Here is a 72,089-nt window from a genome sequence, read left to right on the forward strand (position 1 = left end):
TTTCAAATATTATTCCATTTCTCAATTTCCCAGACATAAGCCTCTATCCCACCCCCTCCCCTTCTTCTATAAGGGTGTTCCCCCTCCCTAACCACCCCCTTCCTGCCCTGCCATGATGTTCCCCTGCACTGGGGAGTCCAGCCTTAGCAAGACCAAGGGCTTCTCCTCCCATTGGTGCCCAACAAGGCCATCCTCTGCAACATATGCAGCTGGAGTCATGGGTCTGTCCATGTGTAGTCTTTGGGTAATGGGTTAGTCCCTGGGAGCTCTGGTTTGTTGGTATTGTTCTTATGGGGTTGCAAGGCCCTTCAGCACTTCAAACCTTTCTCTAATTCCTCCAACGTGAACCCCATTCTCAGTTCAGTGGTTTGCTGCTAGCATTTGTCTCTGAATTTGACATGCTCTGACTGAGCCTCTCAGGAGACAGCTATATCAGGTTCCTGTCAGCATGAACTTCCTGGCTTCATCAATATTGTCTAGTTTTGATGGCTGTATACACACACACACACACACACACACACACACACACACACACACACACACACGTACGTATATGTGGGCTGTATACCCAGGTAGGGCAGGCTCTGAGTGGCCATTCCTTCAGTCTCTGTTCCAAACTTTGTCTCCATATCCCCTCCTATGAATATTTTTGTTCCCCCTCTTAAGAAGGACTGAAGCATCCACACTTTGTTCATCCTTCTTCTTGAGCTTCATATGGTCTGTGGATTGTATTTTTGGGTAATTCAAACTTTTGGGCTAATATCCACTTATCAGTGAATGTTTTTCTGTAATTGGGTTACCTCACTCAGGATGCTACTTTCTAGCTCCATCCTTTGCCTATGAATTGCAAGCAGTCATTGTTTTTGATAACTGAGTACTACTCCATTGTGCAGATGTACCACATTTTCTGTATCCATTCCTCTGTTGAAAGGCATCTGAGTTCTTTCAGCTTCTAGTTATTATAAATAAGGCTGCTATGAACATAGTGGAGCATGTGTCCTTGTTGTATGTTAGAGCATCATTACGGTATATGCCCAGGAGAGGTATAGCTGGGTCCTCAGGTAGTAGAATGTCCAATTTTCTGAGGAACCTCCAAACTGGTTTCCAGAGTGATTGTACCAGTTTGCAATTCTACCAACAATGGAGGAATGTTCCTTTTCTCCACATCCTCACCAGCATTTGTTGTCACCTGAGTTTTTGATCTTAGCCATTCTGTCTGGTATAAGGTGGAATCTCAGGGTTGTTTAGATTTTCATTTTCCTGATGACTAAGGATGTTGAACATTTCTTTAGGTGCTTCTCAGCCATGCAATATTCCTCAGCTGAGAATTTTTTGTTTAGCTCTGTACCCCATTTTTTAATAGGGTAATTTGGCTCTCTAGAGTAAAACTTCTTGAGTTCTTTGTATATTTTGGATATGAACCCTCTATCGGATGTAGGATTGATAAAGATCTTTAGATCATTTCCCAATCTGTTGGTTGCCGTTTTGTCCTAACCACAGTGTCCTTTGCCTTACAGAAGCTTTGCAGTTTTATGAGGTCCCATTAGTTGATTCTTGATCTTAGAGCATAAGCCATTGGTGTTTTGTTCAGGAAATTTTTCCCAGTGCCCATGTGTACGAGGCTCTTCCCCACTTTTTCTTCTATTAGTTTGAGTGTATCTGGTTTTATGTGGAGGTCCTTGATCCACTTGGAATTCAGCTTTGTACAGGGTGATAAGAATAGATCGATTTGCATTCTTCTACATACTGACCTCCAGATGAACCAGCACCATTTGTTGAAAATACTATCTTTTTTGCACTGGATGGTTTTAGCTCTTTTGTCAAAGATCAAGTGACCATAGGTGTGTGGGTTCATTTCTGGGTCTTCAGTTCTATTCCACTGGTCTATCTGTCTGTCTCTGTACCAATACCATGCAGTTTTTATCACTATTGCTCTGTAATACTGCTTGAAGTTAGGGATGGTGATTCCCCCAGAAGTTCTTTTATTGTTGAGGATAGTTTTCGCTATCCTGTGTTCTTTGTTATTACAAATGAATTTGCAAATTGCTCTGTCTAATTCCATGAAGAATTGAACTGGAATTTTAATTGGGATTGCATTGAATCTGTAGATTGCTTTTGGCAAAATTACCATTTTTATTATATCGATCCTGCCAATCCATGAGCATGGGAGGTCTTTCCATCTTCTGAGATCTTCTTCAGTTTCTTTCTTCAGAGATATGACTTTCTTGTCATACAGATCTTTCACATGCTTGGCTAGAGTCACACCGAGGTATTTTATGTTATTTGTGACTATTGTGAAGGGTGTCATTTCCCTAATTTCTTTCTCATCTTGTTTATACTTTGGGTAGAGGAAGGCTACTGATTTGTTTGAGTTAATTTTATACCCAGCCACTTTGCTGAAGTTGTTTATTAGGCTTAGTTGTTCTCTAGTGGAACTTTTGGGGTCACTTAAGTACACTATCATATCATCTGCAAATAGTGATGTTTTGACTTTTTCCTTTCCTATTCATATTCCGTTGACCTCCTTTGAGGAGGTCTGATTGCTCTGGCTAGGACTTTGAGTATACATTGAATAAGTGGGGAGAGAATGGGCAGCCTTGGCTAGTCCCTGATTTTAGTGGGATTGCTTCAAGTTTCTCTCCGTTTAGTTTAATGTTGGTTACTGGTCTGCTGTATATTGCTTTTACTATGTTTACATATGGGCCTTGAATTCCTGATCTTTCCAAGACTTTTACCATAAAGGAGTGTCGAATTTTGTCAAATGCTTTCTCAGCATCTAATGAAACAATCATGTGTGTTCTTTTCTTTGAGTTTGTTTATATAGTGAATTATGTTGCTGGATTTCCATATATTGAACCATTCCTGCATCACTGGGATGAAGCCTACTTCCTTATGATGGATGATCATTTTGATGTGTTCTTGGATTCGGTTTACAAGAATTTTATTGAATATTTTTGTGTTGATATTCATAAGGGAAATTGGTTTGAACTTTTCTTTCTTTGCTGGGTCTTTGTGTGGTTTAGTTATAATTGTGGCTTCAAAGAAGGAATTTGATAGTGCTCCTTCTGTTTCTATTTTGTAGAATAGTTTGGACAGTATTGGCATGAGGTTTTCTATGGAGGTCTGATAGAATTCTGCACTAAACCCATCTGGGCTCTTTTTTGGTTGGGAGACTTTTAATAACTGCTTCTAATTCTTTAGGAGTTATGGGGTTGTTTAAGTGGTTTATCTGATCCTGATTTAACTTTGGTACCTGATATCTGTCTAGAAAGTTGTTCATTTCCTCCAGATTTTCACTTTTGTTGAGTATAGGCTTTTGTAGTGGGATTTGATGATTTTTTTTAATTTCCTCAGATTCTATTGTTATGTCTCCCTTTTCATTTCTGATTTTGTTAATTTGGATACTGTGTCTGTGCCCTCTGGTTAGTCTGGCTAAGGGTTTATCTATCTTGTTGATTTTCTCAAAGAACCAGCTCCTGGCTTTGTTGAATCTTTGTATAGTCCTTTTTGTTACTGCTTGGTTGATTTCAGCCCTGAGTTTGATTATTTCCTGCCTACTCCTCCTCTTGGGTGTATTTGCTTCTTTTTTCTAGAGCTTTTAGGCATGCTATCAAGCTGCTAATGCATGCTTTCTCCAGTTTCTTTTTGGAGCCACTCAGAGCTATGAGTTTTCCTCTTAGCACTACTTTCATTGTGTCCCATAAGTTGGGGAATGTTATGCCTTTATTTTCATTATATTCTAAGAACTCTTTCTTTATTTCTTCCTTAATCAAGTTGTCATTGAGTAGATCATTGTTCAACTTCCATGTATATGTGGGCTTTCTGTCTTTTTTTGTTGTTATTGAAGACTAGCCTTAATCCACAGTGATCCAATAGCATGCATGGGATTATTTCAATCTTCTTGTATCTGTTGAGAACTGTTTTTTTTTTGACCAATGATATGGTCAAATGGTCAATTTTGGAGAAGTTCCATGAGGTGCTGAGAAGGAGGTATATTCTTTTGTTTTAGGATGAAATGTTCTATAACTCTTCCTCCTCTTTTTCCTCCTCCTCTTCCTCCTCTTCTTTTTTCTCCTCTTCATCCTCTTCCCCTTCTCCTCCTCTTTTTCCTCCTCCTCCTTCTTTCCATGCTCTCATTTAAGGTGTCTTCCAACCTCAATTAACAAACTCTAGAAACTTCCTCATAGACATGTCTAGAAGTTTGTCTCCTAAATGATTCCAGTCCTTTCAGGTTTATGTGTTAATCATCACAACAGATAACCTTTGCTTTGGGAATGATCCAACCAGTCAGACCTCTGTCTCCATTCAATGCAGACACTGAGACCTCAACAGCTCTGCCTACTGGGCTGTACAGCCTCTTATGACACCTAGGCCAAGTGTAAATACTTGAGTTTTAGGCCCCAATCCAACTAGATTCCTCTCTTTGGTCAGCAGAACTCAAAGGTGTCTATAAGAATGGCTCATGCTAGTGACTGAGGCAATGTGGCAGCTAACACTGAGAAGGGAGATCAGAGAGGGAAAACGTGTAAGTGTCAGGAAGGCAAATTATAGACAACAAAGATTTGAGTGTTGAGTTGTAAAATTAGATGGAATATGGACCTCCAAATTTTCCTATACTCACCTGAACCCTTTGGCCTTGACACTGAGCCCTAGGTACAGAGGAGTTTCAAGCTCCACAGCTACTCCCCATTAGACAGCAACATCACACTAACATAGCACAATTCTGGCGAAGCAGAGGAGTCAGTTGATCATCACTGATGTGGGGAGAATGTGCAACTAGGCAGGACAATATGCCTGTGCACCTGTGGGTACTAAGCATAGTCAAAGGAGACTGATCAGTGACTCAAACATTATAGGCAGAACGCAGTGGTCACTGCTGGGATGGAAATGAAGAGAAAAAGTAAGGGATGTAACAGAAACCCAATGAGAAAATCAGACTGGTCAGGAGGAACGTGGTCAAGCTTCCATACAAATCCAAGTGGTATACAGTGACATAATTGCTGCCTGGGCAAGGGTCCTCCCATCCACCCCAGTGGCATGCTGTGTCATCAACTCCTACACTATTCTGTTCTCAAGGATAAACCAAAGGCTCAATTTAAGTAGCAGCCTTCTCTGGGGACATGAAGTCACCAGCATTATCTAAACCATAAACCCCAAGCCTTCCAGAGCTGATAGGATTGTGTGTCTGAATCATTAGTACCCTCATGCCTTCCATTCACAGCCAGAAAGGCGATGTGCTTTGTATTAACAGTTCATAAGGATTGGGGAATACAGACTAGGCTATGGACACCAATTGTGGTGATAATGGAGAAAAGCCTGCCCACCTAGTAGGTCCTTTGCTGTCTACTGATATTCATGGTTAATGCATTATGATCCGTAGCCTAGGATATAAAGGACAACTCTGTTTATATCAGAGTGGGCAAACGAGTCAGTGAATATAAACTAGTCCTAATGTGTGCCTCCTTCTATCTTCCTGGGTAGTCGTTTTCGAATCTTATTCCTGAAAGAGTTTTGAAGTTAGCATGTGGTGGTCGATATTCATCGTCCACTTGGCTACTTTGGAATTACCCAGGAGACACTATGTCTGTGAAGGTGCTTTAGAGAAATTAGATTGAGGAGGGAGGATCCACCCTGCATGAGGGGAGTTCCATAACCTGGAATGGGGCTTCTCATTGAATAAAATAAAGATAAAAATAAAATGTCAGCTGAGAACAAGCATTCATCTCTCTCCTCTCTATGGACAGTGTGATCAGCTGCCCCATGTTCTCTTCACTGAGGTACCCCACCCCAGTTATATCTCTTCTTAAACTCTGAGCCAAAATAAGTAAGTTGCTCATAAGGTATGTTGTCACATATGTGAGAAAAGTAACCAATACCACTGCTGGTTCAGTGGAAGTGCTTCGCCCATCCCACCACTTTTTAATCTCTGGAATTTCTGTGAGACTTATAGCAACCAGGAAGTGCTTGATACAAAGATATGAATGTCCTCCAGCAGAAGGATACCAGTAAATGTCTTCAACTGTCCTCACGGTGACTTGTTTTTTTTACATTGTTCTCATGCCTGCTACATGGATGGAAATTGTAGAACAAGATCATAGCCCGCCTGTTTCCTCTGAGAATTCTTAATATCTGAGCATTGTATTTCATCAAACAGGTACCTCATGTTATCTTCCTGTGTCCACCAGGGTGGTGGTCATAAGCAACTAGAATGCTCACAGACACAACTACCTTACTCTTGAATACATTCACCCCAGTTCCCAGCAATTCCAAGGCCACCACTGGGCTATCTTGTCCAAAATCTGTGCAAGTCCAATCAGTGCTTAAGACCTCTCATCAAGATGGGCAAAGAGCAAGGAAGTGGGAGTTGGGGTGCAGCTTGGTTCTAGCTTCCAGGGACGATAGGAAGCCCATGTGTCCAGCACACTCTTGGCGTCCACATAGGCCACACCCCATTGACTTTCTGCAGCAGAGCAAGCCAAGATCTCCCTTCTACAGTCAAGAGTGTTTGAGGATATTTGGAAATGGGTCGCCCTAACTTCAATTCCCAGCTCAGCACGAGCAGCTCACAGCTCTGCCCCTAGAGAAGACCGAGATCTCTGGGCATGTGAGGAAATGTTGTGACTTGCAAGAGTCAATCTGAAGAAGAGGAACAATCACTCCCTGTGCCATGTGCTTTCTGTGAGAACACGAATGCGCTGTGGAGGGTTCAGATTCTTGCTCTCAACTGAATTCAGAGAGACGCTGCACTGAGAAAATACAAGAGGCGCTGATGGAGTGGGTATTGTCAGGAAGAGAAGAACATTCGGACAGCATGCAGGTAGAAACACAGTGGGAGAATTACAAATTTGAGTACACCAAATAAAACCCTCCACAGAGCACAATGCTATATGGAAGCAGAACCGGCAAAATAGAGGTAACGGTCAAAAGATGATAGATCTGAATCTTTGTAAACTGCGAGCCTAAAGGACTCACTGAGAAATGGAAATAATAATAGGGAAACCAAGTCCACATAAGCACATCCCAATGAAATTGCTCTATTCAATATAAATAAGGTAGAAATAGGCATTCCAAAGGGAAAAATTACATCTAAACTATCATGCTTGTCACAGATTCCACACTGGGAGCAAACCATTTATATTTTGAGTTTTATTTTTGATGCTTATAAAATATAGTTTTTATGATGAAAAATTTGAGGCCCAAGAATTCCGTGTCCTGACATTTTTTTGAATTTGTAAGTCTACATATGACAATGATGGTAATAAAGTAAAAAAAAAAGAATACAACGTAGACACAGTAAACGGTGAATATATTGGGGTTTTTCCAGATTTTTTTATTTATGTTATGTTAATACACTGTCCATGTTTTCAGACGCACCGAAGGAGGGCATTGGATCCCATTACAGATGGTTGTGAGCCACCATGTGGTTGCTGGAAATTGAACTCAGAACCTCTAGAAAAGTAGTGCTCTTAATTGCTGACCTATCTCTTTAGCCCCAAAGTTAATGTTTTTTTGTTGATTTAATAATGAAATTATTAATAATGCAAAATTATGGGCCTGGCTATATGGCTCAGAGACTAAGTACTGCTCTGGTCTCTCAGAAGACTCAAGTTCAATTTCCAGAACCCACATGAGTGGTTCACAACCACCTATAAATCCCACTGCATATGGACCTGTTGCTCTCTTCAGGACTCCACAGGCGCCTGTACTCACACACACAGCTCACACATGCAGATACACACACACACACACACACACACACACACACACACACACATAATCACAATCTTTTAAAAGATGTTATAAAAGAATAGAATATTATCTACAGTGCAAATTTACTCAGGAAATAAAAAGCCCTATATAGGCTTTTAATCGTCCATGTTGGTCATTTAAAGTAAGGAACTCAGGGTACAGAGCTAAACAAAGAATTCTCAACTGAGGAATATTGAATGGCTGTGAAGCACCTAAAAAATGTTCAACATCCTTAGTCATCAGGGAAATGTAAGTCAAAACAACCCTGAGATTCCACCTCACACCAGTCAGAATGGCTAAGACCAAAAACTCAGGTGACAGTAGATGCTGGCAAGGATGTGGAGAAAGAGGAACGCTCCTCCATTGATGGTGAGATTGCAAACTGGTACAACCACTCCGGAAATCAGTCAGGAGGTTCCTCAGAAAATTGGACCCGAGGACCCAGCTATACTACGCCTACTCCTGGGCATATACCAAAAAGATGCTCCAACATACAACAAAGACACGTGCTCCACTATGTTCATAGCAGCCTTATTTACAATAGCCAGAAGCTATAAAGAACCAAGATGCCCTTCAACAGAGGAATGGATACAGAAAATGTGGTATATCTACACGATGGAGTACTACTATTCAGCTATTAAAAACAATGACTTCATAAAATTTATAGGCAAATGGATGGAACTAGAAAATATCATCTTTAGTGAGGTAACCCAGAAACAAAATAACACACATGGTATGCACTCACTGATAAGTGGACATTAACCCAAAGGCTTGGAATATCTAAGAAAAAATCACAGACAATATGAAACTCAAGAAGAAGATCAAAATGTGGATGTTTCAGTCCTTCTTAGAAGGGAGAACAAAATACTCATGGGACGAAGAATGCAGCAGAGACTGAAAAGGAAAGGCCATCCAGAGAGTGCCCCACCTGGGGATCCATCCCATATGCAGCCACCAACCTAGTCACTATTTCAGAAGTGCTTGCTGACAGGATCCTGATATGGATGTCTCCTGAGAGGCTCTGATAGAGCCTTAGTGATACAGATTAAGATGCTTGCAGCTAACCATTGGACTGAGCACGGAGACCCCTGTGGAAGAGTTGGAGAAAGTACTGAAGGAGCTGAAGGGGTTTTCAACCTCATAGGAAGAATAATGATATCAACCAACCAGACCTCTCAGAGCTCCCAGGGACTAAACCACCAATGAGTACACATTGAGGGACCCATGACTCCAGCTGCATATGTAGCAGAGGATGGCATTGTCTGGCATCAAAGGAGAAGAAATCCTTGGTCCTGTGAAGTCTCATTTCCCCAGTGTAGGGTAATGCCAGTGTGTTGAAGAGGGAGTGGGTGGGAGGATGGGGGATCACCCTCATAGAAGGAGGGGAGAGGTGGGAACCCGGAAAGGGGATAACATCTGAAATGTAAATACATAGACTATCCAATAAAAAAAGAATGAAATTACTGAGATGAAAAAAAAAGTAAGGAACTGGGAACAAATTGATTCAGAAATGGAAAGACATCAAGCATAAACACCTTATTTTGCAGCTTTCAGTACATTTAAAATATTGTCTCATTACAAAATTTATGTAAAGACACAAAAGAACGGAATGTTCTCAACTGGCACTTGGTTGAGCTTCTGATCCTCATACATAAAATAACATAAGAGGTGGTGTCTGACAGACAACTTGGGCAGTTGTTTTGTTGAAGAAGGTTACAGACAGCTAAGTACAAGAGGAGACTAGGAGCAACGATATGAACAAAGTGGGCCCCAAAGTGAAGGAGTTCCCTGAATGCCTGCCAGGCAGGGACAGGATAGAAGAGCTGCTACGTTGCGAGTTCCTCTGGGATGCCTTCCAGCTTAGAGTGAAGCTCTGAAAGACGCAGAATGTGTCCTGGAGTGTTCCCACTGACCTCTTGTGCAGAGCACCCACATTTGTGTTTGAGTCCCAGCACCCACATGGGAGCTCACGACCACCTGTAACTCCAGTTCCAAGGACTCCAATACCCTCTTCTGACCTTTGTGGCCTGGCATACATACATACATACATACATACATACATACATACATACACACACACACACACACACACAGACAGGTAAACACTCACACAGACACAAACATGAGAACTCAGAAAAATTATTTTTTAAAAGATGCAGCATGTTCTAAATGGAGGGAAACATTCTGTCCCTCAGGGAAACTCATTAAATTCAGGAAGCGAACAGTTCAACCACTTGAGAAAGTTCCTGAAATTAACCAGAAATACGAAGTTAAACCCCTCCCAGGATTATATAAACAATGAGGAGTGCTAAGAGATACTCTCAGAGCAAGTGAGCTACCCCAAAGAGGCTCAGACAAGCTGACTCAGAAGATACAGAGAACACCTGAGTTGCCTACAAAGACAGTCTCCAACCTGCCGAGCTGTAGGGCTTGCAGCTAGTTCCAGATTTCCAGTTCTGTGGTCCCTTGCCCGTGTTCTAGCAGGCTTTTGGCAATTCCGTTGTCTTTAAATTATATTATAGTCTTATAAGTAACCCTTGACCTATACTCCTGTAAGTAACCCAAATTAAAACTCACTAGTTCACAGCGAACATATTTGCTGAGGTCCATCACTGGTCTCTCTCTCTGGGGTGAGAAGACATTTGCTCAACTCTCCTCGGGAATAGTGTCACACAACAATAGCCAATGGTGGCCTTAGAATATATGACAAGGTCTATAGGTATCTGCTGAGCGGTGGTGGCAGTTGACCCTGGCGATGGCCACAGAACACTGACACCATGTGAGTTAGGATGGGGAGGGGGAACTCTCATCCAGCTTTTAGTCATTGGAACTGTAGAAAGAAAAAGGCAAAGCATATGAACTCTTGGACAATTCCACACATACTTACCACCTGATCTGAAGTGTGACTTTCTCTGTTCACCCCTGAGAGCCGAAGGTACCAGTGCACGCAAACTGACAGCAGCTGGCAGTTCAGTACAGCCTACACCAGTGATGGCTCTATAACTTCTGCATGCCCGTTTCATGGAATATGGCTTAGCACTGAAGACACGGGCAGCAGGTGCTGCATCTTATGAGTATAAAACTAATTAAGAGAACTCAAAGATATTCACTATTACTACAAATTTTATATGGTGTTGTAGATAAGGAGATACATTGACAACACCGATTAATTACTGCCAGGGTGTGGGTGGCAGAGTAATGAGTGATGAGGAAGTCTGGGCCTACTGCAGAGTTGTAGTGTTAGACAGACAGACAGACAGACAGACAGACAGACATATAGACAGACAGACAGACATACAGAGACAGACAGAATTTTTAAAAATATATCACACATAATATTACGTTTGATGTATTATGTATCCAAATTTTATTCCATACGTTTTATTTTTTAAGAAGAATATTTACATGTTCATGGTATATTTGTATGTTACATAGCATGCAGTGCTGAGAGAGGACATTCCAGTTAAGGGGAAAACAACAGAAGGGGTTCAGTAAGTCAGTCCTGTTATCCTGGAAATTCAGATGAACCTACGTTCACAAAGCAAAAGATCAGCGCTATAACCAACAGAGGAACGAGTTCTTAACCACTGACAACTGCCATTGTTCTCCATTTACAAATCAAGAATAATCAATTGAGAAATTATTAAATAAAAGAAAGCTCTGAATGTTTTGATTTATATCGTGAAAATAAAAAGCAGATAATGGAGGATAAATACCTGTTAACTTATTCATCCAATCTCAAGAAGATAAACATCACTATCTATCTAAATATCTATCTATCTATCTATCTATCTATCTATCTATCTATCTATGTGTATTTATGTATATGTATATATGTGTGTGTGTGTTTAATTTTTTTCACCAATTTATTTATTCAGTTTACATCTGATTGAAGCCCCCACCCACCCACCCATATACAGGGCAGCTTACAACTGTCTGTAAATTCAGTTTTATAGGGATTGGGCAACTTCTTCTGGTCTCTTGGGCTCCTGCACACAGATGGTGCACATAAGGTCATGCAAGCAAAGACAAGATAATAAATCTTATAAGAAAGGGAAATGTTGGGGTGTGCCCTGTCATGTCAGCCAGCCCAGGGAAGCTGTTCAGGAGCCTGTGTAGGAGCTGGGAGCTGTCCGGAGTGCTGAAGACATTCTGAGGTCGGTATATTTGTAGAAAGGGGAACAAGATGTAAGGGAAGAGAGATGGCAGAAGGGAGCAGACTGGTGAGGAATATATTTCCCATGACTGCCCTCCTCAATGTAACAACTCACCCCTGTGTTCAATACAGTGCTCGGTAGCCGTTCAGTGAGTGACTTAATACTCTGTGGGGACAGGAGTGAGCAAGCACTGGAAAGAACATTCAGAAATGGTAGCCTGCAGTCATCCATTACAGAGACAAAGTTCTTGGGACATCCCCCTTCCTTCACCTTCCAGGTTCCAGAGATTTCCAAGCTCTCCTGGAAGCTTCCTGTGGCATCTGAAACTCTGTACGGGACTGGGTTTTATTTGTAACGTATGATAAAGTTGAAAGGGACTCGACATGCCATTGAGCTGGCATTTATCTCGTGTGAGACAGTCGTTCCTGTAGCTCATGAATGGCAACACTCACTGTGAAGTTTCTACAAGGACAAGTACTTCTCAGGGCAAAGAGGCCTTCTTTTGACTAGGCTTTGGCTCACTGGAATCAGCAAAGCCTTTTACTGCTCTACACTACTGAAGGTTAGGGGTAAAGTTGGATCTGTGGTTATTCTGTGGCTTACATGTCAGGATCTGTTACGAAGCTTTTCAGAGAAATATAACTTTCCAAGTCAGCAAATGGGTTATGCAGACATCAGGAAAACAGGAACCATTAATAAACACATCTGCCCCAACACTAGGGAATGTGTGGGAATAGATTGAGAAAGTTCTAGGTCTCCATAGTGATCTGTAACTAGATTTCATCTAATATGAGAAGAGGCAGAGAGATCAACTAGGGGTTCCTTCTTGGGGCTCTGGTGTAGATCCCTTTAGTCTCCATTGAAGAGAACATTCTGGGAGACATCAGGCAGAAAGCTGTTTCACTCCAGCTGGTTTTACCAGTGGTCTCTGTACCTCTGTCAAGACCACTGTGGAGTGGTCTGAACACTGCAACCTGCAGGGTGGGTCTTTCCTCTCTACTTAGGCCTTTCTGAAAAACCCTCACACAGACTCTCACTGTTTCCATGGTGACTCTAAATCCCATCAAGTTGACAATCACATTATCGAGATCCATTTCTCTGACACTTGATCTCTGACTCATGCCTTTCTTCCAAGCAACCTGTGAGTACATCTCCAGGCCCCATGCCTATGCTGACAAGTTCACATGTTCACCTGTAGGTTTATGGGTTCCACTCCACCACAGGGCTCGGCCACTGGGGAAGGCAGGACATGGAAAATTTGACCGCACTTACCCCATGGGTGTTGGGCCATAGGGCAGCCTTGGAACACGGCTCTGGGGATAGGAAAACACAGCCTGAGGTGTGAGACACAGCTGGAATGGCTCGGGGCTCCCAGGTCCTTCAAGGAGGCCATCGAGTTCTCAGGCTCTTGGGCATCCAGGCACCACTGGATGCTGCATAAGAGCTGTGAATGGAGTCAGGGCCCGTGGGCCTGGATCTAGCCTGGGGTCAAGGGGGGAAAGAGGGGAGCTCTGAATGGTCCCAGAGGGGAGTCCTTTGGCTGGATGGTGGTAGGCTGACTGCAGGCTTGGCTTTGTGGTGGCATCTGGGAACGCATGGAGGCCTTCTACCAGAGATTAAACCACAGCTCTGTAGGCAAAGGGCTTCTCTATGGTTCCTCATGGTGGATACTGATGAAAAGAGACAGTCCATGGTTTTAAGACATTTAATGTCATGGCAGGAAGTAGATGAGTAAAACCAAACTTCACTTCTCAGGTTGGGCCTGAGATTAAATAACTTTGGCAGGGAGGAGTGTCTGGGAAGGAAAGTTCATTAGCTAAGCCCCTAGACCTTTAGTCACCTCATTACAATGGAGATCTGTCTTAAGCCTAGGTGACCTGTGGTCTGCACAGCTCTACTGTTTGTGTCACTTCCTCTAGCCTGGGTTCCCCCATGAAGGCTTTCCTGTAGGACATGGTGCAAGAAGACCACATTGATCTCACTGCAGGCTCCCTATCCCTTTGGAGGTTGGAAGCTTAGCTGCCTATTGGGCACCATGATCAATGTGACCTCACAGAGGTTCTCTGCCCTCCCCAGAGGTCAGAAGCATGTCCTTCAGATCAAGCATAGTGTAGGGCCCTGTGATGGCTGCCACATGTCATGGGAACCCCCACACTTAGCCTAGGAACTCTTTGCTCAGTATCCTCTTAACGAAAGAGTCCCATGTTGTCTTAAATGCTTTTCTTGTAATAAAATACCCTGGCGAGAGCAACTTAGTGAGAAGAAAGGGTTTATTTTGGTTCTTAGATCCAGGGATGGGAAACCATGATAGCAGAAGCACAGTGCAGTTGGTCACCACACATCCACAGTCTCTCAGGGAGAGACTGCTGGTGCTGAGTTAGCTTTCAGAACAGAGCTCAAGGCCAGGAAGCAGTGCAACAGCTTTGATCATGAGTCTTCCCATCTCAAACTAACCAAGCTAACCACCCACAGGCATAGACAGAAGTCAACCCTATCTATGTAACCTGCCATAGGTGTGCCCAGATGTTTGTCTCCTATGTGATCTTGAAAGAGCCAGAGTTGGGACCGATCTGGGGCCAGTGGGAAAATTCCCACCACAAACCTCTGAACATAAGGACCCCTCCCTTCCAGGAAGAAAAGAAGCTGGTTGGTTCCTGGAACAGCTGCAAACCAAACTGTCACACAAAGCTACCTGTGGCTTCCAATCAATCAATCCCATGCCTCATGCTTGGGAAAGTCCTGAACGGTACGCTGGGTCGATCTGAAAGTTGTTTCGAGTCACTAAATGTGCATTGTATCCTGCCTAGTTACCACTGTGCTCCAATTGTTTGAATTATGCCCCAATTGTTTGCAAGGTATATAACTTCCTCTTATAGTCTGCTCAGGGTTGTCTCCTATTGAAGTGGTATGACCCCAGCATGTTGGAATGATTAAACTCCTCTTGCTTTTACATCGATCACCACTTCCATGAGTCTTGTTCAAGAGGTCCTAGAAGAGGTTCATTCTCAGCCTCACATTCCCAGAACCTTTCGAGTAGACAATCAACCCTAACCGTCACACATCCCCATGTTTTTGTCCTATCTCAGGAGAAACTACATCACCCTCACTTGCAGATGGTTGATTCTGAAGGCTGATTCCCTCTCTTCTGTCGTGACCCATCTTGATCCATCTGGGGCAGGTTTCTGTCTCAGACAGTGTCTTTTCTGTGGTGCTTTGGAAATGGCTAGGTTAAAATTTCTCAGGTGGTTCAGACCCTCAAGAGACAGTACCACATTCCCAAAGAACAATCTAGAAAGTTGTGACAGATCCCAGGCTGGAATTTAACAGGACACCCTGATGCTTTCAGTACAGTGAGAGCCAAGAACCACCTCACCCTGGCTTTCCTGAGTGTCCTGGAATGTCCCTGGCTTTCATCAGCTATACTCTGAGCTTCCCCACACTCAGCTCTGTGGGGAACTAATATGGGTTTCAGTATGGGTTGGACATTCAAACCATCTAAATGTCTTAATGGTAAGACTGAGGTTTGATATTCCTATCAGAAAACTGTCAGGCAGTGGGCGTCTCGGACCGGCTGATGGCTTGAACAGCAGCCATGGTGAGATCCACAGGTTCAGTCTGGACATTCCACGGACACTCTCCTTCTTTCTCAACTTTGACCCACTGTCATATTGGAATTGTCGTAAGAAATGGCCACTTGAATTAAACCCTATGCTTGCTGACTGGGCATGGATACCTCTACAGGGTTCTCTTCTTTAGATCATCAGTGCAACAAGCTGCAGCCTTGTGTCTTCTAACAGTGATTTGTCATCCTTTCCCAGTTCAGTTTGTCCCCTGTTGTGTTCCAGGTAGACTTAATGGTGACAATCCAGGTTTATGTTTCAGCTCTTTTTAATGGCCTAGAACATTTACAACTTCACGGTGAAACAGTGTAATAAATGAAGTTTGTATTTTAGCTCAAATGGGATGGTGATATCTTTCAAAGGGCCATAGATTAAATTAAACATGTCTGTAAGAGTTTAGGTTTCATGCTCAGCACGTGGCTGAATGGCAATGAGCAGTAACAGCATCATCCTCCCTGACACCACAGAGCCAGCAGCAGCATATTGCATTTTCTGTGGGAAATGCATGGCTTGGAGGGGTTTCCTTCTTACCCCGCAGAAGGCTGACTGTGTTTCCTCCTCTGCTGTGTCTGACATAATTCTTTACATTTTCTGTGGGAAATGCATGGCTTGGAGGGGTTTCCTTCATACCCTGCAGAAGGCTGGCTGCTTTCCCTCTTCTGCTGTTTCTGACATAATTCTTTACCCATTGCAGTAAGTCAGTGGATATTGCAGGATATTTTATCACACAGTGAACCCCCAAATTGTGTTATTTAATAAAAAACAAACAAACACAAAACAGCAGCAACAACAACACACCCATGGGGTGTGGCTCAGCCCTAACACACATCTTTAATCCAAGAGCTAAATAAAGTCAACCCTAGGTCAAGAGGCAAAGCAAGTAACCAAGTTGAAACAGAAAGGAGGACCGTTGAGTTTTAGGGTTTTTAAGACAACATGGAGAAGGAAAAGGAGCTTTTTTCTATCTGGGATGCTAGTGGAGTAGGAAGGTCAGCTGGGCACTTTCTCTGCCTCTCTGGGCTAGCAGGTTTTCAGCCCAGCATCTGTCTCCTGAGTCTTCATTGGTAAAATCAAACAGTTGAGATTTGTGGGTTTTATTTTTTAAACAAAAGAGGACATGCCCCACATCCTGGGGTTTTCCACAAACTTTCGAGTGAAAGTGGTTTCTGTCTGGCCCTTCAGGGAAGAGGCAGCAAGTACAGAAGACTGAAGGAGTCTCAGGCCACCCTAACCCAGCCCACCCCACCCCACATGCATAGTCTCCACAGACAGGGCCCCACCCCACACTCAATGGGGAGTGTGGTCTCCACAGACAGGAAGACTTATTATAAGCAGACTTGAAAACTGCTGGAGCAGACACGCCCTGGGAGAACATTCATTTCTTCAGACGACTGGGAAAACTAATGATTTCCTGTCAGCATGGCTCCAGTCTAAATCCACCCACAGCCAGCAACACTACATCTCACTTCTGAGAATTTCAAGCATTTTGATTTCTTGTATTCACTACAGTTGCTAAGAAACTTCCTGTCTCCATCTGATAGTTTCCAAGGACTTGTAGAGGAATTTGGGAACTTGTTTGCACTTCTCTACCTTAATGGTCTTACGTCAAAGTAGCCTAGGTTAGAGATGCATGGCGTTTAGGATCTTTGTGTACCTCCACAGCTTTCTAAAAGATGCTTTTTACCATGCTCACATCTCAGAGGAGCTTTCCTCCAACCCCACCACCGACTCACCCCCAGCTGCCATCACCCCTAGGCAAATTTCCCAGGAGCTCCTATTGCTACTGTAATAAACACTTGGCTAGAAGAAACCTGGGGGAGAGAAGAGTTTACATGGCTTACAGGCTATGGTCTGTCATCAAGGGAAGTCCAGACAGGAAGTGATGCAGAGAGCATTGAGGAATGCTGCTCACTGACTAGCTTCCTGCTTCTGCTCAGCTGGCTTCCTTATACAGCCTAGGACTATCTGCTCAGGAGTGGCTGGGCCCTCCCTATCTCCATCAAGTAGCAAGCAGACAAGATAAGACCAGGCAAGGCAAGGCAAGGCAAGACAAGACAAGACAAAACAAGACAAAACCACAAAAATGTTCATTGGGGGCAATTCCTCAGTTGAGGGTCCTTCTTCCCTGGTATGCCACGTTGACAAGAAAGAATCACTATCACATCCTGCACAGAATCCTTTCATGGTCTCTGTTTAGCAAATAATTACCATTACCCATGGAGGAGTCTGAGGGCCCCAGTGCCATCTGGACAAAGATGAACTTGGGGATGTGGGGGTGGGGTGGGGGGTGTAGGAGGTGGGGAATGGGCCATGAGGACTCAGTGCAGATCTCCAGCTTTGCCTGACCTGCTGCCAATTCTGCATTCTGCAAGGAAGAGACAGCAGCCACCTTTGTTGCTGCTTTACCCAAGCAGTGGCCACTGTCTAAATGTGGGTGCCTACTAGCCTGACATGCTCCAATACTGAGATCCCAAAAAGAAAGCCAGGGAAGACTTGATTCATTGTAGGAACTTTTCCAAATGAGACTGATGGATCCCGGGGAAGGTTATTGAAATCCTTTCCCCTGGAACATGCAGAGGGCTCCTTCTTGGCTGTTACTAGCCCAACCAGTTGACCTGAACTCTCTCAGACTTGTCTAGTTGAGATTTTCTTTGCCATCCTGCTATTGTGCCACCATTCCAGTCTGAACAAAAATGTCACCACAAAGCTGGGGTGCAGCCTTCACTTTTTCCCCACAGTCTTCAGACTCAGAACCTGTGATCACCACCTCAGCTCACTTGCTTCCAGCATCTCGACGCACTTGGAGTTTGCTCAGCATTTATCTGTTGTCTCTCTCTTCTCTGGCTCATGAATCAATCAAGTTCCCTATTCTTCAGTCTAAAACTCACAAAGGGAAGTTTTAGTCTGATATGATGAAAGCTTATGGTTCCTTTCCTCCCAGGTCTCCCGCATGAAAGGCAAAGCCTTGAGTACAGCCCACAACAGACATGGAGATACTCCAAAAGGTCAAAAAGAAAGGAAGCCTGAGGCCATACCTCACAGAAGTCACCAAGACAAACCACTGACAAGGACAGACAAGAAACCATGTGCTCCAGGCAGAGGATCATGTAGGGGTGCTCAGGCACCTGTAACCCCTCTGCAAGATTCACCCTCCTCCAACAGAATCACAAAGAAGGGACTGCAGCTCCTCTCCTATAGCAACAGTGAGAAATCAGGAAGCTGGCCTGTCTCACTAAGAAATCGGGGTAGGGTAACTGTTCAAGTTTCTCCAATAACTGGGGTCTTCAGTTTAAGAGTTTCCGGTCTTCTAGGCCCTGTCATTGTACCAGGAGCCTGGAGCCTGTGTTGGTGTGTGTGTGTGTGTGTGTGTGTGTGTGTGTGTGTGTGTGTGTGTGTGTGTGTGTGTGTCTCGGGCCAAGAACAGAGCCTCCTTGTCCACAAGCTGTTGAGTACTGGCTGGTCCCAAGCCCTACCCTCGGTACTATCAGCTCAGGCCTATGCTTAAGGACCTTCTGAGGTATTTAAGCAGTTTGCTATTCCCCTGCAGTTCAGCCTCTGCACCCGTTACCAGTTTCAATCTTGGCCCTTCCCAGTACTCTTCTCTCCAGTTCCTCACATCACCCTGCACATCACATCAAGAGCAGACTCTCGAAGATGGAAACCTCCTATGTTCAAACCCTGACTACACCACCTTCCCACGGTGAAGGCTAGCTCTACCGGCCAATGTGTCCTGCTCCAGTGACCAGCCTTGTTGGCCTCTCCCAGTTCACAGTTCTACCCTGCTCCTGACATTCTCCATGGTTCACCAAGTCTAGAGAACCCAGCTCTGTGCAGATGACATCTCTCCTCAGAGCTGACCTCCTCTCCTCAGGGAACCTTCCTCTTTCTAAGGGTGAGCCTGTCCCTCCACACTTATCACAACTCTACCCTGTGTTTATCTCTGATTCTTCAGATTCTGCATTTGAGGTTCGCTAGATTGGCCTGCCTCTTCTCTTTGCTGAAGTCTTACCCATAACTCCATTTAAGCGAGTAAACTTGAAAGACATTAAAATCTCCAAAATGATCCTTTCACATTTCAGAAGCTAAATACCCAGCACACTCAGTCTTGTTACTGTCTTTACAGTGTTAGGAAATGCCCCTGCTTAACTCACATGTGTTCTATCTCTAAAGTTTCTTCACATATACACTTTCCTTTCTTTCTTGCATCCCTAAACCCTGCATTGCCACTTAAAACCCTGCTGAGGTGCTCTCAATGCCCTTGAAATCTGTTACCCAGTCTTTGGTAACACTCCAAAGATGAGGGGCATCCACTTCCTCAGCTCTAATGAAGAGGCTTGTTACTCAGGATCCCACTTCTGGTGAGTGGCTGAGATTGCAAAGGAGGCCCAGGAAATGTCTAGTGCTGCTCCGGCCTCAGTGGCTCTCGTGTCCCCCTCACTGGTGACTGACTGGGAAACTGTCATCTTGATGGAGCTCTGCCCTTTTCCATGACCCTTCACATTTTTCTTCTATCAAGAAATTTTGGTTTTACTTTTACCATTCTCTTACTGTAAATGTTAATTTCACTTTGGTCTAAGTTAGGGTTTCCATGCCTGTGAACAGACACCATGACCAAGGCAACTCTTATAAAGGACAACATTTAATTGGGGCTGGCTTACAAGTTTTGTGGTTCAGTCCAGGCAGACATGGCACTGGAGGAGCTGAGAGTTCTCCATCTCCACCCAAAGGAAACCAGGAGCAGACTATGTTCCAGGCAGCTAGGAGGAGGGTCTCAAAGCCCACCCTCAACAGTGATGCATTTTCTCCAACAAGGCCATGCCTACTCCAACAAGCTGACACCTAATAGTGCCACTCCCCAGGCCAAGCATATTGAAACGACTACAACTACAGTGTTTATGAAAAATTCTCATCAATAAAGACATTGATGAGACCATTTTAGGAAGTTTTTCCATTTTCTTAGAATGTTATTTTTAGTAGTAATAAGTTGACATCAATGAAAATTACACAATATCAGAAAGGCATTTGAGATTAATTTTACCATTCATTGTTACAACAACCAAGAATAATTACAGACGGCCAATTGGTGTGCTCATCCCTGGGAAAACTAATTCTCCTTCTATCTTCCCTCAACTACTTTGCAGTTTGTTGTGTAGGGGCGAGGCCGCATGGTCAACCCCACGCACACTTTGGACAACACTTTGTTGTTGTCTTTGTTTGGCTCATGTTTGGGGTAGTCATGTTGGTGAGAACTTGAGGGCGTAGCTTCTGACATCACTAGGAGACAGTCTCATAGCAACCTTCCTGATCCTCTTGCCCTTACAATCTGAATGGCTCCTGTTCCACAACGTTACCTGAGACTTATGCTGGAGAGTGGTTTTGTACTGCATGCCCACTGGGACAGATTTCCACAGCTCTGCATTTCGGTTGACTGTAACTTCCTGTAATGGTCACCCTCTGTTGCAAAGACCTCCAGGGGAGGTGGGAACTACACTTCTCTGCAGGTAAAAGGCCAAATATTAGGAATGCAATGCAGATTGCGTTGATTTAGTGAAGCAGCAGCTTTATGTTCCCCTCCAAGTTCCATGACTGCAGCAGACACCAGGCACAATCCTCCTCTTGCTGAATGGGTCTTACTAGAACTGCTGGTTACCACTAAGATATGAGTGTACCTTTAGGGTTAGCGTTCCATGCTGGTCATTGTCGTTATCTGGTATTGTGGTCAATGAACAGCTTTGCAGATGCTCATGTGTCAGCCCTGGAACTTGCTAATGGTCTATTTCAGGGGGAAAAAGTTAGTCTCATTCTCCTCACCATTATAGATGAATATATATATATATATATATATATATATATATATATATATATATCCAATGAGATCGTAAGAGCGTCAGACATAGTGCTTGATACAATCTGTCTGAATTTGGTTTCTGACATGTGATTAAACATTCTGACCAAAAGTGACTAGGAGAGGAAAAGGATTTATTACATCTCAGATGTTAGTGTTCAATATCAAAGGAAGCCAGGGCAGGAGCCTGGTGGTAGGAAGAGAAGCAGAAGCCATGGGAGAATGCTCCTTCTTGGCTCTCTTCCCCTGGTTTTTCTCGGCTACATTTCTTATTAAACCCAGGTCTACCTGCCTAGGAATGACACTGCCCACTGTGGACTGGGTTGTCCTGTGTCAATCAGCAGTCAAAAAAAAATGCTTTACCTGCACAACCTCATATCAGTCTGACAGAGGGGATTTTTCAATTGTGGCTCCCTTTTCCCAGGCGAGTTTAGTTTTTATAAAGTTGACCAAAGCTAGCCAGGACACCAGCATGCCCCACAGATTAGTTTATGGGCCCCTGGCTCTCTCCCTATTGTGGTACATGTGCCTGTATTCCTGACCTTTTTTCTCTCCCAATACATTTCCTGAATTTTCCATCTGCTCACTGACTCTTCTGAATATGTCATTTTATGGGTCTAAGGACATGGCCAAGACACTTGAACATGGCCAAACTACATGATTTCTCAAACCATTTGCAGTGCTGCCCTTGATAGGCTGAGACGTCCCCACACGCAGATACAGAGCCTGCAACTTCACCACTTGAAAATCCAGGTACCTGTGTGGTAATGCTAACTGTGAACCCAGATGTACTGAAAGCTCAATTGGCAGCGAGCCTGCGTGCTATGACATAGCCTTCTACTCCTGTGTCTATCGTAATCCCTTTCAGATCCAGTGAAGCTCACACCTGTGTCTGTCATAACCCCCATCGAAGCTCATAAACTTCCTTGGTCATCTTTAAATGTGTAAAACAAAATCCAAGGATTGCACCAGTAGCTGCTATAGTGGGATCCAGTTAGTGAACAGAAAGAAACACTTTTGAACAGAAACCCCTTTCACACAGAAATTCATATGCCACTGGATACATTTCATTACATGACACAAGAGTACAGAGTACACATTGGCTGATAATAAATTACAAATAATTTAAAGACAATTCTTAGGTATGCATGAAATTTTAGCATCTACTAAAGATGAAATAAAAGATGAGTGCACACCAGCGAGATGAATGTGCTTGTTTATCTTTTACACAAAGAAGGAAATCTTGACTCGTTCGGTGCTCCCGGATGCAGAATGTCTGTGTGATTGGTGTCGCGGTTAATACTGATGGTTAACTTGACAGGAGGGGGAATCGCCATAGAGACAAACTTCAGGCCATGTCTGTGAGGGGATTTCTACGTGATATCGGTTGAGGTAAGAAGACCTAACCTAAATGTGTCTAGCACCACTCCAGGGGCTGGGGTCCTGGGTGGTATAAGAAGGAGAAAGCTGGCTGAGCCCAAGCATTTCTCTTCCCTGACTGTAGGGGAATGTGATGAATTGCCCTGTCTCCATGCTTTCCCCGCCATGATGGATTGTACCCTCTTGAAAGGTAAGACTCACAAGCCCTTCCTCTCTTAAGTTGCTTCTTGTCTGGAATTTTGTAATAGAAATAACAAAAGTAAATAGCAAAAAAAAAAATCAACATTTTCATTTTATAATTGTCAGCAATGAAACTAAAACGTCTGCAAAATATGATTAGGACTAATGTCAGAAATCCCTGAAAAATCCTGACCTAATCCCAAAATTCGATTAATGAGCATTTATGAAATTCAACACAGCAATTCGGTTTTTAAAACGGAACGTTTGAACACAGTACAATCCAAAGACAGACTAAGTTGATATTACAGTTGAAATTACAGTGATATATTAAAAACCTTCATTTTCTGCAATTAAACTGTTATTGTTTAACTGTGCATGTGCTTTGCTTCGTCTGGTCTCATCCAGTCTGAGCCCAGATATTCCAGGCAGTGTTTGCTGGCACACCAGTGTATACAACTCCTGAGTGTGCGTGTTGTATGCTTGGAAACAAAGCTACAGAGACCTACATGACACAACACAGATGAGCACTGCCAGGAGCACTTCACAATTGCAATGCGTCTATGTTAGAATTAATTTCAGGGGTTCTGGGCATTCAGAAATATTTTACCTTTGCCAAATTATTTATAGGCCATATTCAGCTCCCAAACTCCATGAAAGGCGGCAGTCCACACACAGCATAAGAAGATGGTTTTAGGGTAATAAGTCAGCCTCATTACTAGCAAATTACGTGATGTTAGCTAATGGCGAACCTCTAAGCCAGTGAGAATAAATCACATTTGAAAGTGTCTATAATCACAAGCATGTGTTAGCAATGAGTCCGTGATTTCAATGAGCACTAGGATCACAGGTGCTGTTTGGAATGCTGGTTTTGCTTCCCAGGCTTGCAATAGAACGAAATGCTGAGTTTTAGGTTAAAATTAGCGAAAACAAAGAGGTCGCTCCCATCCGGTTTATAGGTCCCCAAATCATTCCCACAAAACCAACCAGAGCACCAGAGCCCCAGTATCACAGCAACCTTGCTCTTTGTTTCTGTTCCTCTTTGGCATTGGGAAGAGCATGAACATGGTCACCTCATGCTCCTTGTCTGATGCTGGGCTGAAAATGTGTACCTCACCATCCTGGTTCACCCTTCTGTGTGGCCTGGAAGCTCTCTTTTTCTCTGCTGGAACTAGACTGGCATTCCTAAGCCAAGCTCTATGAAGGTAGTTTGGGGTATAATCCTGGCAGATACCGTGGGAACTCCCAGGCCAACACACTTATGCCTGCTACCCTTTATACAGAGATAGACTGCTTAGTCCCACACAGTGGAAGCAAGCTCAGCTTTGAATATTGCAACAAACTTTAATCAGTAAAGGGGGGAAAAGATAGAAATTTTATGGTAGAATGAACACAGGGAGTAAGGCTGAGGAAAGGGTAATCAGTTCCCTGGAGCAGTGGCCTAGAAAGTTAAGGATGGATGAATCATGCATCTCCCTGAATACAAAATATAGGTGCTTTAGTCATGAATACTGAGTATCATAACAATATATCATATCCCACAGTGTGAGTCCAGGGCTTAAGGAGCCAATCTAATAAATCATAGAGCCATAAAAGTGCAGATTTTCAGTCAGGGGAGATAATAAATGCTTTGAGTCCAGGTTTTGTGTGTGTGTGTGTGTGTGTGTGTGTGTGTGTGTGTGTGTGTGTGAGTGAGAGAGAGAGAGAGAGAGAGAGAGAGAGAGAGAGAGAGAGAGAGAGAGAGAGTGTGATTGGCCCATAGGCAAATCTGTGGGGGCATTTTCTTGATTAATGATTGATGTGAGAGAGTCCAGTCCACTGTGGGTGGTGCTATCCCTTAGTAAGTGGTCCTTAGTTGTATAAGAAAGCTGGCTGAAAAGGCCATGGGGAGTAAGCCAGTAAGCTGTATTCCTCCAATGCCTCTACTTCATTTCCTGCCTCCAGTTTCTGGTCCTTAGTTCCCTTGATGACAAACTCTATGTTGGAAGCTGAAATAAACTCTTTCCTCTCCGTGTTACTTTTGCATGATGCCCAGAGTCTAATATCCAGAACATAATCTAAGGTGTCCAGCAGTAGCAGCACACATTAATAATCACAAAGCTGCAGAGGAAGAGGCACACTGATCTCTGGGGATCACTGACCAGCCAGCCTAGCCTAAATAGACAATATGTCAGTCAGTGAGAGACCCTGTGTCAAAAAGCAAGGCAACAACTCCTGAGGAACAGCACTCAAGGTAGACCCTTGACTTCCACAGGCATGCACATATGCAAACACACATTCCCACATAGATACATGCAACACACATAGACAAGAACATGAACAACCCCCACGTCTGTGAATATGAACATGGACATGAACGCAGACATAAACATGAACACCCACACATATGGGCAGGAAAACATTCCCCCATACATGAATATGGACACACGCATATAAACATGGACACAACACAAACACATGAATACGAGCATCCTCCACCCATAAACACACACACACACACACACACACACACACACACACACACACACACACACGTACCAAGTACATATTCTCAAATGAATTCTTTGCTAAGTCAAAACAAGTACTCATTTGACTTTATAATAAAAATGAGAAACATTGTCTCCACTTTATTTCCAAAACAGCTCTGAATAAATAGGGGAAATTTAGGTTCTGGTCTTTGAGCTCACACTCATCTGCTGACTCAGAGTGGTGAATTACAATAATTAGAAGACTCAGTCAAGCAGAAATTGTCGAGAATAAAAACCAGTGTGTCATCCTAAATGCTAGTTTGGTAGTAGAAATGATGCCTCTCTGTGTATAATGTATTCCCTAAGAAAACATAATCCAATAGCCTCCCCTCCACCTTCCTACCTACCCACCTGGCTCAGAGCTCCACATCTGTCCGACGTGTCTCTAAGGCAGCCATGCCTGTTTTGTCTAATATTATGTTCAGTGCACTGTCATGGGCAACTGCTCTCGTCAATATTTTCATTTTGGAGTTTAATAATGAAAAGGAGCAATTTACCAGTGTGCAGAGCTTATCCTTGCCAAACAGCTTGGGCTTGATCATTTTCATCTGCTCTGAGCCATGTCCACTCCATGTCCTGAGTGGTTTTTGAGCAACAGGCTACAGGGCACTGACTGTTCACTGCTAAAACATCACAATGTGCATGAAAAAGCATTGGCAACCAGCACATAATTGCAGGAGGTGCTAAAATGATCGTGTCAGGCAGATGGTGGTTAGGAGGGCAGGAAGAGGCAGCGGATACTTATCCTGTGTCTTTTTGTTCAGTGTTTTAACTGATTCCTTGCTTCTCACTCATATTCATATTTCTATTGTTCTGAACAGCGTAGGTAGACAGCAAAGAGTCAGAGGATTTTTTACTCATGGTTTAAAGGAAAGCAAAAGGTAAATTAATATAGGCAAAGTTAGGTTAAGAGAGCAAACAACTACCTATCCTGCATCCTCCATGGTTTAAGAGGACAAATGACACCTTGGTGATGCTTACGAAGAAGTTGAGAACCCTGTGATAATTCTACTACCTTTCTAAGAACAACTGAACCATGCTGTGTGCTTTCTCTACTGGATAGAATTTACACCCATTCTTGCTGACATCTTCCTACAGAAAAGTCTTGATAATCCCTGAAACAGAAGTGTGGTATTATATACACATAAACATCAAAGCAAAGAGTTCTTTAAGCTGTCAGAGCCATAGACTATTATTGCAGGGAGAAATCTAGAGGCCACTCAAGTATAGGAACTGAGGCCAAGAAGGAGGGCAGATGGCAGAATTCCCTCAGAATATGACATCTAATACATTTCTTTGTAGCTCTAGTTACAAAGATAATGCCACCACCGTAGATAATAACACATCCCATTTCCGGTACTAAATTCCATTTCCTGAAGCAGAAAGGGACAGAACGTGAAGCCAACATGGTCATATCTGTTGGTAACTTTTTTATCTAATGTAAATGGAATTATTGGTATTGGATGTTCACCAGCAGGATTGTGTCCCTGGGTACTCCACGTCCTCTGTACTAATAAAGTTACTCTCTAGTTACCGGCAACTCATAAAATATAAGGAATTCACCTTTCCAATTCAGGAGATGGCTGACAGTTATAGAAGCAACTTGACTTATTACTATAAGTAACAGGAATATTTTTAAGATGTTTCCAAGTTCAAGACACCAGTTAGTAGACAAACATCCTGCCTATTGGTCCAGTCCTGATATGCCTCCCCCAGAGAATGAACAACATTGTCTTCCAATCTTAGTTCAGTGACCTCCTGGCATATGTGACTCGATATCCTGTTCCACTTTCTATTATTTAACCCATTCCGTCTGTCTCTGTTTCTGTCTCTGTCCCTCTCTCCCTACCTCCCTTCTTCCCCACCTCTTCCTTCACCCTGTTTATTAATAGGTTACTGGCTCTGTTCTCACACAGACATACCTAGAGACAGACAGTTCTATCTTGGGCCCTTTGTTTTCTTTGTACATGTCACCCACAGAGGAAGACACTCAGCCCTCCTCTGAGAGACCACTCAGGATTAGCTTTCAAGCTTTTAGCCAATGTTGTTCCCTATGTTCCCACGGGCTCCAGTCCCTTGTGAATAGCTCACTGCTCTCCTGAGAGGCCACCCATAAGCTTGGCCTTCAACTACCCTTTCACTATGCCATGTTCCAGCCACATGTCCTCAGTCTAGGCCTCCTCCTGGACACCTGACATAATTCGACAGATCAGTTTGTAATCTCCCTGCACTGTCTCATCTAGTTTTGGCAGTCCAATCTTTTCTAGGTCGTTACCATGACCCCAGAGCACAAGCTGAGCCAGGGGACCTGACTGCTGTGTCAGTTCACTTGCGAGCATACTTCACCCTCTCCCCTGTAGCATGCATATGCCACATTAATGCTCTTTCTTCGTTTACTGTTCAATCAGAATGTCTTGCATAAAACAAAGTATATGTGTTCCTTAAACTCAGACAGGAACCACAAACACTGAACCCATCCTCTGAGCCTGGGCCTCTGATCCTACTATACCCACATCCATAGCAGAGGCCATCACTAGTTACCTATCCAGAATTACCAACTCCTCCACCAGAAACTCAAGGCTCTCCTTGCCTGAGATTCTAAGTCATTCCTTAGAGCTTAGTCTAAGCCTATCTCATTTATAGGTTGTCTCTGCCTATATTTGTTTGTTTATGCCGGGCCCAGGGAGTGGCACTACTAGAAGGTGTGGCTCTGTTGGAGTAGGTGTGTCACTGTGGATGTGGACTTAAGACCCTCATCCTGGCTGCCTGGAAGCTAGCATCCTGCTAGCAGCCTTCAGATGAAGATGTAGAACTCTCAGCTCCTCCTGCACCATGCCTGCCTGGATGCTGCTGTGTTCCCACCTTGATTATAATGGACTAAATCTCTGAACTTGTAAGTCAGCCCCAATTAAATGTTGTCCTTATAAGAGTTGCCTAGGTCATGGTGTCTGTTCACAGCAGTAAAACCCTAAGACACTGCTCCTGTATGAGCTACCACCTCAGAGGCCCATGATTCCTTGGTAGATGTTTAATTCTTTGTGATTTCTAAGTTGTTGAGTATTTGTACACATCCTGAAATCCTTAGCACATATGAATATTGGGATATTTATCCACCAAGGACTACGTAGCTTTCAGCAGAGGAACAAAGGTTGCTTTTGCGTCCAGCTGTTGCCTCTAGAGCAGACTTAATTCATCAATTTTAACTTTAAGAGAAGTGTAAAAACAATGTTTAAATGAGTAAGATAGTTATAAAAATAACTATCTTCTAAGAATAAATCAAGCAGAACTAAACACAGTATTAAAAACCAAGAAGCAGATTTCTGATCCTTAAAACATACCAAAAGGTTAAAGCACAGGAAACAGGGAAAGAGCAAACGGAGGTCAGGGCGTATTAAACACTAATGAACGCAGCAGGAAAAAGATGGAAATCAAATTTAAAAACGCTTTAATTGCATACTGGAATAAAGCTTATACTAGGGACGTTGCAAATTATCTTTAGAAGGGAATGTACCATAAGGGTTGCTAGTCAGATGATCTTTAAAGCAAAATAAATCCCCCCCAAAAAGTCAAGTGTCAGCAAATATCAGGTTAAAAGTTGACACAATTGTTTTAGGATGGTGAAAGATTTGTCAGGTGCCAACTCTGACGCAGGGTATATTTTAGTGTGTGTTGTAAAACTTAAGGTGCTTATATTATCAACTTGATCATTCTGTGGTACATTATCTCCTTAATTTAGCTTGTACACAGGCTTTTATATGAATACATACAAAGAGATTAATAGTTCTTGCTAGAATGTTTTAAGCTACAGCATTATTCCTCCAAATATCCCCCAATCATAAAATTTATAACATATTTGTCAATAAAGATCTCGTGAATAAAGAACCCTGCAATTAATAGCTCATGAAATTGAGTCTGCATCTATAGATCAAGCCACTACATCATTCTTTTTCTGTGCCACTGACATATGTGCGCATGCTCACAGGAGGTAACACTACTCATTTTCTGGAATAGTACTGTGCATCCCTGCAGGACGTAGAGGACATCTCTGGTGGGGAAAAGACCTTAGGAGAATTGTAGTTGCAAACTCTTTAGTTGCTTTGGGTAAATTTAGAGGGCAGAAACATAACGAAGAACTAAAACTGAGCTGTGGGCTTCCTTTCTTTTTTTGGCTCTGTGATCCAAAAGAACTGGTTTTGTGAGCAGTTCCAGCTGTAGCATCACCTGGAGGCTACGCTAATCTAGTTACCCTCTGCTCTGATCTGAACTGTCCTACACAGGCTCATCTTCTCAACACTTGGTCTCCGGCTGATTGGAAAGGGTGCGTAACCTTTAGGAAGTGGACATAGTTTAAGGAAAGAGAAGGACCTTGAAGGCGATAGCCAGGCCATTGATTTAGGTGCCTTCTCTCCTTCCTGGCTCGCTGGATTGGAAGGAGTCACTGCTACAAGCTTCTGCAGATATAAACTCTGCTTCCTCACTGTGGTATACTGAGACTTTCTGTAATTGTAAGGCAAAATAAATCTTCCCTGCCCTAAGTTGGTTCTTTTAGGCATTCTGATCACAGATACAAAAGTAACAGAGATAACTGGTATACCAGGAGTGTGGTTGTTTCTGTTACTATGCCTGATCATATAGTCCTTTGCCCTTTACAACTGATTTGTGGAAGAAATGTGGGAGAATTTAGAAATTCAATCGGGAAAAGATCCAAAACATATCCACCCCAGTATTCTCGTTCTCTACTTTTGTTTTTACCCAACTCTACTACCCAACCTGTCCTTAATGCGCAACCTACACTCAATGACCGCTTTCCAGTTTCCTGTTTTCCAGATGTACTCCGAGTTATCAAACAAAACAAAGATTCCAAGGGAAGATCCACATATTGTTGAGAACAAACAAAGGAGCTTGTCTTAAGTACTGCCATTTTGACTTCAGAGTCCATCTTACCTAAGCTGACCAACTCCCTCTGTAAGCAACAATAGTTACCCAAGACATAAAAACAAAATGCCTGTCCCTAACAACAGAAAGAACAAATGAACTTGATTGGCTGGGCAAAAACACTCACACTCAATGTCAGTTGACAATGATGTAACACTTGGGAATGTTTCTAATCCCTGAGCTATGATTGGTAAAAATTAAAACCGTAACTTGGCTCAGATACTTGGGGGTTTTATGCTTCAGCCGATGCTCAGGTGGCCCTGATCGATCAGCAACTCCTCTTATGTGGTGTGGATAATAAAAGCCTTTGCTCTTTCATGAGCCCACAGGTGTATCTCTCCCCTTCCTCATGGTACACACTAGACACGGTGTGACAAGAGGAGAGAGATTGTGTAGCCTTTGTGTAGGCATACATTTTCTTCACCCAGCAGAGATAGTGGAAGAGAAAAGTTATTAGGATATGGGGGAAGTACATTTCTTCAGCAATAGTTCTTTGGAGGCAAGCTCAATCTTCTTTCTCAGCAGTTCAGTCCCTCACAAACTGCTCTTGGGTAAGTTTCTCCCAATGGCGGCGTTACCACAAGTCGAGCTCAACAACAACAACTCTATGTAAGGTGAACCAATACACGCATGCCATTAGTGAAGAATAGTGAGGCGGAGCAAACCAAACCAAAACTCAGTGATTGTCTCCCACTGTCTGTGGGGTCATATTTATACTCCGTCATCAAGCATCCTTTCACGTGTTTGCTGTATCAAAACATGCTTTCACCGGTGCCTGCTTCAGGGAAACATTCCTTCCTGTGTCTGCGATAGCAAGACATCCTTTCACCTGCGTGCCCCGGCAAAACATCATTTGACATAACTGACCTTCTAAAGAAACTAAAAGTTTCCATTTCACCTTTAGCTTTCAACTCAACTTTAAAAGTCTACAGTCACTAACAATGGCGAGACTTCAAAAGTTTGAAGTTCCTTACCTGTGAACTCCTATAAAATAAAAATACAAGTTATATACTTCTAACACATAATGGCACAATGTGAATTTCCCATCCAAAGTGTAAGAAGCTGGGCAAAGGAACAAACTATCACATTAAAAGGAAACTTCAGCTTCAGGCCAGACATCTAGGGTTCATGATGAAGTTGGACAGACTCCAAAGGACTATGCCCACTGCTCTCCTATTTATAAGTTTCACCATCGCTGGCATCTTCGGTAGCATGGTCTCAGTGCAAGTGAGGATTCTCTTTTCCAATTGCTGTGATGATACCCCACACTTAATTGGCAAAGTGTTTCAACTCACAGTTCAAGGATACACAGTCCGTTAGCATGTGAAAAGCAAGAGCAGCAGGAACTCAAAGTGGCTAGTCATCTACAAAGGAGGAACAGAGAGCGGGGTGAATGAAGGCTGTACTAAGCCAGCTTGTTTGATTTTATACAGTCCAAAGAATTCTGCCCAGGGAATTGTGCTGCCTACAACTAAAATAGGTCTTCCCCATCAGCTAATCTAGGTAATGTCCATGCTTGTCCAAAAGCCTGCCTACCCTCCCAGGTGATTCTAGACTCCTTTAATGATAAACATTAACCATCATACTCTGTTCCTCTCTTTTGGGTTAGGAATGATTACGTGGTGTCTTTCTACACTGAATGTGTGTAATTTGTTTCTCAGTGGCTCATATCTGAGTTAGCCTTGGGTCTCTGAAAAGATTTGAACCTTGACTGTAAGATAGTAAACACTGAGAAAGTTGGACTGAATACATTTTAGGGGCCAGAGAAAGAACATTATTATTTAAATCTAAAATGTCCCTCACAGGCTTGTGCTTTGAATGTGTGCTCCTTAAGTGTTAAAGAGTTCGAGCACTTGTTTTTCTGTGAATTACACTATTTTGGAAGGCTCTGGAACCTCTATAAAGTAGGGACTGTCTAGCAGCAGACAGCAGGGGCAGCCTTTGAAAAGTTGTAGGCTGGCCCCAGCTTCTGGTCTCTTGTCCCCTTGGTCTCCTGCTCCACTTCTGTGTTTAATATCTCAGCCATATATCCCTGTAATAACTACCCTTTCTATTCCTTCCCCACCACATGCACTGAAACACTCTGAATTCGTGATTCAAAAGTAAACATTTCCTTTGTCTTTTATGTCAGTCATTGTGGTCACAGTAATACAAAAGCAGCTAATACAACTTTTGCAGGGCCAGGAAGAGCTAGGAAAGATGGAGACTGTGGCAGTCAGTTCTGGGAAAGTGGTCTTTCTCCTACCCCTCACCCTGGTTGAGGTTCTTCTCCACTGACACTTTCTTCCCAAGGGAGAATCCGAACACCAGAACCTCTTCTAGGTCTTTCAGTCCCTGATCTCTTCACCTCTCCTGCAGGAAGCCTCTGATGTCACCTAGTGTCTAGATCACAAAGACATCTGACAAGGAGAGGTCTGACTCTGGACCTAGGAAACTTCTCTTCTTTCTAAAGGTCAGAGCTGGGGAGTACCTCCATGGGACTCTGAGGACCTCGCCAGCCTCTATTGCTCCCAGGTCTCTTTGCCACTGACTTCTAATATTCTGAGTCCATGCATACTTCCAAACAGCAGAGCACAAGCCCCAAGCTCATGCTTATGAATCGTACATGGACATGTGCACCCATCATGTGAACGTATGTACACACTGGGTAGGCTATTAGACTTAAATTAGGTATGGACTAAATAGTGTCATGTAACTACCACCATTTTAAGATTTCAAAAGATAGGATTGGGAAGATTACTCAGTCGTTAAGAGACCTTGCCAGGTTTGCAGAGGACCCTGGTTCATCTCACAGCTGCATGGAACTCCAGTTCCTGGTGACCCACCCCTCTCTTCTGCCCTCAAGATGCACACACAGGTAGGTAAACACTCACACATATGTAAACACAACAAAATAAATTCACAAATAACTCAACAGGGTAAACATGTGAAAACATGAAATGGCTACTGGGAAATGGGTGCCTAGGCCATGAATCCATTCCATTACAGACATGATACAATTTACCTGTATCTCCCTCTCTTGTCCCAGAAATAAAAAGGAATTCTTAACGCATACATGATAAATTAAGAACTCTGACCAAATAGTCCTACTCCAATCAAGAGCATCACCTTAAGCACGGGATGATTCCGTAATGGAGGTGTTCTATTTTTAATCATCAATCAGTAATCTCTGCTTAGCAATTATAATACTGGTTAGGAATCTTACAAAAATTGCCATCTCTCCCCCCATGATACTACACTCTTGATGGAGGATGACTGACAGCTTTGTCCTTGCAACCTCCGCCCTAGGTACAGCCTACACGCAGGGTCATCAGAGTTGGCGGGACACATGGGTGAATTGAGTAAACGGTTGATTAGCTGAACAGCTAGGCCAGGTTTTATTTGGACAGATCCTCAACTGCAGGAGACTAACCAGGGACTCCTCTCAGAGGAGTGCCATCCATCGAACACTACAAGGGAATCCTCATCTTCAACATTCTACAGACTCATCCTGAATTTTTTTTTTTGGTTCTTTTTTTTTTTTTTTTTTTTTTTTCGGAGCTGGGGACCGAACCCAGGGCCTTGCGCTTCCTAGGTAAGCGCTCTACCACTGAGCTAAATCCCCAGCCTCATCCTGAATTTTTAATCAATCTCACAGTCTTCTCAGGACACAAATCCAGGTAGGGATTCTGCCAGAATTAAACTTTTTTTCAGTAATTTCTTCATTTGAGAAAGTTTAATAGCAGCTATAAAGCAAATGTGCACAGGTAAATAATTATGCATGCACTCTGAAATGGACATTGGCTTGGCACAGTGTACAATTTCAGCTGGTAAAATTGATGTTCTGTTATGCGTCTGACTATAAAACTATTAAAGGCCACGTATACTTTGAAGGTGCATCAGTTCACCTAAATATATTCTATAACTAAAAAATGTCCCAGGCAGAAGCCAATTAAGTATTTTGTGAAGAATCTATGGTCTTTCTTGACACTGTGTTAAGTATATGGAGGCAATTTCTTGGCCTCATTCCAGTGGAACATCACTAATATTTCAGGAGGAAAAGGAATCTTTCAGAAAGGGAAGAATGGACTCACTGTCAGTCCCAAAGGTAAGGCCCCGGTGTTCAGAGGAAGATCCTGTACAGGCTGTAGAATGGGTCTGTGCAGATGGCCAGACTTAAAGCATTGTATCGGGAAACACAGGCTTCTGTAGACCGCGGCTGGCAGTTTTGTTCTGGCAGCACCGAAAGCAGCTGGAGGAGGGGAGCTGAGATTTGAATGGAGTTTGAATGTGCTGTATTAGCAAGCATAGATGTCCTACTGTCCGCATTCCACAAAGGATGGCCAGAGCTAACAGATCTGGTCATGGTGTACCCTGTGGGCGACACCTCTGTGGATATGTCAGATGCTGTCCTCCAGTCTCAATATTGTAGCTGTCAGGAAGCTAGAAATTTTAAATGCCTCTCTCCTCTGTGAAAGAGACACTTTACCCAGGACTCCTTGAAAGGCTTAACTGCATGTGGAATTTACAGATTAACTAGGAGAGTAGAGAGAAAGTTGGTGCAAATCAGGCTTTTCTTAAGAGCATGCTGTAGCCATTAAACTCACTGGCCTACTTTTCCACCAGAAAGAACACCCTTGACCATAATCTGAACATCTGCTCGAACCTGCCTCTGTTCTGTTTGCTGGGATAACACATGCTTGTGTTCCCACACCTCCTCCTGTCCCTACTCTAAATCATTGTTCTTTGTGGATCTATTTTGTTCAGCGCTGTGAGCCCTCCTTCACTTCCTGATTGCGTTTTCCACACTGTCTAAGGCCAAGGCTTCTGCCAGCATGGTAACTTCCTGCCTTCCATTTCTTCCTTGACACCTTTAACACATCTCCCCTCTCTTCTTTTGACCTGTGTGAAAACCAGGCTCAAAAGACTTCCTGTCTCGTGTTCTGGGTAGAGTTGGAAGCTGCAGAGGTGATCTTCTGCATGTGCCCTTTCCGTCAGAATCGGTCCCGTTGCCTAAGCTGCTTCTGGTGAATATGAGCTTACCATGGAACGGGAGGTGTGGACTCTAACTTTAAATGCTTCACTTAAACACTTTAAATAAAGCATTTCAAGGTCAGATGTCAGAAGATGCAATTTCACAATTCTTCCAAAAGTACTAACCTACTTCCACAGGAAAGAAAAATAAGTGCATATTCACCTCCCGTAAGCTTTTTCCCTGTTGAGATTTTTTTTTTTCAAGCTACAAATAACAGGGTCAAAGATTTTAAGAAAATGCACACGTGTTGCATTCTGGGATGATGGTTCCAGAAGGAATCCTGCCCCAGGTAAGGTCTCCACAACACCAAATGAGATCCTCAGGATACCCCACTGTTTCTAGCCCTTCCTTTTAAGACGTCTAGGGCTCTTACTTATTTTTTTATCTCTGAGCCCAAGATGCTTGAGGACAGAGAGAGACATCTGGGCTAGAGGGACAGAGACAGATGCATTCTGTGAGGTGAGTGAAACAAGCTGGGCTATTAGTGCAGGATACAGGTATGTTCCTCACTGATAGGGCTGGCTACAGAGCCACACCAATGTTCCCAAATTTAGACTCAGAACTCTATTCAAGCACTCAAACTAGTATCTTTTCATTTCAGTCTCTCTACACGGTTTATTTGTAAGCAGGCCAGTTGTCAGGTTTGTTGGGTCAGAGGTCACAGGAGAAGGAGTGTGGTTAAGTGTTGCAGGATCCTGCAGATGATCCTGCACCAAGAAGGAATAATCCTTATTAAGCCAGAGAGATTTGCAAGGCAGACCAGGCAGTCTTTCAGATTAATTTAGAAGGAGAGCTGGCTATCAGCCTCAGCAGAATAGCTCTGTGACTGTAGAGCTTTCCAGTTCCAAGCTAAGCTTGTGTTGGAACTCAAAAGACAGCTCTACACCAGTGGTCAGCAGGGACCCCCACTGCTCACACCATCAGAAAACATCTTTTCTAGCAAGAAAAATCACAGCGGGGCCTCCTGCAGTTTCTTTCTTAAAAAGAAGGTCTTCTGGGATCTTCTTAGAGACAACTTTCCACCGCACTGCTGGACACTTGGTCAGAGATGACATTAATGCCGCTGGTGCTGGAGTCACTATGCCCCTGACCTGCATGGAGCCTCTGCATGGAGATGGCAAATGGAATCAGTTACATGGCTGAGCAGGTAGATGTACTTACTGATGACCCTAGCTCCCTCCTCAGAACCCCAGAAGGAGAATTCTTACATGCCTGAGCCAGCCTAGCAGGTCCCTTCCTTCTCCAGGGGAAAACTCACTCTTAATGGTGTTCTTGAGAGCTCCCTAACTCCTTCTGATCTGCAGAGATCAGGAGAGTCACACTGGAGCTCGAGGTCCACAAGACCCACACATGCTTCCTTCCTTCCTGGCCTCATGTCCCTCCCACTTCTCTCTAGGACATGGAGGCGATGCCTTCCATTGTTTCTCTCCTGTTACACTATCCACAACCCGGAGCTTGCAAATAGCATCCTCTGTAGAGCAGAAATAAGAAGACTGAATCCAACCTTTTAACATCTGAAATCCTTTTTACAAGCGAACACACAAGGCGAGCATATATGAAAATAAACGTATGTCCGCAGAAGCCCCTGCACTTATGGTAAATCATGCCATGTCTCTCGGAATCCCAGTTGATCTGCTTGGTTTCTGTGTGTTGATCAGTTGCCCTTACTGAGACAGGCTTTCACACAGCCCAGGCTGGTCTCAAGCTCACTCTCCAGCCAAGGTGACCCTGCAGAGCTGGGTTTCAGCTTGTACATCACTAGGCCATGTCTATGTGGCGCTGGGCATAGAACCCTAGGGGTTCATTCATGGAAAGCTGACAATCCACCAGCTAAGCCGCACCTCAGCCCCTGTGCCATCTTCTGAGACAGGTCTGAAGTAGCCCAGGCTGGTTCTGAACTCCCTGTATTATGGCCAAAGACGACCTTCAACTTGTGGTCCTCCTGCCTCCACCTCCTAAGGGCAGGAGTTTGAGGCTTGTGCACCAGCCCTTCTGACATGTTTCCTGTAGATACCACATATAACTGTTTTTTGGTATTAATATCCGCTGAAGCAAATTTTGCAGTAGAAAAGTACTGCTTTCCCCTTGTTAGGGGCAGATTGATTCACTGGTCCATGTCTAGAGCCTCCAATTTGCACCCTAAGAACTTAGAAAGCTTTTCTTAGCACTAATATATTACCACTTATCATGTCTATAAAGTTACAGTGTTCAAACCTAAATTACCAAATTGAGCTGCATTATACCCACTGAGGAGGCCGGGGAGAGCTTATCCCCGTGACCTTTTCTGAGTACATTCCGTCTCCCCGGAAACATCCTGATTACTCTTCTCCTTCTTCTTTGTTGCTGATGAAGCCCTAGGCTCTCAGGCAGAGATGCTGAGGCTGGCTAGAGTCCCTTCAGAACGCCACACTGGACTTTACCCATCACCACATTGCAGCCTTGGCACTATTGCTGAGAAAGAGAAGCTGAGGATAGAATCCTGGGAAAGGGATGCTGCTTGGGAAAGAATTCTGGGAAAGGGATCCCAAGGAAGGTTCATGGCACTGAGCTGGTGTTTATCGTATTGACAGTGTTGGCAGTAAATTTGACTTAGGACTGTAATTATTCCATGATTATATATTCAAAATATATTATTACATCCTATTTTTCTTTAAATTATATAAACTTAACTTGATAAGTTTAGATTGATAAGATTAGAATGATATTAAAACAAACAAAGAGGCCTAGGGAAACAACTTAGTGAATAAGTTCTTGCCTTATACTCACAGGAACCTGAGTGCAGTTCACAGAGCCCACATTCAAAAGCTAGGAACTAGCTGGGCGTGGCGGTGCACACCCAGCACTTGAGAGGCAGAGGCAGGCTGATCTCTGTGAGTTTGAGGCTAGCCTGGTCTACAAAAGTAGTCTAGGACAGTCGGAGCTGTTATACAGAGAAACCCTATCTCCAAAAACAACAACAACAACAAACAAAGGGTGAACACTGTGGAAGGCTTCTCATCCAGTCTCTATGAAGGTGGAGACATGAGGCCTTAGGAGCCTTCTGGTTAGCCTGCTTGGTGATTTCCAGTGCAGGAAAAGAGCATGTATCAAATATAAAGGTGGATGGCACCTGAGGAATGTTTTCTAGACTTACCCATCCCCCAGCCTACACATTTGCACACACATACACACACACACACACACACACAGCACACACAGCACATACAGCACACACACAGCACACATACACCACACACAGGACACATACACACACAGAGCACACGCACATACACACATAGCACACATACAGACACAGTACACACACACTGTACATATAGCACACACATAGCACACATACACAACACACACAGCACACATACACACACAGTACACACACACAGTACATATAGCACACACATAGCACACATACACAGCACGCAGCACACACACATATAAGTACATATGTGTACTCTTTCACACAAACATGCACACACATGCACATACACAAAACAACTACAAAACAAGCAAAGAAAGAAATATTCAGAAGGAAGCACACAAAGGTGGTTCTGTGGGGTCCTTCAGCAAGTCAAAGGGAAACTCCCTAGTGCTGGCATGCTCATATTACCTGCTCTTTCAATAGTTGCTATTGCAGGCATTTTTTTTCCCTACAGCTCCTTGTCTCTTCTTTTGGTTTTCTATATCCAGGGTTTTCTCCCTTTGAGCTTTCTTTATTGTTTCTATTTCCATTTTCAATTCCTTCACCTGTTTGGTTGTCTTTTCCTCTAATTCTTTCAGGGATTTTTGTGTTTCCTCTCTAAGGGCTTCTAATTGTTTACTTGTGTTTTCCTGCGTTTCTCCAAGGGAGTTCTTCATGTCTTTCTTGAAGTCCTCCAGCATCATGATAAAACATGATTTTAAATCTAGATCTTGCTTTTCTGGTGTGTTTGGATATTCCGTGTTTGCTTTGGTGGGAGAACTGGGCTCTGATGATGCCATGTCGTCTTGGTTTCTCGTGCTTGGGTTCCTATTGCAGGCATTTTCAAACTTTGACAAGCCAAGAAACAATAGACTAGGGATTTCCCATCACTGGTAATTGTGACGGCCAGAGAAACTCAATTGTGTCTAGGCCTCCACCCTGGTAGGCCTCTATCTCGGTATTTAATGATTGTCCAGAGCTCCTAGCAAACAACCCTGACTTAGTGACACCCTCCCAGCAGTGTGCAGACAGACATATGCTCTGTTATGATTAGGGCATATACAGTTGACCACTGCTAGTCTTGGCTTCGGTAATTCTCTTACACAGATACCCAAGGATTGTTTTGTGTCTCCTTAACCCCTCACCTTGGGGTTAAGAACGGACAACTTTTCTGCTTGTGCACATGTGAAGGTCTTCTTGCCATTTTCACCTCTAAAACAACTTTCCTGCAGAGCATACCTGAGCATTGGCCTTAAGGCTGTCATCCTGTAAGCAGCGAACGAAACACCTTTTAATTATAATTGGATCAAGTCTGTGGTCTTTATTCCAGGGTCTCAACATCCATAAGAGCAATCACATGGAAAGAGTGCGTCAAAGCAAGATTCCTTCTCATTTCATTTGCACTGGGTTTTAAAGTAAAGATTCTAATTGTTCATTGTTCCTACCTTAGTTTTCCATGTTCAAATATATATCCACAAATACAGTGTGCTCAGTAACTTTTTATTAAGGATATATCTAGGAAGAAAGCTATTTTGACAGGTGTCAACTATGGAAGGAGTAAAGGGTTCGATTCTGTGGACAGTGACATTATACCATTTTGTCCTCTGCCTTTCTCTTCCTTCCTTGGCATTTGAGATTCAATTTTAAAAGTTCAATTAGACAGGACAATAGAACACAAGTGAATCAAAGGAGAGAGTGATATATTTGTGGTTAAAGATTTAAGTGGGGGATGGGGTGACTGGGGAGAATATCAATCAAGCCTGGAAACTCAGTAGTTGTAAGGTTTTTATTTAATTTTATAGGTTAAATATTATATTATACATAATATATTAAAATATGTTAAAATTAGATGATAGATAGAGTTTGTTTTAAGGGAATTTGAGTAGAAATACTGTATTAGTGGACAATGCTCTTTCTCAAAGATGCAGGTCAATCAATTGAAAATCTCAGTGCTTGGCTCAAGGTACTTCAATAAAAATTATTGGCCAGGGAGACCCAGGGACACTTAAAATAACTTTATAATATCATTGCTCTTGGTTTCCCACCATTACCAGATGATAAAATATTAACACTGACATGCTCATTTTCTATGCAATACATAGAAAAACCAAACTCAAACTGACCAGGAGAAGCTCTACCAGTTGGCCAGCTATCATAGTGCTGGAAGGTGGTAGGTAGGCAGACTTATGGGGAAGAAAAGACATTATTAATCTTACCCAGGGCTGAACCTAGCATCTTATAATACTGTCCTGCTAGCAAGATGTACCCATCGGTGCAATAGTGGAGTGTAAGCTGGGGTGAATAACCAACTTCTTTCTGATCACGTGTAAAACCAGCTCCAGAGAAGTCATTTAACCCCTGGTTCTATAAACCTGCACAAAGGCCCATGACTGGGGAGCCCATAGGCTCTAGGTTGGAGAATATCCACATGTTGTCAAAGGACAATTTCTATGCTTGTGGATTTATGCTGCTTTCGACTTTGGTTAGAGAAGCCACTTTTTGCCGCGAACAATGGTTAGTCCAAAGATCAAAATCTGTCAAAGTGCTGAGTACAAGGAACTGGATGCTCAGCTGTGGATGGGTCTTATGCATCAACTGCCCAATGCTAGGGCTCAGGGAACCTCCCTAAGGAAAGGTCAGAACCAGTGCAAGAGCTGCCGGATGATGAGGAGAGCTATGAAGTTATGTCCTTTGCACAGGTCATGATTGTGGTGCCCACTCACAAGAGCTGTGTCTACCTTCTCAAAAGCTGTACAAGATCAACCCAGTCTAAATTCCAGTAGGTGCTGGAGGCTCACAGACCCACCCCTATACCTGAGAAGCTCTTGGTAGTTGATGACGGCCAGGGAATGAAGAGTCGCTCCCCTTTGGGGATATGGTCATGCTGTGGGTTGTTCCTACTTTGGTGGATGGTCTCACACCCATGTACATATGGACAAGCCCTACTAGAACACAGGGGTTATAAATAACAGAATAAAAACAGGTGTAAGAATAAAAATCATATTATTTTAAGAGATTTTGTGAAATTCCATAAGGAGAAAGAGCAAAGAAAGGACAAAGGAATATGAGAAGAAATAATTGTCACCAGAGCTGAGAATAACATGGGGACAGAAAGGCACTGAAAAAGAAAAAGGAACCAGCTCTGGACATCAATATTGCCAGGCCAGGGAGGGCAACTGGGAGCCTTGACAAGGTTGGTTAGGCAGTGTTGCTAAAATGACTGCAGATTTCTCTCCCCTCTGAATGGTACTGGGAATTGGGCTCTCATGGAAAGGCTGTTCTCTAAGAAAGCCCCACAGAGAACTGGGAGAGATCTCAACCACAGTGGAATGTGCAAATCATAACACAGAAACACAGAGCCGAAAACTCAAGATGAAACTCTCACAAAACCAGTAGCCGAACAGATTGGAATGGTTGAAACACCAGACGAGGGTGTTAAACCCCAATTCCAAGAATATTCAGTGGTCTCAAAGAGAAGTCATATAACAAAGAATGAAAGAAGTAAATTCGAGACATGGGTAGGAAGTTGAACACCACACACACACACACACACAGAGAGAGAGAGAGAGAGAGAGAGAGAGAGAGAGAGAGAGAGAGAGAGAGAGGAAGAGTATTAGGGCTTGACAGCAAGGCAGAATAATGACTGTACTGAGGCCACTGGGACATGATTAAGTGATGAACGTCACAAATCTTGGTGTTGAAGAGGAAGCACAGATCCAGAACGAAAGCAAAGAAAAGCACTCAACAAAATTTTTTGCAAAAATAAATAAATAAACCCTCATATTGAGAAGGGAAAAATGAGCACCCAGGTACAGGAATGATTTAGAGTTAGAGACACGTGCAGAAATAACCTCTCCACATTCCGTGAGAGGCTAAAATGCAATAGCAGGAAGCAAAGGTGTTAGTTGCTGTGGTAAGACACTGTAACATACAGAAGAAAACGTTCACTGGGGTTTAGAGTTTCAGAAGTGAGTTTATAACCATTGCGGCAGGGAGCATGGCAGCAGGCAGGCAGGCATAGCACTAGAGCAGTAACTGAGAGTTTACATCTCATTCACAAACACTAGGCAGAGAGGGCTAATGGGATGGGCGTTTGAAATCTCAAACCCCACCCCCAGTGACACATCTCCTCCAATCAGGCCACACTTCCTAATCCTTCCCAAGCAGTTCTACCAACTGGAGGCCAAGTATTCAAATGGATAAGCCTATGGGGGCCATTCTCATTCAAACCACCCCAGCCAATAATACTAAAAGCTGCCAGAGACAAGTGTCAAGTAAGTCACAAAGAGCCTCTATAAAGATGAAAACCGACTTCGGCAGAAGTCCTGAAGGCCAGTAGGACATGAACTAAGGTATTTCAAACCCTGAAATGAAACACTGCTAATGAAGACCACAGAATTCCCCAACGCACTTGAAAGAGAAATAAAGGCTGTTTGTGAAGATGCAAATTAGGTTCAGCCACTGTGCAGATAGGTTGGTGTTTCCTCAAAAAACAAAAACAAAAACAAAACAGAAACAAACAAATACACAAAAATCTAGAACTAAATCAGTTAGATCATTCCTGTGGATGCACCTAAGAGAATCAAAAGGAGAGTACCACAGAGATACCCGAACACCTATGCTCATCACAGCAAGATTCACAGTGGCTGTCACTGACCAGTCTAGGTGTCCATAAACAGAACAGTGAATAAAGACACACACAGGGCGTCAGGATGACTCAACAGGTAAAGGCTCTTGCTGCAAAGCCTGAAGAACTGAATCTGGCCTCTCGTGGTGAGAAGAGAGAACTAACTAACTCCCATACATTGTCCTCTGACTTCCACATACGCAATATATGTCATACAACTGCCTCCCACCACCACACATAGATAGCGTTCATCCATCAGAAAAGTAAAATCTTGTCATTTGAAGAAGATGAATTCAATCAGCGGTCATCGCATTAAGTGAAGTCAGATGGATTCAGAAAGACAAATAATGTATGTTTCCATCTACATTACTTCTTAAAATTATTATGTATATGGGTGCTTTACCCATATTTACTTGTTCCACCACATTTGTGAAGTACCTGGAGAAGATGGATCCCCTGGGACTGGAATTGCAGATGGTTGTGAGCCACCGTGTCAGTGCCGGGAACCAAACCTCTATCTTCTGGAAGACCAACTAGTTAGTTCCCTTAACCTCTGAGCCAGTCTCGCTTACAAGTCTTTGAAAGAGACATCCAAGTAGAAGAGGCATATTTGGGAAGTGAAGGGGAACAAATGAGGGGCTGTTTGAAGTCACCCTGTGTGTTCTGGAAGACAAACCAGGGGTCATTTTGAGAGCAACTAGATAGCAACTTTACAGGGCAACTTTATGAGAGCTCTCAACTACTCACAGTCTCTTCGGCTCCAACAAATACATTTTAAATTTTATTCATTTGTCCTGACTTTGATTGAGAACGTCACTCATCCATATTATATGTTCTAGTCAAACCTACCCCCATTCCCTCCCTTCCAATCCCTTCCTTCATCCCACCTCTGCATTTTCTTCCCACCTTCCAAGTAAAGACAGAAGCACTTCTGGGAAGTTGTCTATGCCTCTCTGAAGAGTGAAAGTCAGCAGACTAAACCCAATCACAGAAAAACACACATGGTATGCACTCATTGATAAGTGGCTATTAGCCCAAATGCTTGAATTACCCTAGATGCCTAGAACAAATGAAACCAGAGCTTCCATGGACTAAGCCACTACCCAAAGACTATGCATGGACTGACACTGGACTCCAACCTCATAGGTAGCAATGAATAGCCTAGTAAGAGCACCAGTGGAAGGGGAAGCCCTTGGTCCTGCTAAGACTGAACCCCCAGTGAACGTGATTGTTGGGGGGAGGGCGGTAATGGGGGGAGGATGTGGAGGGGAACACCCATAAAGAAGGGGAGGGGGAGGGATTAGGGGGATGTTGGCCCGGAAACCGGGAAAGGAATAACATTGAAATGTAAATAAGAAATACTCAAGTTAATATATATATATATATATATATATATATATATATGAAAATTAGTTGTAGGTTTTCTCCTTGGACATATGACCTCTCTCACCCCAGATTCTAGGTTCTAGATGATAGTATTGGTTTCAACTTGTGGAGTGGGTTTTAAGTCCAGTCAGAGAATAGTTGGCTGCTCCCGTGTTATTGGTACCTGAACTCACACACATGAGACAACATGAAAAAGATCTGCCAAGCCAGCGTGGAGATGTAGGCATGAAATTCTATCCCCTACCAAGAAATTCTTGCCAATTGGAAGCTACAGGGAGTTGGAGAGTCAGTACTTTTAAGTTTGTGGCCCCTAGTAGGTTGGCCCACACAGCCAAAAGTATTTGGGCAACACAAATTGTACTTGATGGGAGATTATCTATCTATCTATCTATCTATCTATCTATCTATCTATCTATCTATCCATCCATCCATCTATCTCTATCTCTATCTCTATCTATTGATACTGAGGATAGAGATAGATAAAGATAGATATATAAAGACGGGGGATAGGATACAAAGTTGTATGGGTAGGAAAAGGAGAGTGAATCTGAGAGGAGTTGGAAGAGGTGGGTAAATATGACAGGAATGTATTCTATGAACTTCTCAGATAACTAATTAAAAAACAAGCACACAACAGAACGTCTCGTAAGTGTGGGTTCATTTTCCTGTCTCTCAACCCACTGCTTCTGCAGTTCTGGAGTCACCTCAGGATCAGTCCTCCCTCTCAGTGAGATGTCTCTAGAGACACCCCACAAGATGTGCTCAGAAGCCTGTTTTCTGGACAGTTCCAAAACCCAGGCACATTGACAATGAAGGTGAAGGAGGATGGCGTGAGGCCCTAGTCACTGCGTGGTATAAAATTACATTTGCTATCTCAATGGCCTTAGAAGCAGCTAATGCTAGAAATGTAATTGAGAATGTTATAAACGTCATCAAATTAGCAGGAGCCAGCAGTTCAATCATTTTGAAAACACAGCTCAGCACCAAGGCCTAAGGCATGCTGTGAAGCACACACATTTCACAAAGCGAGAACACACTGAGTTTCACAGAATTTCCCAACGATGAAAACCAAGTGCTGTTTACTTTTAAAGACGGGATCATTATGAAAATTCCATGCAATTACCAAACTACGAAATTTTATGCAAGAACTGACTAACGCCTTACTCTATTATTCTGCTGTTAAAGAAGCACATCACGTCAACCAGAAGAGGATGATACAAAAATGACATAAAAGCATGCAGCTTCATGTGATTATGTTTACAAGCAGGGTCCCCAGCTTCCCAAATCCCACTCAGAATGGCTTAAAAACACTAGCATGACAAAGAATCCCTTTCTCTCATTACCCTCTTCATACGCATGGGGTGGGGGGGAGGCGATGGCAACAGCCTTCTAGTTCTCAATGGGTAAATGGTTTCCACGAAAGGGGTGAATCATTCAAGGGGACACTCAGAAAATCCTTTCTTTTGTATTCCCAAAGGCCTGTCGCCAGCACGTGGCAGACAACTGGGCACACACCTTACTCGGAGTCTCTTTTTCCCCTCTCGATTCCTTCTCGACACTTTCTTTGCCCCATATTTATTGAATAGGGATTGAGAATGACAGACCTTCAAAAGTGGTTGTCACTGGCACCAGGAGCTTAGCTGATGAAGAATGAGGGTATAAGACATCAGAATTATCACGCTGAGTATGGTCTTAAAGAGGCTCTGGTGGCAAGATGAGGAGATAAATGCTACACACGGTGTATGCTGTACAAGGGATAGAGCCATCACCATAGCTGTGCCAGCCAGTGCTTAGTGAAAGGGCTTAGGAGCCAAACTTAGGAGCCCTTGGCATCTCCTTAAAGCCATGTTGTGCCATGAATCAGGTTCATCTCCCAGTTGTAGCAGGGGAGCTTCCATGCAGCGTTACCAAGAACCTGCCTTCATTTGAAAGGCAGCTAGTGGATGTTTTTGGCTGAGCATGTGTTCACAGCTCAGAAACATCTCAGTGTGGGTCTGGGTGGTTCTTCCCCAGCAGGACAATGGCAGACTAGTACAAAACTATCATGAAGGGGCCAGCAAGCTGTCTCCCAGAATACAGTGGCTTGAGTCCCGCAACTTGCCTTCTAGACTCCATACCCACGAGCAAACCTGTACACAGAGACAATTAAACAAACAGGTATTGAAAAGAAAAAATTTTATATATATTTATATGAAATAAAAAACACATATTCTTCCCCAACCAAAATCATTTCCATGGCAACAGAAGAGAAGCTGTGTTATGATAATGAATAAGCATGAACATTGCATGTGCTGTGCATTACAGGGAACCCACTAAACAGTTGCAACGTCATCAAAGAATCTTGCCGTGCTGTGCAGGTGAGCAGGGACAGCATCTGTCAGGTGTGCCTGTTCTGCCGTGGTACAGTAACAGTACCCATAGTAGCCGGTCCTCAGGTCAAAGAACCAGAGATGGCACCATTTGCACACATCACACGGCCTACGTTTATCTGAAAATTGCAACAGCATTGTGCTCAGTAACTGGTTTGATCCACAGAAACGGGCTACATGTCTTTATGACATGAAATCATCTTGAAATGCCGGGTCGGGCCCTCCCTGGAGCCAGGCTCCAACCTCCCCCAGAGCCTGGGTGCTGTTGTACCTGATACTGACCCTCCACATACTGCTGCTCCTGGATTCTGTCTGAGGAAAGATGTTCCTATGTCCAAAAGTTAGCCAGGGGATTTAGTTAACCTTTACATGCATTTGCATTAAACCCAAAAAGACGGAACAATTCCCCACTTCCTATAGTAAGCATTCAGAGAAAAGGGAGGACTGAGGAGACCATATCTCCACAGAGGGACTGAGTCCAACTTTCATCTGCACTAAACAGGAGGAAAGTCATCACTAGGGTGGTCAAGGGCAAGACTCAGCCCCGAGCCTGCTGAGGTCTCTGATGCTGTAACAGGTCAAGCAGAACTGTCTCCTGATGCTGGGAAGGTAAGACTCACCCATCTGTCTGGACACTTGATAGCCTCTCAGGAGCCATCGAAGGCTGTCTCCAGAGCACAAGCAGCATTTAAATTCCAAGGGAGATTGTACCTTTCCCCTCACATCAGAGGCTGGAAGCTTAGAGGGTTAAAAAGGCCCTAAGCTCTCGGCAAGCTCTCGGCCAGCAAAGGATCTTAGTCCCATCATGCTGAAACTGGACGATGCCTGAGAGCAGAGTGCACAGAAGCAGCATTCAGAACAGGAGCTGGCCTTCTGATAACTGTGGAAAAGCTTCACCAGGCAACAAACAGCAAGCAGATACATCCTGTCCGCCATGCCTTGTCAGGACAATGTGCTCCAGATAAAGCCAGCAGTGGAGGGAAAGATACCTGCAGAAGGAATGGGCTGAGATGTTTTTTTCGTCAGGTTGGAAAGCACTGGGCTGCAGCTGAAGCCACAGACAGGTCAGAGCCAACACGGGCTGTTGTTGATGCTGTCCCTTCACTCCCTACTGCTGCACGTGGCCTTCTTGTCCCATTCTCCAGTGCCTAGCAAGGAGGAACTTCTTTCTGTTCCTAGGGGATATTCCACATTTCATTCTAGGATCAGATCTCACTCACAAGAGAGGTTGGGTACAGGCATTCTGGTATTTTTGTTCCTAGAAATGCAGTCCACTGGAAGGGGACACATGGCAAACTCTCCTGTAAACATGAGTACTCGACCTGGTCAGCTCTAGATCCCAGAAGTCTGTTTTCTCCATCGGACTGCTCTCAAATTTCCATTTGTAAACTCTACGGTTTATCTAATCTGACAAACCCAGTCATCTGGAGCAGCTTTGTGGAGAATTCCTAAACTGTAACGCTTTACGTCCGGCTATTGTGAGCACAGCAGCGGGACACAGGGCTGCGATGCGTGTGAGAGAAAGCTTGGGTTGTCTGGTAACAGCCTGGCATGTGCCTGTTGTTCATTGTCAGCCAGAACTGCTCATTTTGTTCCAAGGAGGTTAACGGTTGAAGAGCACTGTCTGAAGTCAAGGATCCATGTTCTCCAAAGCCCAGCATGCCTTGAGACGCACAGATGCCTTTGACTTTGGGCTTTTACGGGGCAATCATTGGCTTCTGGATAGATATCAGGTTCTTTCTCCTCTGTTCCCACCGAACCCTGAAATAACTCCTGGCAAATCTGGCCTCTATAGGCAGACGGTGTAACCACTATACAGGAAATCCAGTGCCCAAATGACATTAAAGAGACATTATTCATCTCATCATCATGTTGCAGAGAGAATCCTGCCCCACCTATCACCACTGATGAACTCCTAAGGTGTGTGGCCAGAGAAAGGTGGGGGGAGGGGAGCATGTGGAGCAAGAGTCGGTTTGAGGTGTGTCTAAGCCCCGTGATTGGCAGTAGGACTGCTCTCCCTCTGTCTCAAACCATCACTCCCCCATCCTTCTTTCCTTCTTTCCTATCCTCATTCTCTGTCCTCTTGTAGCCTCCTGAAGTAAGCTGGCCTCATTCCACCTCCTACCCTCTTTCTCTGTTCTTCCAAGGCAACATCAGCCAAAATGAGATGAATTGATGCTTAGGACCGCTTCCAATGTTCGGAGTTTTCAAAGGAGGGGCCGTGTTATCCTGAAGGACCAGGTTAGGATTGTTACATTCTCCAGGGCTTCTGTAAAACTCTTCCAGTTGTGAAATGTCTTAGTTCAGGAAGGCATCTTTCATGAGGATCTAATAGGTCTGAAAGCCATGAGGCCTTACAGTAATTTCTCGGCTCTTCTTTGGTCACAGAACCCTAGTCTTTATTACGTAGCTATTACGCAGTCCAGAGGACTCCAGCTGGTATGGAAATGGAACTGTCCACTGCAGAAATAGAGCTGTCACAGAAGAAAATGACAAAGGGCTGAACTAAAATGAGTACTAGCAGGTGTCCTGGGGATTTCAGGGGTCCGAATCACACACCATACCACAAATATCCCAGGACTAATCAGAAGGGCTGCCAGGTTCTGACTGGTGAGAACGCAGAACTCACATGCTGCTGGCCCAGTCTCAGACTCTCAGAGGGAACAGACCTCCCAGGCCTTTAGGGAGGTAAAATGACTCAGCAGAAGTTCATGGTTATTTAAGCCTCACTGTGGAGAGAAAGATATCCTCCCCCGTGGGAGACTGTTAGCCATCAAAGAAGCTGAAAACTCTAATGGGCGACTGCTCTTCCAAGTTCACCATTCTCTGAAGATAAACAGCTAAGAATTCTTCCAGGCAGCTTGAGAGCCGATCCAGTGTTCGTGGGATTATAAAAAGAAAACCAAACTTTTGTTTTTCTTTTGAAAAATATGTCCTACCAAAGGTGTGCCTTTAAAAAAAAAAGCAGGTAGGTATATGTGTTCTGTGAGTCGGAAGAGAGAGAATCCACAGACAGTGTTCTCACCCTCAGATTCAGCGTCTCAACTTTCGTTTAAAGGCCAACGGGGTAGGAGTTTTCATCCATCTTTTTTCTCTGAAGTTGGGTTTAAATTGCACCTCCCAGGTTGTGCGCTGAAAGACAACACTGCGATTTTACAAATCAGTTGCTCTTAGATGGGGGGGGGGGAGTTTTACAGATGCTTAGGAGAAAACAATGGACTCTGTAGAGAGCGGCGCGGCGAAACAAAGATGGCGCCGACATCCAGCCTTGTCTGGATATAAACGACTTACTGCGCATGTGCAGGCTTGTCCCCTTGCTAGGGCTCCCTCTAGTGGTGAACAGCGGTACTGCACATGTGCGGTTTATGCACCAGGTGTTAGTTGACCGTTAATATGCTAATGAGGTGATTCATTCTCCGCCAATCCCTGGAGGACAAGTAGTGGGGTGATCCAAGCCCCACCAATCCCTGAGAGATAATTAGCATACTGTTGTCTATATAAGCCGAGCGATTTTGCTGCTCGGAGTCCCTGTTCAAGAGAGCTGTAACACTGAGAAGAGCTGTAACACTAAGAAGAGCTGTAACACAGTAAAGGCTTGCTCGCAGAAGAATCCTGTTGCCACGCGTCGTTCTTGCTGGCGGGACATTGGGCGCGCGACAGGACTCTATTTAGAACGTTGCATACCTTGAGCAAAAGGATGGCTTAATAAAGGCAGGGTCAAGTCTTCACTATGCTCACACTGCATATTGACCTATTCACAAAGGGGGCTGCACCATCGTCGCCTGTCAGAGCATGTTGCAAATGACTTTCCTATTCTCTTACATACTACATGTAAGTGTTAGGTACTATCCAGCTGAGATTTCTGTCTGTTATGGAGGTGTCCAATGTAATGCTGTTCTCCCAACTATGAGCCGAGTCCCCCTTCTCTGTTGAGCTTTCTAGCACCAGTATGTCTTGGGATGGGCTGTCTATTGAGTAACTACAACATCAAAGTCACTCTGCTTCTTGTCAGAATGTGGTCAAACATTCAGTGGTTAAAGGTAGTTCACTGTGACAATACTAAGAAAATATATTTTTATACACAATACATGAGACTTTGGGATTTTTATATTTTCTCAACCTGACCTTATTATTGGTCAGGGCTCAGGAACATTTGTATTCCCACTTTCCCCTAGGACCTCTATGTTGCTGGCTGCCACCAGAGATTTTAACAGACTGAATCACATCCTGCCCCAGCTACATCCTCGAGACAACCAGAATGGCTTTCCCAGCTTCAAAGGCTGGAGATCATTGGGAACAAGCAAAAGAAACGTGTTCTAGGTACTACCATTTCGTTTTCAGACTCCATTTAATCATAGGGAGAAACTAAATTCCAGGTTCCAGGCCTTAGAGAAGCTGGAGACTTCCCTTTACAGCTTCTGTTGTAAACAGTTGTCTGAGTCCAGTCATCTGAAGAACAACTTCTCCATCTTGCCGGCATGGTCAAACAAGTTCATGTTTCCAGGCCTAGGAACAAACACCTATCCCACTTCTCCAAATGTTTTCTTAATTGTCTGTTAACTACTAAAGACTATAAAAATCACTGTTATCTAAACCAAGGTGCACAGGCTGTAAAAAAAAACAAAACCAGATTATTATTATGTTCTAATTGACTACATGCGGCTGACTGGATCCTTTGTCCCCCTTCACTCTGGACCTGAAGTCGAGAATGAACTAAGAAATTTAAAGCCAGGTGCCCTGGATACAGCCCAGTCTCCAATGGATTCTCCCTTGCTTAATGCACAATGCAAGATAGAATTGGATAGCACTGTGGCTCTCCCGAGCTGTCCCCTTGCTTTATGTCCCACCCTTTAAAAAGGTTACACAATTTCCCTTCGTGGATGTGGTTCACATCCTGAACTGGCCACCTCCCTGAGCTCTGAGAAAATAAAGTTTTCATTTTAAAGCTTCTGTATCTGAAGTGAGTTTTCTCAGCTTCTACCCCAAACCCAATAAGATAGCACCTCTGGCTTCCAGCTGGTGCTGAGAGATGGAGGAAGGCCTTCCCTTCTCAAGAGATCCTTACTAGAAATGCCCTTTCGAGCCCACCCATAGGCATGTCTCTTAGATAATTCCAGATCCAATCCATTTGACAACCATGTTAAACCATCGTAGACTAACTGAAAAGGCTGGGAGGATTTGTAGCCAAGACATTGTCTAGTTGTTAGTTAGTTAGTTACTTAGTTACTTAGTTACTTAGTTAGGTAGTTAGTTAGTTAGTTAGTTCGTTTTTTAACACTTTTTGAAGAAGATTGAAAATGAATAAGCTTATAAGAATGGTTGATCAAAGATTTGACAAAACTGATGTCTAAGGCATTGAATTGGTTAGGATAAGCAACCAGTGTTCTATCGATGAGACCCACCTTCCAGTGAGCCTGAACAGCATCTGTTTTGTCTAATTACATAATTCTGGGGTGGATCGTAGGTCTCTGTGTAGTAACCCTTCCAAGCCCATGACTCAGAGATCTGGAATCTTCTCGCTGAGCTTCAAATGACAAGTTGTGTTTTAAAGATAAAGACAAGAAAATTCATAATCCTTTTCTCAATGGCATCTACACCTAAACTGTAAGGGAAAGTGGAAGTCATGGTCTTCAGACAGGTATTGTCTTAGCTCCTTTTTTATTACTGTAGTGAAATACCCAGAGAAGAGCAATTTATGAGAGAAAGTGTCGGGCACCATGCAGGAGGGAACTGAGGTGAGGCAGGGAGCTTCCGGAGACAGTCCAACCCTTTTGCACAGCTTGGATGGATGTATCTTGGAGAGGTAAGTCTCTGGATTGCTTCCTGCTGCTGCTGTGTCTTCTCATGTTTGTCCTCCTGTGTTTAGCCTGGCATGAATGGGCGTGGGGAAACCCTCACTGCCTATAGTCCAGTCAGTGTAGTTGCTTCTTGGGAGACAGCCCACTTTATTGGGCTATTTTCCTGCAGATCATTAAGAAGATGAACTCTCATAAAATAATATTGTTTAGATGAATTAATGATTTTACAAAATCCCTGATTTGATTTAAACAGTTCTAGGAAGTTAGGATACTTGTTAAGAAAAATTAAAGAGATGGCTTAGATTGTTTTACCAGGAAAATATAAGAAAGATAGAACTAAGAGCAAAATGTACTCCCTCCTTGTAGTGAGGGCTTCATAGGTCAGAAAGGGAGTATAGTGAGCTTCTGCGTACTATAAGCATACAACTGCACTTTGAAGAGTACATAGGCTTGGGACAAGTCAATAATCAAAGAAAACATTCATCCCAGGTTGGATCTGAGTTCCTTGATCTTGTGATCCATGGATGTAGTAACAGATTTCAGTGTGCACCATGAAAAGACAGGGTTATGAACAAAGAGTAAATAACGCTATTATGAGTGTAAGAGCACAGAATAGATAATTAACCAGTTTAGCTGAACAATGCATCAAAAATAAGATGTAAGACAGATGATCTGTTTCTTGGTAAATACAAATTGACATTAGCTACACCCAGGGAAAAGCTTGCTACTATAAACTGACTTGCTTACACTTCGTTAATCAATGACAAAATAATTATTGCTTTGGGGTTAATGTTCAGTTAGGTATAAGTCTTAAAAGAAAAATATATAATCAATAATCCTCTTGTAATTTCCTTTTACTTAATGATTTTAATCTGTTTTGAAGAATGTATTTTTGTGGTGGTTCTTTTTGGAGAATAGATAATATGTGGTTAATGAGAATTTCTTGCATAGAGATTTTTTTCATAGATAATTAATATAAAAAGACTAAGAAAAATATAAAGTTGTTGAGAGCTTGCTTCAACCACCAAGTAAGTTGTGTGTGTGTGTGTGTGTGTGTGTGTGTGTGTTTCTTTATTTCATCAGCACCAGAGAATTAAGTTTTACTGCCTCAGAGAAAAGCATGCTTAGCAACTGATTGCCAACTCCATGTTTCTCCTCAGAGTACCTGACTTTGTCAAAGCAGACTCAGTCCAGGATCCCTGTCCAGGCAATGATCTCACCCACAGGCAAGATGAGCCTTTCCATACCAACGAATATGTCCAGAAGCCCACCTCCCGTGTGATTCTAGATTATGTCCAATTGACAATTAACTCTCTCACACTTATAATAGTGTCACTGGCAAATGATGGATGATTTAGTAGCTTATATCACAAGTCCTTATGGTTGGAGCATTTCTCTACAAAACACTGACAGGGATTCTTCAGTGAAAGAAAATTAAATCAAGGTGTTTCCAGGAGTCCATTACAGCTGGATTTCTGGATTCTCTTCTAACTCAAGGCTATTGGACTGATTTCCCATTGTCTCCAAACTGCTGGATGGGGCCTCTTTCAACTACAAGGACACACTCAGGTGCCTGGTGCATGGTCCTCAACTACAAGCCTCAGCACAGATGTCTTCAAGCTCAGCAGGAGGCTCCTGACTCCCCAGGAAAGTCTCATGTGGGCTGATGATACTGTAGGAACACATGGATCACTAACTCAGAGCCCACCACACTCAAGGAAGGGACCACTCAGTGTGTTCACCTCAGAGCAACCTCGAGTTCACATTACAGTTCTGTCCATGATGATGCTGTAAATGACCCCCAGACCTCCAGGCCTGAGGCAGGATGGAGAGAGGAGTCACTGAGTTGAACAATCCCTGCAGACTGCTTTGCTTCTAATTCCCAACCAAAATGACAAGAAGCCCAATGTTGACTGACCCTTCTTGTGTTTCCTGTATCTTATTTTCCCATCAATTCATCAGCTCATTCATCCATCTATCCATCTAACCATCTATTCACTCATTCATTTATTCACATACTCATTTGCCATGTACCAGGGCCTGGGGTAGATGTTGAGCTTGCAGCAGTGAATAACTAATCCAGTCTTGATATGGGCACCTTGATTTTATTAATTAACATTGGAAGGCCCACTCACTGTGGGTGGAACCATCCCCTAGGCTGGGATCCTGGCTTGCAGAAGTGGAGAAAAATCTGAACAGCAGTATGCACGTTGCTTTTGATTACAGATGGGATGTGGGGTGACCACATGCTTTGAGCTCTCACTGTGTTTAGTTCCTTGATAGGATGGATGTCTGTGTCCCTGAACTGTAAACCAGAAAACAAACCAACCCTTTCTCTCCAAGTCGTTTTGTCTGAGTATTTTGTCATAGCAACAGGATAAGAAATCAAGTCAATACTTAAAGCACATGAACACACACACACACACACACACACACACACACACAAACACACTTGTAAAATTAATTACATACCACGGGCAAAGTATCTCCACTTATATTTAATATAAAGCAAAAATATGACTGTTCTAATAAAGCCTCAGAAGCTTGTTCAGCCCCTCAGAGAATTATTAAATTAAAGAGAAGAGTAATGCTTTAGCCTCCCTGCCTGTGAAATTGATTTAAATATTAATAAGGAGTTAGAAATTCCACAAAGAGGATCTTCCGCTCACTCACTCATATGACTTCACACTCCAGAGACTGCTGTTGTCTACCTGATTCAAACCCTTCACTGTGAACTGGTGTCCCCTCTCACCCTGTCTGCCTCTTAATGCAAATTCAGGTCATGTCCATTCCACAGAGCCTCCTGTAAAAGGGGTGAAAGGGAAGTTTACACACAAGTCAGTTTCACAGGAGCCAACAGTGGATGTGTGGGTCACCTTTAGGTCCGAGCTTCCTCTGTGCACCAAATATAAGATGATTGTCCATCAATTAAACGTAACCCTTTGAATGTCCCCAAGGTTCATACCCAATGTAGAATTAAAAGCTCTGATTCTGTTGCCTGCCCTGCTGATATCTGCCAACTCCCAGGTCATGTTTAAATCATTAGCATCCGTTCTGTTCTTTTGTTCATAAATTTCCATTAATATTCGTTCAGCTTAATATGTATAAGTTTTATATCTTAATCCATGTTAGACTTCTAATTTATAAGAAAAATTAACTTTAAGTTTTTCATCCAATACAACAACCCAGAATATTCTCTACTTACAGCCCCTCTTTAACAAACACCTTTGCATACGTGAATAAACACAGGCAAAGAGGCCCTCCCTTGGCAGGAAAAGTGGGCCTCATGCTCTTCCCTCTATGTCATTTCTCACAGGGAAAAGCAGAACTGGTTGTCTGCAAGCCCAGCAGCTTTTACAGAGAAATTCTTCCTTTGGGACACATGGTTCGCTTATGGCTGAGAGCTAAGCCCAGCGCACTCAGTGATCTCAAGCATATTTATCAGTTTGAACTTCTCATGAACAGCCTGCCATGAGTCCTTCCACCATTCCTGGTTCCTGTGCGGAACTGTTCTTATTTAGGGCCATTTAATGGATTCCACTACCAGAGAGCTCCAGGCTCCATTTCCTTTCCTGTTTGCAAGAAACTGAGCTGAAGTCTGACATCATCCTGAATTGGTGTTCCCACTGTTCTCCGTGGGCTTCCTTTCCTTATTCGTCACATGACATAGGTAAAAAGCCCCAAGTCTGTCTCTTTCACATGTAAGGATCTTGCCAAGCAATGAGCCTTGGCTTTACTATACCTGAATTACACCAACAGACCCTAAAACTTAATACTATTCCAAGTCAGTGTGTTGCATCCTGGGTAGCTAGAGAATGAAGCTAAATGTCCATATTTTTTTTTTTTTTAGGAAACAGATGACGTAAAGTCCATTCTTTTAGTACAATGCATCTAGGGGAGTGCAGTGCAATGATTTCATCCCCAGTCACTGGGACTTAGGAAGACCTGATCTCACAGAAGATCAGTGGAAACCATGGGGCAAGGCACCAGGAAGACTTGACTCCTTTGCTGTCCCATATTGCCAGTGGGAAACCATGGACTAGGCTGAAGAGAACGTCCCATTTCCCTGGCTTCTCCCTTTCACACATAGCTCTTCCTGTTACACTCCCAAGCACTCTCTGAGGTGGTTAGACCCAGCCTAGCCTCACGGTATGATGTTCCAAAGCAATAGACTAAGAAACTGACTAGCCTGAGATTTCAGCACACACTGCGGTTTGAACTAGTATTCTACCACTATATTCTCTCTAAATCTGTAATCTCAGAGGTGGCTGGATTGGGAGACGGGGCTCTATGAAGTGATCATGGGTAAAAGAAATAACACAGTCAGGATCTGATGGAAGTGAGGAAGGCCTCTGTCCCTGCCTTCCTCTCTTTTCCCATCCCTAGAAGAAGAAACCACCCATCGTACGTAGTCTGGGGATAGATCCTTGCCAGAGACAGTACTGGTATCGTGACCTTAGATACTGTAGCCAGCATCAAGGGAAGGGGGGTGGATAAATGCTTACTATTTAGCCCCAATCTTTAGTGTTTTGTTCCAGCAGCCAAGCAGATTGTCTTAGGTTACTATCGTGGTGATGAAACATCATGACCAAAGCAGTGATACACAGACCATGGAAGGGTGTTGTTACTGCCTTACTCCCCTGGCTTGCTCAGCCTCCTTTCTTATAGAACCTAGGACACCAGCCCAGGAAAGATAACATCCACAATGGACTTGATGGGGGATCCTCCCCCATCAATCACTAAGAAAATTTCCTACAACTTGATCTTACAGAGATATTTTCTCAACTGAGGTTCCCTCCTTTAGATGACTCCAGTTTGTGTCAAATTGACACAAAACTAGTCAGGACACTGACCAAGACAGTTCTCACATGCCCACTGCTTCTGCCTCAAGCATGGGATTTCTTCTGGTCATTTACAAAGCTCTGGGTATATCATAATGAGCACAGGAGACATGTGAGTTATGACTGTTGTGTGCTTATCTCCATCACTGGGTTTCCAGATGTGCAGTTCTAAAGCACAGGTGCAGGAGCACTGTGTTAATTCTTCTCAGCCCCTACCTCTAAGCTTGTAATAAACCTCCTTTCTAGAGTCACTCTCCTATTGTTCTAATCAAGGGGACCAAGGCCCAGCAAACCACAGACTGGGGTTTCTTTGGTGGCTGAGTTTTGTCAAGTACCCGAACTCCTCACTCATGTTCACAGGAGAGAAAAAACTTGTTCTTAGGGATCCTATATTTCCCACATTGGTAGGTGGTGTGTGTGTGTGTGTGTGTGTGTGTGTGTGTGTTCATAATGCATTAAGTAAAAACAAATAAGAACTTATGTTGTGACCTGACTCTTGTCAAGTTTAGATGCCTAAAGTCACATTAATGTAGAAATTGGATTACTTGCACAAAACACTTCTCTGTCACAAGTAGAGTATAAGGAAGAATGGGATCTGAAAGCAGTGTGCTGCCTATCACAGGTAACTAACACAGATCCTGGGGAAGACATAGGATAAGTGTCATTCTGAGTCTCAGGTCTATCAGAGATAACTGACACAGATCCTGGGGAAGACATAGGGTAAGCGTCATTCTGAGTCTCAGGTCTATCAGAGATAACTGACACAGATCCTGGGGAAGACATAGGGTAAGCATCATTCTGAGTCTCAGGTCTATCAGAGATAACTGACACAGATCCTGGGGAAGACACAGGGTAAGCATCATTCTGAGTCTCAGGTCTATCAGAGATAACTCGCACAGATTCAGGGAAGATATGGAGTAAGCGTAATCCTGAGTCTCAGGTAAGAAACTAAAACGTTCGAAGTTTCACCAAATCACTTATATGCCTTGGAGTGGTAGGGCAAGTGTTCCTGTTTTAATATTATGTGTGTGTAAACATTTCTTCAAGTGAAATGCTGCTGCTCCCTTTTTAAAGTTAACTGTGGAGCAGCAATTGATTACTTTGTTTTGTTCTTCACACAGATCTTAGATTCTTAATTATACAAACTAGGGCCTGATGAAATTAAATACTGATCTCAGCCTAATAAGAAGTGTCTTTTTTAATTTGCCTTCAGACACATTGTATTTTAACACTTAGTAATAAAGAGGACATTCAAGGAACAATTGGAGTCTGGAGCATGATTCGGCAAACCAGCCTTTGGAATACATTCTTATTATCATTTAGGCGCTATGCAGACGCTTGAATTAACCACATCTGTATCACACATTGTTTAGACAGAGACAATTAAAATTATTGAGAACATCTTTATATGTATTTAATGAATAGTATTTATTTTAAAAAGTGATTAGAGATCCAAGCCCTTAGGGGGATAAGGCAAGAATGCTACATATAGTTTAAGGACAGCATGTGCTGTCTAATGGGTTCCAGGGTAGCTAGGACTTTAGAGCAAGATGTCATCTCAAAAAAGAAATTTTAAAATGTCATCAAAATAGTAAGGCTGTGAAAACTGAATGCATTCACTAGCAAATGACTATAGTCTTGCTCCAGCTAGTCTTGTTGCTTTGAGATGGGTTCACCCTCTGTAGTGATGACTGGTCACATATGGCGTTGAGGATAATCTTGAGCTTCTGATCCTCCACTCTGAATCTTAGACTAAACCTGTAACTACATCAATGGATATAGCCCTGCAGAGCCCTGATGCAAACTCAGTGGGTCAGTAGCTTGCATTTCTAACAATGTTCTGGCTAATTTTGGCCAGCAGCTCCAGAGACTACACTTGACAACCCAATGCCCTAATTTAACTCCAGTTTCAGATTCTAGCTTTGTCTATAACCTTAAGGGAGACTTTCTTGGTTCCCAGGGAACTTAGTGATTCACTGCAAATTTGCCCAGCTTTTCATATACCCTTATAGGCCTGTAACTGTCTAGTGGCCACTTTTAGAAAGAGTGTCATAACCTCACTGACATGTGGGACCAGTGACTGGTCATGCATTCTGCACACCATTGTATCCTGATATATAATGATATGCACAGCATGGTGTTCTAATAAATACGTCTGCATAATCATGTTTTCTTTGATATTTTAATTTTGTTCTTCTTTGCAGTAATAATCCCACCCATTGATGGTGAATGAAAGATTTATGGGATGACACATGACTCCTATTGTCCCAACCCCAAATGACCTGATGGCTTTATGAGCATCATTTTTTATATATTTAGAAATGTCATTCATACTTTAAAAAACACCATGTAGCCAGCTTCTCATTGACAACACGTATGCAATGTATTTGTAAACTCCAACACTCCTCTGGACCAGATGGCACAAACACTCAAAGTTCATGGTATGGGATTCATGGGGTCTAGGCACGGTGGTCAATCACAGGTACGGAAGTCACAGAGCCTTGGAGTGTGGTCAGGATAAAGCATCAGTTTCTGAAGCACAGCATCAGCTCTTGAGTATCATTCCCCTGTCTCAGTCATTGTTCTATTACTGTGAAAAGACACCATGAACAACATTTAATCACAGTTTCAGAAGGTTTGTCCAATAATCATCGTGGCAGAAGAGAGGGTAGATGGCAGGTAGGCGTGGTGCTAGAGAAGTAGCTAAGAGCTGCATCCTGATTTGTAAGCTGAGAGAGGGAGGGAGGGGGGAGAGACAGACAGACAGACAGAAAAAGGGGGGAAGGAGAGACTGATCCTGACATGGGGTTTTGAAACATTAAAGCTCACCCCCAGAGACACCCTTCCTCCAACAAAGCTAAATCTACTCCAACAAGGCCACACTTCCTAATCCTTTCCAAGCGTTCTACTCTCTGGTAACTAAGCAGTCAAATATGTGAGCCTATGGGGGCCATTCGCATTCAAGCCACTACAACACCGTTTGGAATTGTTCATGTGTCTTCTTCCTTCTTTTATATCCCATTCGTTGAATTTAGTTTTAGAAACGAATACATTTGATTTAGAAGATAACTGAGGTCACCAGTGCTAGAAGTTGGGACCCTGAAAATCGTTAGAACAGGAACAACATCAAAGGTGTAGGGCATCAGTTCTCAATCCCTTTCATATACCAGATATCCCGCACATCATGTATTTACATTACAATTTACATCAGCAGCAAAATCACAGTTATCACGTAGCAAGAAGAATAACTTTATGGTTGGTAGTCACCATAGCACGAAGAACGATATTAAAGGGCCATAGCAATTAGAAGGTTGAGAAGCACTGGTGTCAGGGTGCTTCATTCCTTGGTAATGTTCGGCTTCCCCTTATACTTTTCAAAGTCAAATCTCATGGATAGAGGTCTTAAACCACATGTGGGTCCTGGAAATGCCTGTGAACTACCCTTGACTCTCTTCACTCAGAACTTCTCAAGCAGCCTCGCGGTGGATTATCTTCCTAAACCCTTGCAGTGGATTATCTTACTAAGTGGGGTTTGAAAATAAAGTAATGGGATGCAAACTCAGGAGTTATAGGAGTACAGGAGTCAAAGTCTAAGGAACCCTCACGTCTCAGTCTGGCAAAGGCATCTCCTGGGGCCTCTTCACTGAACTTGTTGGCAGAATGCCACCATTTTGGGCAGTTCTAAGGAATTCAGTCTCTGCAGATAACCAGTAGGTCCCTGACTAAGTACATAAGCACTGAGGGATATTGGTAGAGACAGGAATTTGTCAGGCTTGTAGAAGGTGTGGGCTTCTTTGGTTAACACATTTGGGGTTTCATTTGTTTGTTTTAGTCATAGTGATAAAATATCTAAGCAAATCAACTCGGAGTGGAACAGACTTGCTTTGGCTCATGACGTCGGGGTGTCAGTCCCTTGTCAATGGGCTCCATTGCGGTGGAGTGTGGTGCTACAGTTAGATCACACGACAGAGGATGCATCTCACCACACGAAGGCAAGAAAGCCTCAGAGGACAAGCATGGAAGGTGAGTCATATGTACCCTTCAAAGTCATCGCCCAAGCAACCTACTTCTGACCTGTCCCCAGCACCTGATACTAGACATATCCACTGGAGAGGTTAAAGGGATTATGACCCAGCCTCTCGCCATAGTGCTGCTAGCTCAGAATCAAAACTTTCCCATGGCTCTGACCAAAGGCCTGACAAAAAGCAACATAAGACAGGAATGTCCATTGTGATGGGGAAGGACTGAAGGCTGGATTATGAAGTGGCATTTATGCAGAGATGGGCAGGATATAGGATTGAACTATCAACCGTCAAGATCCACCATCAGTAAATCATTTTCTCTATTAAGGTACCACCTGTCAAAAGCTTCCCAACATTCAACTTTCTTGGGACCAAGGGTTCAAACACGTGAGTCTGAATGGAAGACATTTCACATTCAAACTGCAACAGCCTCTGAAGGCATATATCCATCTGATAGTACTTCTCTAAATCACTAGACAATGTATCAAATCACAGCAATACCAAGACATAGAAGGGCAAGCACTGAATCTTGTAGTTTTGTGTCTAGCATTCATTATACAGTATTAGAGTATGGTCCCAAAAACATGACTTCACTGGCAGCAGCACTGATGCGCTCGCTCTCTCTCTCTCTCTCTCTCTCTCTCTCTCTCTCTCTCTCTCTCTCTCTCTTTCTGCTTACTGTCTGTGGCTTTCCTTGACAGATAATCCCTGTCTTCTTCAGGCCTCTTTCCACAGCTTTCTGTAGCACCCTCCCAAAGGCTGACAACAGGGATAGATACCAGGTCTCACAGTCTGCCCTCCCAGGCTTTCCTCTGATATGCTTGTAGAATCCTCTATGCCCCTGTGAACTTTGCATTCTACATACCTGGAGGACCAGCATCATGTGACTGCTGCTCTGCTGTTTGTATCATGGGTACAGATTTCTGTAGTCTTGCTAAGTAGGTCAGTTCTTTCTTCTAAAAAAAAAGACATATCAAATGAGTTTAGACCTGTAAACCCTGAAGTCTATTTTGGATGGTGTCGTGTGAATGTCCATTACGATCTCACAGCATCTTTCCTATGGTAAAATGTACTAATATTTTGTTGTATAAACTTATTCTTAGACAGGTGATGATAGTACACACCTGTATTCCCAGCACTCTGGAGTCAGAAGCAGGTAGATCTCTATAAGTTCAAGGCCAGCCTAGTTCCAGGATAGCCAAAGCTACAAAGAGAAACCCTGTCTTAGGGAGCCAAAAACAAGAAAAAAATTTCTTAAGAATTTCATTCATGTATATAATAATGCATTATCATATCTGTCCTTAATCTTTATCTTCCAACTCCTCTGGGTTTCCCTAAAATGTTTCCCTTCAAACTTCATGTCCTTAGACAATGTGACATGAAATTTGAAGAACAATTTGTGCTGCCCATATACATGCCCGGGTGGGTGAGCACAGGAACATTTCCAACCTACCCATGGCAACCTTCCAATGAACCTATGAACTACCAATAGCTTTTAACTAGTATGGTGTTTTATGAGCATCCCTCCACCCATGCACATGGAGATGCTGACTGGCTTGACTAGGTATGGTAACCACAGCTATGGGAGTCATGAATGCAATGGCCATGTCATATACCGAAGATGGTGATTCTATTCATTCTCCAGTGCCTATATTCTTTTCTCTTCTTCTCTTTCACCCCAATTAACTTTTTTTCATGGTGCTAATATCTGCATCAATCGTGTCTTTCTTGGTTCCAATTTTAAACAGGGCCCTATGCTTGACAAACTACACCTTTTAAAAATCCTTCTGTTCTGCATTTGGTTCCTGATTCTTACTGCAAATGTGGCTTAAAGCAGCTTGCAATAACCATGCCAGAACCTGGATGCTATGCTACCCTCAAATTTCCTCCATCTCATTAATTGGTTCATCAGTTTTTAAAGTCAGCTTTACACAGTCTCAGGTAGTAGGCAAAATAAAAAGTTCTTTTCCAAAATATAACATGAATATACTCAAATTTCCAATACTCTTATATGGCTATGAAGCAGATAGGAAATGAGGAGGAGACAAGCATGACATATACCTTTCAGAGATATACTCACAGTAGTTCCTTCTTCCTGCAGTCTCTACCACCTAATAGATATTTATGTGTCAAGTCATCTATTGAGAAGGTCATCATTCTTATAATCTGAGCGACTCTTGCTGGCACCACTCCAAAGGCTTATGTTTCAAAGGCATGGGAAACATAAAACATAGAAGTTACATTAGAAGTATACCAGTCTGTTACATTTTTTGGTAGAATTCTATTTGTTGTTATGTAAGCCTTTAGGTTTGCACAAATATGTTGATATCAATCTATTTGTAGAAACATTCCTAATACATATTATAACTTGTTTTTCTTCCTCTTAGACAATAACCTAAATATATATTAATGCGAATCTTCTGGAGCTAAGTGTGCTGTGACTCCATAATATTTTTTGAATCAAGAATAACTTTGACTAATCAACATGACTCAGTCCAAGGAATTCTGAGTTATTCAATTTTTTCCCATAAGCAGGTTAAAATAGTTTCTTCCATAGTAATCATATTTTTACATGTTATTGAATTTTAGGATGACATGAGATAATATGAGAGAAACATCCCCTGAGTGACCTCTGAGGAGAGGGGAGAGTAGAAGTGGGAAGGGAGCACACGAGGTTGGGTCTTACCCATGAACAGAGCAAGAATGCCTTAGTTAACCCAGGAATAAGTTAGATGTTTGGACAATCCATCCCAACCTCAAGTCAGTTCTGGTCTGAGAGATTTGCTGGTATTCTGCTTGTGTTTACAATATGCCTCCTAGTATGTCATGATTAGGAGAACTATACCAGATCACGATGAATGTATGTTAGGGAGGCAGGTAATCGGCCTCCCTTCAGACCTCTTTTTTCTTTCCTTCTCTCAGCTTCTCTGATAAAACACAGTCCACCTTAAAGTCTCCCCCTCCTCTAGAATTCAAGCAACTCTTCCCCTTCTTCTTAGTTCCTTTCTTCCCAAGACCTTCTGGGCTTTGCACCCCAATTCTCTGTGATGGTTAATCTTCACTGTCAACTTGACTGGACATAGAATCACCATGGAGACACATCTCTAGGCCTGACTGTGAGTATTCTTCCAGAATGGTTTGATAAGAGCAGAGGAAGTCCATTCTGAATGTGCTCAGCACCATGGGCTGGCATCCCAGACTGGATAAAAAGGAGAAAGTTGGTTTCAGCACCAGAATTCGTCTCTGCTTCTGCACGGTGGATGCATTGTGACCAGCTCCCTCGTGCTCCTGCAGCCGTGCCTTCCTCAAACAGCCATGCAAGTCTCTCTGGAAGTTGTCTTCGTGAGATGTTTGGTCATAGAAACAAGAAAAAGTCACTTCACACACAAAAAGTGCAAATCTGCTTCAAGCTCTCATTGGATCTGTGTCATACTTCACAAACAGTTTAAACTTCTTGGCAGGTCCTTTGGCCTCTGTGGTCTGCTTTTTCCAGTTGTCTTAGCTGCCTCCGGGCTTGTCAAAGCTCCTGCAACCCTGGTGTGTTTCGTACTGCCCTTCCAACATCCCTCTGGCAATCATGTTTATGTCTCCTGAGATTTTAACAAGACCCATTGTCTCCCAAATGAGCATCATTCTAGGTGCAAATATTCACTTTGCACACTAAGAAATCCTTACTCAAACACACAGCAGGGAGACAAGACAGGTCAGTATTTTGAGCCTTCATCACATCTTACAATTTTCTTTTATAGCCTGCCTCACAGCTCATCAGTTCATCCAGGTGACTAATCTCACCCCACTATTGCAGGAAGATCCCCAAGCACTATCCTCACCACTGCCTCAGTTCCCACCACCAAAGGCTTGTCCTGAAGACAGTCAGTGCCCTTACTAGTTTTATGTCACCTTGATACAAGCTAGAGTCATCTGTTGAAAGGAGGGAAATGCAGTTGAGAAATGCCTCCATAAGATCCAGCTGTAAGGCATTTTTTAAAATTAGTGGTTGATGGGGAAGGGCTCTGACCATTATGGGTGGTGCCATCTTGGGCTAGAGTCCTAGGTTCTCTAAAAAATCAGGCAAGGTAAAGTCATGGGGAGCAAGCCGAGAAGCAGCATCCCTCCATGGCTTCTGCATCAGCTCCTGCCTGAAGGTTCCTGCCCTGTTTGAGTTCCTGTCCCGACTTCCTTCAGTGATGAACAACACTGTGGAAATGTAAGCCGAATAAACTGTGTGCTCTCCAAGTTTCTTTGGTCATGGTATCTCATCACAGTAGCAGTAACTCTAACTCTGACAGTCAGCAAGCCTTCACTGGACAAAGAGAGAAACAAGCCTTGTCTCTAGGTGTGTTTAGATGAAGCTGCTCCCTCCTTTTCTCTTCTGGATCATTCTCATGCATTGGTGTATGTTCATTGTGCACAGTGCTGAGTTTCATAGAGATAATTACTTTCAGGTAGATCATCTGCTTAGACTATATCCATTCCTCCATTTAGGGCCCCACCCTATTTTCTCCCCCTATTAAACTCCTTCGTTCTCCTAGTTTTCCTTCTGTCTTCCTTTTTTAGGGTGTGTGTGTGTGTGTGTGTGTGTGTGTGTGTGTGTGTGAGAGAGAGAGAGAGAGAGAGAGAGAGAGAGAGAGAGAGAGACTGTAAAGAATTCTAAGGGCCAAAAATGAAAGAAAAAAAACAAACATGAACTATCTCTCTCCCCATCTCTTCAACTTAATATGATATAAAAATCCAAGTGGAAAGACTTTCTGTCAAATACAGTGGACATGTGTGGACCATCAAAATGGGTTCTTATAAATTTTGCAAGCTGGCTGAAGGTCACCAATGACAAAGGTGCGTGGGGCTGTAATACCAAAACATGGTCTGAGCTGTGCATAGAGATCATGTGGGAGTTGCGGGTATGAAGTCCACCTTCAGGTTTGGGAGAAAATGACGCATAATTCTAAGAATTTTCTACTTTGTTTCTGACAGTCTGCTTCTTGGTTAAGAACTAAAAAATGTGGGATTCAGAATGTGTGCTATTTATTTTTGTGATTAACATGGCTCTGGGTGCAGAAACGCTTAATTACTTTCCAGGGAGAATGGCAGTTCTGTGACACTGGGAAAGGAGTCATAGGCCTACGGTGCCTATGCACAGAGCTAGCATTGCCACAGGGGTTCAGCATGGCTGCCTCTCCAGGATTCCCTTATTTCTACTCAACTATTATATTAAGGCAGAGGTGTCCGTAGCCATCATTCCTGCCTTTTAAAGCAAAGGATTGCTTCTTTCACTATCAGTTATGTGTTGGGTGCTGTTACCTTGGGAGAGAGTTGGCTGGTCAGTTCCAGCTGAGAACTTGGACCTGTAAGTTAGCACACTGTCACTGTCGACTTCACGGGCAGCCACCTTCTCTCCCGCTGAAATGGAAGCATAATCCTTCAAAGCTTCTTCAGTTTTGCTTACAAAGTCAGAGTTTACTATTCCCAGCAGTTTGTTTTCCATTTTAAAATAGGGTAACCAGGACACCTCCTCTCCTGCTCTTGATGTAAACTACCTGAAGAAACATGCGTTTGTACTGTGCAAGTCGATGCACACCTGAAATCCTAACATGAAGGAAACTGAGGCAGACAAACCAGGTGGTCGGTGCCAGCCTAGGCTACAGAGAAACTCTGTCTCAGACAACCACACAAGCACACCCAGGCCAGTTTGTCTGTTGGAACTCATATTTTGCTTATGAAATGTGGCTATGGCTGATGCTGGAGCAACAACGTGGGTAAGGTCACAAAAACAGAAGCACTTGAAGGATGCTCTCTGCAGAGAGAAGGGGAAAGAGGCAATAAAATCTGCCATGGAAACCTGGGTCTGGGGGCAAGCATTCACCACTATCGCTGTGTCACTGAGCTGCTCTGAGGTTGGGAACTAGCCATCCCAGCAGCATTTCAGCAGAGCGCCTGCACGTGCATTTGAATAGAAATTATTAAATTTACTTGAGTCCCGAGGAGGAGCATTATTCTGGAATGCTATTTAAAGCAAGAGAACAGCAGTAACAGAGTCGCAGCAGTGACTGGGGACTTGCCAGAGTTACTAACTCCAGGTGCTACACACTGAGGAACACAGCACATCCCTTCAGGACTTCCGTGTAGAAACAGCAGTGCCACAACAGTCAGACTATTCTCAAGAAGGCTACATTAAAGCCGGGGACTGTAGGGAAGCTACGTGAATGGCTGCCTTTCTGTGGGATAGAGTCAGTGTTTCTAACAGGCCATAGATGGATAGCAAGACACATGGGAAAATACATAAATAAATGTAAATTGGTAATTAAAGGTACTTACAGTAATGTCTCCCTTTCTACTTTCTTCTGTCTCTAAGAGATTTCTCCTGTGAAAATCTCATGAAATGGCATTAACACACATGACCTCTCTCCAAAGAAGAGGTACAATCATTTTAGGCCAATGTCTTCAGATAAATATTGTGAGCCTGCAGGGAATAAGGCTTAGAAACCTGGCCATCTTAAGAGAGAGAGAGAGAGAGAGAGAGAGAGAGAGAGAGAGATTGAAAATCAAAGGAAGTGTTAACTGCATCATATTTCTGCCAAAATGGCAAAGCAGAACTGACTCTAGAGCCTTGCAAGGAATGTCAGGGCATGAAGCCAAGTCCCCAAACAGGATGAGGAAGACACTGCATTTGAATTTCATCGTGAGTTCACATTTAAACATTTTAGCATCGTCAGAAACAATTGAAACCTTCACAACTAATTACGTTAAAATTCAGTACTTAAGCCAAAGCAGAAGTCTGAAGAGTTCTATGTCAAAATTCATAAGGACAGAAAGCGGGTAAAACTAATTTAGATGTCTTCAGAAAAACTTACATAGGTAAGCCCTGGAGGGCTGAATGCTTGATGTGAATATTGTTCATGAAGAATAGAGATGTAGATATCATGAACATGGGGCAGATGTAGACATCATGGACATGAGTAGATGTAGACATCATGGACATGGGTCAGATAAAGACATTGTGGACATGGGTCAGATAAAGACATTGTGGACATGGGTCAGATAAAGACATTGTGGACATGGGTCAGATAAAGACATTATGGACATGGATCAGATGTAGACATCGTGGACATGGGTCAGATAAAGACATTGTGGACATGGGTCAGATAAAGACATTGTGGACATGGGTCAGATAAAGACATTGTGGACATGGGTCAGATAAAGACATTGTGGACATGGGTCAGATAAAGACATTGTGGACATGGGTCAGATGTAGACATCATGTACATGAGTAGATGTAGACATCATGGACATGGGTCAGATAAAGACATTGTGGACATGGGTCAGATAAAGACATTGTGGACATGGGTCAGATAAAGACATCAAGGATATGGGTCAGATGTAGACATCATGGACATGAGTAGATGTAGACATCATGGACATGGGTCAGATAAAGACATTGTGGACATGGGTCAGATAAAGACATTGTGGACATGGGTCAGATAAAGACATCAAGGATATGGGTCAGATGTAGACATCATAGACATGAGTAGATGTAGACACCATGGACATGGAGATATAGACATCATGGACATGGGTCAGATGTAGACATCATGGACATGAGTAGATGTAGACATCGTGGACATGGGTCAGATAAAGACATTGTGGACATGGGTCAGATAAAGACATTGTGGACATGGGTCAGATGTAGACATCATGGACATGAGTAGATGTAGACATCATGGACATGGGTCAGATAAAGACATTGTGGACATGGGTCAGATGTAGACATCATGGACATGAGTAGATGTATACATCATGGACATGGAGATGTAGACATCATGGACATGGGTCAGATGTAGACATCATGGACATGAGTAGATGTAGACATCGTGGACATGGGTCAGATAAAGACATTGTGGACATGGGTCAGATAAAGACATTGTGGACATGGATCAGATGTAGACATCATGGACATGAGTAGATGTAGACACCATGGACATGGGTCAGATAAAGACATTGTGGACATGGGTCAGATAAAGACATTTTGGACATGGGTCAGATGTAGACATCATGGACATGAGTATATGTAGACATCATGGACATGGAGATGTAGACATCATGGACATGGGGGAAAAGTAAGTTTAGGCTATATAAATCAATCCCAGGATCCCTTAAAGACAAATGTCAGAGCAGAGTGTCAAGCTGTTTCTCACGGGTCACCAAGGAGAATGAGGGTCCAGCTGTGCTCTCTTGCATTCCCACCGGAAGTTCTTTTGCCATGGGTGCCTGTTTGTTAGTGGCCCTCCTGCTTTCATTACTAGAGATTAACAGCAACTCTGTGGCCCAAAGGCATCCCTGTACATCACATATAGCAGCTATGAGTGTTCAGGAAAATATCAAAATGTCTTTAACAAAGTGTGAAGAGATAAAATATTAAGTAAATTTGTTTTTAAAAAAAAGAAAAGAAAAGAAACAGTTTATACCTTAACTTATTGTCCCTGTGAGAATTTGTTCATATGAAGTTGAGCTATTTCAGAGCTTGAAGCAGGAAGTATAAGTTTTCATTTATTATCAGAAAACTGAGTTGTTTCACCAGAAGGGAGTCTCAAATAAACACAACGCTTCCTTAAAATGTTTTGTGTTAAATGATTGGAACCAATAAGTCAATGTGAGCAGCTCAGTAGATTGGAAGAGACCGGAAAGGAAGGAGCCCCGTGGGAGGGTATGTGTTTCATTGGATAATTAAGAAGAAAATTGCTTTGCTTTGTTGCAAAACAAATACTCATTATATACAAAGCAAAGTCTTTCAGAAACTTCCAGAAACCCAACTGCCTATGACAAAATATTCCAAGAACTGTTTTTAGGCCTTTAATATACCATTGAGACTGTTGGGGAATATATCACTTTTTATAAAGTAAGTTTTTCTATTTGATCAAGGAAAATACATGCTACCATACTAAGACATTGCCCCTGTTTATGCTTAGCCTGTATTTCACATGCACGCATGTGTGCCTGCACACACATACGCATGTACACACACACACTTCTACACAAAAGTTAACCATTCCAAATCACCACTTAAATTAGCTCTATTGATACATAATTATGTACCATATAGTCCATACAAATCAGTTGCTTATTCTAATGATAGGGTGTGCAGTCTTCTGCATGTCATAGAAATATCACCATTTTAGATTTTAGCATCTCAGACTGGTAAGAGTGAAGAGCTTGCTGCTTCTACTTCCCCGGCTGTGGCCTCACTGGCTTCGCTCCTGTCTGCAGGCCTGTGTGTGGTATAGGTGGCAGTCATCAGGCTGAGTTGTAAGGACACAAAAGAGTTAAACAGTGCTCCCCTCCTTCAGTATTGCCTGTGGAACCATAAAGAGGTTCCTTTTCCTTTCCAAGATGCATGGTATGTATTTCACTTTTATTATTGTGTGGAGAGAGGCCATGTGTGTGCTGGCGCCCTCCTAGGCTAGAGAGTGTTGGATCTTCTGGGGATGCGTGTGCTGAGACCCAAACTGTGGACCTTTGCAAGAGCAAGGGGGGCCTGTTATTCACTGTGCCCTCTCACCAGCCTCTGGGAGCTGCCTCTCTTTCAATCAGAAATCTTTCTAAAACTCCTACCTGTTTCTTCACATAAGCTCCTGCCTCTTATCTCATGATGTCCAGTTTTGGAAGTGTTAACCTGGCCCTCCCCATTCTATGGTTTCTGACTCTGCATTTTTCTGTCAACTTCCATACAATTGCTTCAGTTTCAAAGCTAGATATTAAAGGGGCATAACACACATCTAAGATATGTTTGTATAGGTGCATGATGTTTACCAGCATAGGTCTCTCTGTGTGTATATGTCTTTAGTGCCTGTGTATCTGCGTGTATGCCTATGTCTATGTACATGTGTACTCCTGTGTGTGATTCCATGTGTATAAGTATGCACACAAACAGATGTATGTCTGTACCTTGTACTCCTATGCATGAATATGTTATGCATGCTTGTACATGGGTATACCTATGTGTTTCTGTATGTACCTTTATATACACATGTACACATATACATGCACACTTACTTATGTGTGAAGACATATGTGTAAGTCTATATGTGCATGTGTGCCCTGTGCATGCATACGTATGAATATCTACATGTGTTTTTCTGGGTCCATGCATGTTTCTGTATGCATGTGCATGCACAGATAAATATATGTTTATGTGTGAAGGCATACTGTGCACCTGTGTATGCATGAGCATCTGTGTGTTCTATGTGTCTCTATGTCAATGTGTTTATTCCGAATATGTGGCCTATGATTGGCTTTCACTGGAATGTCTTCTTTAAGAGTTCAGAGGAGAATTGACAGGAAGAAAATATAACTCCCCTTATCCTAGGAGAACAATAGCAACATAACCACGAATCATTCCTATGGGTGGTCTTCATGTTCTCTAAGACTACTCATATGTGAGGTGAAATTCTACTTCTTTTTATTCTAGAATCAAC

The sequence above is a fragment of the Rattus norvegicus genome, chromosome 18 (genome assembly GCF_036323735.1).
Source record: "Rattus norvegicus strain BN/NHsdMcwi chromosome 18, GRCr8, whole genome shotgun sequence".
Lineage (NCBI taxonomy): Eukaryota > Metazoa > Chordata > Mammalia > Rodentia > Muridae > Rattus > Rattus norvegicus.